The sequence below is a fragment of the Mixophyes fleayi genome, chromosome 12, assembly GCF_038048845.1.
Source record: "Mixophyes fleayi isolate aMixFle1 chromosome 12, aMixFle1.hap1, whole genome shotgun sequence".
NCBI classification, from domain to species: domain Eukaryota; kingdom Metazoa; phylum Chordata; class Amphibia; order Anura; family Limnodynastidae; genus Mixophyes; species Mixophyes fleayi.
In genome coordinates this window covers 80,445,014-80,515,394 of record NC_134413.1, presented here as the reverse complement: position 1 = coordinate 80,515,394, position 70,381 = coordinate 80,445,014, and the positions used below count along the sequence as shown (strand labels likewise).

General features: G+C 46.4%; 7 protein-coding genes across 7 annotated transcripts in view; 2 read left to right on the top strand and 5 right to left on the bottom strand.

Annotated features, from left to right (window-relative positions):
* USP21 (ubiquitin specific peptidase 21) overlaps positions 1 to 1,095 on the bottom strand; it is a 19,462-nt gene extending 18,367 nt beyond the window's left edge. The window contains 1 exon segment of the mRNA XM_075193535.1: positions 965 to 1,095. The gene's annotated coding sequence lies outside the window, so the exon portion shown is untranslated.
* Positions 1,096 to 1,742: 647 nt separating this feature from the next.
* On the bottom strand, positions 1,743 to 4,246 carry UFC1 (ubiquitin-fold modifier conjugating enzyme 1). Its single transcript, XM_075193287.1, has 6 exons — positions 4,119 to 4,246; positions 3,405 to 3,472; positions 3,214 to 3,277; positions 3,026 to 3,102; positions 2,575 to 2,665; positions 1,743 to 2,000 (listed from the first exon to the last, which is right to left on the bottom strand). Exons 1-6 carry the CDS (start codon positions 4,239 to 4,241, stop codon positions 1,929 to 1,931), a joined length of 495 nt encoding a protein of 164 aa, XP_075049388.1. The 5' UTR covers positions 4,242 to 4,246; the 3' UTR covers positions 1,743 to 1,928.
* A 4,445-nt stretch (positions 4,247 to 8,691) lies between these two features.
* Positions 8,692 to 11,109, bottom strand: APOA2 (apolipoprotein A2). The gene is made up of 4 exons (XM_075193288.1): positions 11,006 to 11,109; positions 10,014 to 10,090; positions 9,240 to 9,378; positions 8,692 to 8,889 (listed from the first exon to the last, which is right to left on the bottom strand). Exons 2-4 carry the CDS (start codon positions 10,063 to 10,065, stop codon positions 8,790 to 8,792), a joined length of 291 nt encoding a protein of 96 aa, XP_075049389.1. The 5' UTR covers positions 10,066 to 10,090; positions 11,006 to 11,109; the 3' UTR covers positions 8,692 to 8,789.
* Positions 11,110 to 34,144: 23,035 nt separating this feature from the next.
* LOC142109229 (gonadotropin-releasing hormone II receptor-like) lies at positions 34,145 to 39,569 on the top strand. Its single transcript, XM_075193327.1, has 4 exons — positions 34,145 to 34,653; positions 36,766 to 37,913; positions 38,068 to 38,272; positions 38,797 to 39,569. The coding sequence occupies exons 2-4, from the start codon at positions 37,338 to 37,340 to the stop codon at positions 39,276 to 39,278; spliced, it is 1,263 nt and encodes a 420-aa protein (XP_075049428.1). The 5' UTR covers positions 34,145 to 34,653; positions 36,766 to 37,337; the 3' UTR covers positions 39,279 to 39,569.
* A 4,829-nt stretch (positions 39,570 to 44,398) lies between these two features.
* On the bottom strand, positions 44,399 to 48,184 carry RBM8A (RNA binding motif protein 8A). Its single transcript, XM_075191765.1, has 6 exons — positions 48,029 to 48,184; positions 46,307 to 46,366; positions 46,026 to 46,106; positions 45,415 to 45,551; positions 44,920 to 45,056; positions 44,399 to 44,830 (listed from the first exon to the last, which is right to left on the bottom strand). Exons 1-6 carry the CDS (start codon positions 48,093 to 48,095, stop codon positions 44,785 to 44,787), a joined length of 528 nt encoding a protein of 175 aa, XP_075047866.1. The 5' UTR covers positions 48,096 to 48,184; the 3' UTR covers positions 44,399 to 44,784.
* Positions 48,185 to 49,584: 1,400 nt separating this feature from the next.
* Positions 49,585 to 64,045, bottom strand: LIX1L (limb and CNS expressed 1 like). Its single transcript, XM_075192781.1, has 6 exons — positions 63,740 to 64,045; positions 54,005 to 54,168; positions 53,710 to 53,850; positions 52,863 to 52,958; positions 52,169 to 52,246; positions 49,585 to 52,081 (listed from the first exon to the last, which is right to left on the bottom strand). Exons 1-6 carry the CDS (start codon positions 63,984 to 63,986, stop codon positions 51,839 to 51,841), a joined length of 969 nt encoding a protein of 322 aa, XP_075048882.1. The 5' UTR covers positions 63,987 to 64,045; the 3' UTR covers positions 49,585 to 51,838.
* A 407-nt stretch (positions 64,046 to 64,452) lies between these two features.
* On the top strand, positions 64,453 to 69,698 carry PEX11B (peroxisomal biogenesis factor 11 beta). Its single transcript, XM_075192782.1, has 4 exons — positions 64,453 to 65,103; positions 67,661 to 67,776; positions 67,856 to 68,057; positions 68,215 to 69,698. Exons 1-4 carry the CDS (start codon positions 65,048 to 65,050, stop codon positions 68,579 to 68,581), a joined length of 741 nt encoding a protein of 246 aa, XP_075048883.1. The 5' UTR covers positions 64,453 to 65,047; the 3' UTR covers positions 68,582 to 69,698.
* The last annotated feature ends 683 nt before the right edge of the window (positions 69,699 to 70,381 follow it).

Here is a 70,381-nt window from a genome sequence, read left to right as displayed (position 1 = left end):
GGGGTATACTGGATCCCTGCACACAGTGGGGGGGGGGTATACTGGATCCCTGCACACAGTGGGGGGGATATACTGGATCCCTGCACACAGTGGGGGGGATATACTGGATCCCTGCACACAGTGGGGGTGGGATATACTGGATCCCTGCACACAGTGGGGGGGGGGGTATACTGGATCCCTGCACACAGTGGGGGGGGTATACTGGATCCCTGCACACAGTGGGGGGGGTATACTGGATCCCTGCACACAGTGGGGGGGATATACTGGATCCCTGCACACAGTGGGGGGGGAATATACTGGATCCCTGCACACAGTGGGGGGGGATATACTGGATCGCTGCACACAGTGGGGGGAATATACTGGATCCCTGCACACAGTGGGGGGGGGATATACTGGATCCCTGCACACAGTGTGGGGGGGGATATACTGGATCCCTGCACACAGTGGGGGGGGGGATATACTGGATCCCTGCACACAGTGGGGGGGGATATACTGGATCCCTGCACACAGTGGGGGGGGGGATATACTGGATCCCTGCACACAGTGGGGGGGGGGATATACTGGATCCCTGCACACAGTGGGGGGGGGAGGGGGTATACTGGATCCCTGCACACAGTGGGGGGGGAGGGGGTATACTGGATCCCTGCACACAGTGGGGGGGATATACTGGATCCCTGCACACAGTGTGGGGGGGATATACTGGATCCCTGCACACAGTGGGGGGGGGATATACTGGATCCCTGCACACAGTGGGGGGGGATATACTGGATCCCTGCACACAGTGGGGGGGGGGGGGTATACCAGATCCCTGCACACGATGGAGGGGGGGTATATCGAATCCCTGCACACAGTGGGAGGGGGGGGGGGGTATACCAGATCCCTGCACACAGTGGGGGGGGGGGGTATATCGGATCCCTGCACACAGTGGGAGTCACTGGCCCCTAGGAGTACGGCTGTACATTACCAGGGCCCGGGGCCCCCGAGCTGAGCCGGTTCCACCTTCAGGGCCTTCCCCTCCCTGGCTTCATAGCAACCGCAGCATCCATCGCCATATTACTCCGACCGCTCTCTGCGCATGCGTGACAGACGCCACAGCCCCACCCACTATTTACACTGGTTACCATGGAGAGCAGCGGGCTGGGACTCGCACATGCGCAATGGGCGTGCAACCCTCCAACAGTAAACAACCGGCGGCCATCTTAACTATGGGCAGTGAGGGCATCAGCACAGCCCTCCCCCCCCTTTCCAAAATCACACGGCTCCCTCACTTATTTTCAAAGTACTCGAAACCATATTTTAAAGTACTGGTAAAAGTTTATTTTTTTGTTTAACTTAAAATACTTAGTTGTCAGACAAGCAGAGCTAATAATTCCCATTATCAGACATATTAACCCTCCATGTCAGTATTCATTATTGCATTACACAATGTTGCCAGGGGATGGAGTTAATTATTGCAACACTTAAAAAACCCAAAACCTATTTATTTAAAGGTTAACTGAATTTAAATACCACAGTGCTTTATACTTCCAGATATTGCTCTAAATAAAACACCGCTCCAGTTATTTATCACATTCCTGCTCTGACCCAAGTTTTAAATGTAAACTTCAATATCCCTATTGTCTAAATAGATGGTATTTGCTGCATAAGTGCTCCGTAATATGGAGTAATAATTATTTAGAGGAAAATAAATTCAAATTAATGCAAAGTATCAAACAAGAAAAAAAAAATGGTCAGGTGCTGTCTGCATTTCACAATATTTATTACGCTGAATGTCATTCGTTCCTGGTAAAAATGTGGCATTTTAAATCATGGTGTTGTATTAGAAGTCCATTAATAGGGTTCGAAGGGAGGGATGGCGCAGACTCCCTTGTCACGTCCCGATGACAGTCCCCCATCACCGGAGATGGCGTCACGGTATAACCGTACCCTCAATCGTCCTTGTGTTTCACCAGTCCCTTGCTGATCAGATCGGGTATCTCCACCGCCATCCACGGTCCCAGCTACGTGATAGAAGAAAACAAGATGGCACCAAGCGCTACAAACCAGACGCTTCAAGGACACCTCCATCATAAACGGACCCCTCGTTAATCAATATGCCCCTCAAATGTATAGCAAATATGCGGCGGCATCCACCATGATTCCTTCTTCCTCCGTTACCTGAGCCAGACGCTGTGGTCATCGGCCCAGGAAGACGTGGAACATCTATGGGGGGTCCTATCTGATTAACAAGTGGTCCACGAAGGGTGGAGTTGTCCTTTCTGTATCATTATCCAAGTCATTAAATAACGAACTCCAAAATGAGTAAAACCGGAAAAAAAGGAAACAGCGTTGGCCTAATATAATTAAACTCAAAACGAATGCATAGCGCGTTTTTGTATGGCGCACGTACAGTGGGCATACGCACGTCCGTATTCAACAAGGAATGGATGTGGAGAGACGTCCGTTGAAGAATACGGGTCTAGGTCCGCTCTGTACTTCTTGGACCAGTATAACAAGTGCAAATATTGTCAATTTTTATTTATTTTTTGCCTGGTTTTGCATAACGACTGATCTCTCAGAGTGAAGGTCACTTACCCCCAGAGCCATGAGTTGCGCCAAGCCAAATTTAGGAACGTTCCGCGCCCACAAGGGCTTGAAGTGTTCTGTCAGACAGATTTTCCCTCCCCTGAAGAGGAATAGATACAAAACAAAAAGAAATAAAATTATATTTTTTGCATCCATGTGAAAAAATAAATAAATAAAGATCAATGCTTTAAAGTATTCACAGCAACAACACAGTATCCAGATGTTCTTCAAATAGCAGAGAAAAGGTTTTTACAATTTGGTTGGCCTCTATTTCTTTCTGGGATGTTGTAATCATGATACACAAGTCCATCCCCAGGAGGAATCCATGTTGGATTACAGATTGACTCACACATCCTTTATATATAAACGTATTCTGTTATTATTCTTAAGCTCACACAGTCTTTTTGTTCCGTTTTTAACCTTAAATGTTATATGGGTGATACAAGCTTTCACCTCGTACCTGTACATTTTCGCCGTCTTCCCATCTAGTTCTGGAATGGCTATTTCAGGGGCTGTGGCGGGATAAGTGACCGGGATCTACAGAAGGGAGAAAACATAAAGATTTGGGGCAAAAAAAAAATCAAACATTGTCCAAGTTCTCCGTAAGACGAGATTTGTGACGGGATAACCGGTCTGAGAAGCACTCACATCAAACTCAACGTCAAACTCGTACTTCAGGAGCTCGTGAATGTACCAGCATTTACCAAACCATCTAGAAAGGAGAGAGAAAAGAGAGGTCATGCGGTAATCTGTCCGTGGTGCCAGCCTAACACTGGCACAAGGGCTGAAGCGGCTGAGAGAGGGGCGACGTATCACCCAGTCGGGTCTGCAGGTCGTACCTGGTCCCTTCTTTGTTGGATTCTAATCGGAACCAATCGTTGTCGGCTTTCTTGTTATTTTCAACATACTGTGGAGTAAGAGGAAAATAAATTTACAGTACATTGGCAGAGAACAGATCCATACAGGGTGAGAGCAAGATATCCTTATAGCTCGGGTTCCCGGTGCTCAGTACCCTGGTACGAGGGAGTGGGATACACATGGCTAATAGTTGTATATACAGCAATGGCTCATCTCCAATAAAGAGATTGGGAAAAGGGGGTGCACTGCTACCACTGGGGGAACTGGAGGTGGAGTCATTAGACAACGGAGGGCTCTACGGAGCCGTCACTGGATGAATGGGGCGCTACAGGAGACCTGCCAAACTGCACAATCCAGCCATAGAGCCTACGGCTTGGGACCGTGTCATGGAGCTACATGTAATCACGCAGCGAGCCCTTTTATGGGGAAGAAGTCAAATACTCTAAATTGAGGATACTGAATATAGAATTGGGGTGCTGTATAAAGAATATATATATATATATATATATATATATATATATATATATATATAATGGGGGTGATTTCAAGCCATCCCCTACTGCCATAGGTGTGACCCCAGAAACCTGAGTCTCACAGTTTGGTCTCCCCAGGATGACAGGCATTCTCCCACCCGGAACCTCTCACCCATTACTATGTTCTCGGGGGGACAGATTACGATGTGACACTGCCCCCACCTTAATGAGCGTCTGGTACTCCTCCTTCAGCCGCTGCACCCACAGCTCCTTGTCCCTGGGGCTCGCCCCGGTCTTCAGGAGCGGAATCTCCGACACCACCCGGCGAGTGGCTTCATCCACCATGTTGGAACGAGAAGGAGAACCCGGAAGAGGAAGACGCGGTCACGCCAGTACTAAGCGCTGGCGGCCATCATTACTACTGGCAGAGTAATGGGAAGTGCTAGACTAATATGAGATATGCAGGACACACTGTATGATATAATAACTGTTATATAACATATGCAGGACACACTGTATGATATAATAACTGTTATATAACATATGCAGGACACTCTGTATGATAGAATAACTGTTATATAACATATACAGGACACTCTGTATGATATAATAACTGTTATATAACATATGCAGGACACTCTGTATGATAGAATAACTGTTATATAACATATACAGGACACTCTGTATGATATAATAACTGTTATATAACATATGCAGGACACACTGTATGATGGAATAACTGTTATATAACATATGCAGGACATTCTGTATGATAGAATAACTGTTATATAACATATACAGGACACTCTGTATGATATAATAACTGTTATATAACATATGCAGGACACACTGTATGATGGAATAACTGTTATATAACATATGCAGGACATTCTGTATGATAGAATAACTGTTATATAACATATACAGGACACTCTATGATATAATAACTGTTATATAACATATGCAGGACACACTGTATGATGGAATAACTGTTATATAACATATGCAGGACATTCTGTATGATAGAATAACTGTTATATAACATATACAGGACACTCTATGATATAATAACTGTTATATAACATATGCAGGACACACTGTATGATGGAATAACTGTTATATAACATATGCAGGACACTCTGTATGATATAATAACTGTTATATAACATATGCAGGACATTCTGTATGATAGAATAACTGTTATATAACATATACAGGACACTCTGTATGATATAATAACTGTTATATAACATATGCAGGACACTGTATGATATAATAACTGTTATATAATATATGCAGGACACTCTGTATGGTATAATAACTGTTATATAACATATGCCGGACACTGTATGATATAATAACTTATATAACATATGCAGGACACTCTGTATGATAGAATAACTGTTATATAACATATGCAGGACACTGTATGATATAATAACTGTTATATAATATATGCAGGACACTCTGTATGGTATAATAACTGTTATATAACATATGCCGGACACTGTATGATATAATAACTTATATAACATATGCAGGACACACTGTGTGATAGAATAACTGTTATATAACATATGCAGGACACACTGTATGATATAATAACTTATATACCATATGCAGGACACACTGTGTGATAGAATAACTGTTATATAACATATGCAGGACACACTGTATGATATAATAACTGTTATATAACATATGCCGGACACTGTATGATATAATAACTTATATACCATATGCAGGACACACTGTGTGATAGAATAACTGTTATATAACATATGCAGGACACACTGTATGATAGAATAACTGTTATATAACATATGCCGGACACTGTATGATATAATAACTTATATACCATATGCAGGACACACTGTGTGATAGAATAACTGTTATATAACATATGCAGGACACACTGTATGATATAATAACTTATATAACATATGCCGGACACTGTATGATATAATAACTTATATAACATATGCAGGACACACTGTATGGTATAATAACTGTTATATAACATATGCAGGACACACTGTATGATGGAATAACTGTTATATAACATATGCAGGACATTCTGTATGATAGAATAACTGTTATATAACATATACAGGACACTCTGTATGATATAATAACTGTTATATAACATATGCAGGACACACTGTATGATGGAATAACTGTTATATAACATATGCAGGACATTCTGTATGATAGAATAACTGTTATATAACATATACAGGACACTCTATGATATAATAACTGTTATATAACATATGCAGGACACACTGTATGATGGAATAACTGTTATATAACATATGCAGGACATTCTGTATGATAGAATAACTGTTATATAACATATACAGGACACTCTATGATATAATAACTGTTATATAACATATGCAGGACACACTGTATGATGGAATAACTGTTATATAACATATGCAGGACACTCTGTATGATATAATAACTGTTATATAACATATGCAGGACATTCTGTATGATAGAATAACTGTTATATAACATATACAGGACACTCTGTATGATATAATAACTGTTATATAACATATGCAGGACACTGTATGATATAATAACTGTTATATAATATATGCAGGACACTCTGTATGGTATAATAACTGTTATATAACATATGCCGGACACTGTATGATATAATAACTTATATAACATATGCAGGACACTCTGTATGATAGAATAACTGTTATATAACATATGCAGGACACTGTATGATATAATAACTGTTATATAATATATGCAGGACACTCTGTATGGTATAATAACTGTTATATAACATATGCCGGACACTGTATGATATAATAACTTATATAACATATGCAGGACACACTGTGTGATAGAATAACTGTTATATAACATATGCAGGACACACTGTATGATATAATAACTTATATACCATATGCAGGACACACTGTGTGATAGAATAACTGTTATATAACATATGCAGGACACACTGTATGATATAATAACTGTTATATAACATATGCCGGACACTGTATGATATAATAACTTATATACCATATGCAGGACACACTGTGTGATAGAATAACTGTTATATAACATATGCAGGACACACTGTATGATAGAATAACTGTTATATAACATATGCCGGACACTGTATGATATAATAACTTATATACCATATGCAGGACACACTGTGTGATAGAATAACTGTTATATAACATATGCAGGACACACTGTATGATATAATAACTTATATAACATATGCCGGACACTGTATGATATAATAACTTATATACCATATGCAGGACACACTGTGTGATAGAATAACTGTTATATAACATATGCAGGACACACTGTATGATATAATAACTTATATAACATATGCCGGACACTGTATGATATAATAACTTATATAACATATGCAGGACACACTGTATGATATAATAACTTATATAACATATGCAGGACACACTGTATGATAGAATAACTGTTATATAACATATGCAGGACACACTGTATGATAGAATAACTGTTAGAGAGCTGAGGGGACACTAATGAATGTGGCACACGGGGAGCTGAGGGGACACTAATGAATGTGGCACACGGGGAGCTGAGGGGACACTAATGAATGTGGCACACGGGGAGCTGAGGGGACACTAATGAATGGGACACATGGGACGCTGAGGGGACACTAATGAATGTGACACATGGGGAGCTGAGGTCAGGGACACCACCGTCTGTACAATATGGCGTTATACGCAGTTATGGCTGTATGGCAGGCAGACTCTGCCCTCGTAAAAAATATCTTGGGATTTAATTGTTACAACATGATGAAATAGCTATGGATTGCCTGGTAATTGTATGTTTTTAAGGTAAATTGTTGGTGTGATGTAAACTTCTATTATTAATAACCAGTATGTACGTCGCACTGTACAACTAATACTTTCTTAAACTGATTTTAAAGAGTGAAGAGGACCCTGCTGGTGTTACAGTCTAAGGACAGGAGGTGTGAGCGGCTGCTGAGATTCCTCTACACCGTGGATGTTCATGTCACATTTTTCATTTGGTATCACTATTTTCTATGCAATTGTGTATATTAGTGTCTTTGTTCTTTATTATTATTATTCTTACCATTTATTTATATAGCGCCACTTATTCCGCAGCGCTGTACAGAGAACTCACTCACATCAGTCCCTGCCCCATCAGAGCCAACAGTCTAAATTCCCTAATATACACACACAGACAGAGAGAGAGACTAGGGTCAATTGATGTCGGGGCAGCACGGTGGCTCAGTGGTTAGCACTTCTGCCTCACAGCACTGGGGTCATGAGTTAGATTCCTGACCATTGGCCTTATGTGTGAGGAGTTTGTATGTTATCCCCGTGTTTGTGTGGGTTTCCTCCGGGTGCTCCGGTTTCCTCCCACAATCCAAAAACATACTGGTAGGTTAATTAGCTGCTATTAAATTGACCCTAGTCTGTCTGTGTGTGTGTGTGTGTGTGTTAGGGGATTTAGACTGTAAGCTCCAATGGGACAGGGACTGATGTGAGTTCTCTGTACAGCGCTGCGGCATTGGTGGCGCTATATAAATAAATAAATAAATGATGATGTCACTGGTTCCTAGTGACTGGATAGGCTGCATTCTCATGAATATTGTCTCATCCAAAATGGCCACCCCCCCCCCACTCTGCGTAGACACTTTAAAAGCTTATCACTCATTTGTATAATTTTTTGGGTCTCTATTGTGGAGACGGCTTTTGTCATGTTCTTATCCCCCAAACATCAGCTACTGACATCCATGTTGGTAAAGACAAATGTTTTAATACATCACAAAAGACACAGTAATATAAGATAACATAAGACGAGGTGGGTGCGGGGACAGGACACGGATCTGGGCGGTTACTGCCATTGCTTGGCGGCTTCAATAAGCTTGGAAAAAAGTTTCTCGATCTCTTCCTTGATTGGCTGGGCCTTGTCCTTGGTCTGTTCCAGTATTCCCCTAAAGAAAGACAACAGGTGACATCATTATAATCTACCCATCGATCAGTAAAGGGGTCATCAGGTCTCCGACATCCTGTGGCTCTCCAGGTGTTGTGAAACTACAAATCCCAGCATGCCTTGGCCGTCACCGTTACGGCCAAAGCATGCTGGGACTTGTAGTTTCACAACACCTGGAGATCCACAGGTTGGCCAGGCCTATGTCTAGATAATAAATATAAAGTTTTGCCTTCTTCAGGAGTTACTCTTAGTGGAGCCCTCTGCTGGTCGGATTCTGCAGTGATTAATGAGCGCCGGAGAAGTACAATTAGAAATAATAATTATAATAAAAATGAATAAGAGTGAACGTACTCGGCTTGAGCCTGGAGTTGACCGTTGTCATATTTTTCCTTCAGTTCCTGTGTGCTGACCTTGAGGGATTCATACCAGCCCTGGAAGAATTCGGCCAGCTTGTCCAGACCTTGGTCAACCTCTCTCTTCACCACAGCGCCTACAAGGGGGAAAGAAGGAGTATTAAAAAAAATAATAATATATATATATATATATATATATATATATATATATAATTAATATATTGTTTGGTGCTTTGTAACACGTTCAAAACTGATTGCTTGGTAAATCCCAGGAAGATTTCTTATCTTTCATTTGGAGTGAACTAATTCAATATAATTTATGATTGATACTATATGTAACTTTAGCAGAGCAGGTGAAGAGTCAGCGAAATAAGATATCGAAGAACGTCAGGAAAAAAAATTATAAATAGCTTTGTATACGCACCACAACTGACGGAGCCCTTTTACAGAACTTTAGCAGAAAACAAATTGTAATATTAATTATAAATGTCTATTTTATAATACCCCGCCAGTTGTCAGCGTTTACACGATGATGGAAATATTAAAAGCTTAGCTATGTCACATACCATTGTTAATAGTGAATTATTTACTCAATTACTCAGCCAAGTCAACGATCTGAGATTTGGGATGGACTTTTGCAGAAAAATATGGCAGCACGCAGTGAACAACTTACTGTTTCCCAAGTGATAACGACTGTTCTGAAGTGCTGACCTATCTACAGCCCCCTAACAAAAATATACATTTAAGTTTTACTTTCATGTTTTCATCTTACCTTCCATGCCGCTGATGGCGAAGATGAGCACGACGAGAGCCAAAACCTTCATGTTGGCAGTAATTAGTCCACAAGTCCTGGAATATTACACATAGGTCACTGTTATTGGGCTGTTTGGCAGCTTAACTAACACTTAATGAACTGTTCTAAGTTCAGGCATGACACTGTTACACATCAGCCATTGAAATCTTGTGCATTATTCTGATAAATACTATACCGGTGAATTGTTTTTCTATAAATCCTCTGCAGATTGGGAGATCCTGTGTGTGGGATTCATAATAGGAATCCTGGTGTCAGTAACTGACAGCAGCCAATCGTATAATCTCTTTCATTGGTCTATCTCCTGTAAGGTCTATCTCCTAGTGGTCTATCTCCTGCTAGACTCATGAAAGCTTGTTTCTGATTGGCTACAACACATTCTACCATTTATACCTGTTTTGTTAATGTAACATTTAAGTGGTTTATTACAAGTATCTGACGGCTTCTTGTCTTGTATTATCGACTACATCATTCACTGCAATTTACCAGCAAATGAGGTTGCGTTAGGCAAAATATTAACTTATTGGACGTTGAAGTCATCAACCAATCAAAAATCTTTTTCTAATATCAAGGACCGGTCAACTATCAGGAATCATAACCTGCAGTCAGTGTGAAATCTCATCTATATTTAATATATACTCATAATGTCATATACTCATAAATGTCTGACATGGCGAATTTACCGTTGGTTTCTCTTCTATCCACCGCAATCTGCGCTTTAATTACAAAGACGTAAGGGCGGCAAAGAAGAAAGTTGGACAATTCAGTCCCCCAAATTTTCTCCCCCGAACGGTTATTTAAGAATGAACAAGAGAAATTTTGAAAACCACCAAAGGACATTTTAAAAAAAAAAAAAGAAACAACTTTATAAAGATGTTGCTATAATGAGCATTATTGTTAGAAATATTTATCCCCACCAGTGTCGGACACCCGGGTAGGGGAACGTCTCTTACCTGAGATGATTTGGAGATAATCCTCAATTCTTTGGATGATGCACAGGTCCTGGACTTGCCTCTTATATAACGAAGTGGCCCCCAGCTAAGCCGGCCCTCTGCTCTTCCCATCGGTCTATGATTGGTCGCAAACCGATTAACCTACTAAGGTTTAAAGGTCTTTTTGCCTCCAACGTGGAGTCGCTTTTATCTCTCTGAGGTTTTGCTGATTATTTGTTGTCTTACCTTGATATCCGGATAAAGAACACACAGGGGGGTAAACACAGAGTTTTGTTAAGAGAGGTGCAGATGCTAACGTCTGGGATTAATTGCCACAGGTACAAACCACAAGGTGTGAGATTGTTTTATGGTCCGGTCCTGTTTGCAGACACTCAGGAAGGAGATGACCGTCAATAAACCCATGTTGTTGGCTGTTCCGAGTTGATAGCTATACAATGCGTTATCTGTGTGCGGGGTTAAGGAATGGTCCCTCTGTGTCCCCTCTGTTAGATTTTGGGAATTTGGCCCCCCTCCCCCAAAAAATGCTTGTTTGTAGAAAGTTTCTGTGTTGTTCTGGGATGAAGTAGATGTTAGTGGGTGTAAATTTAACAAAGGAGGAGGACAGGGGGACCTTCTAAATCTCACTAGCAATTACCTGTTACGTCGTTGGATGTAGAGTGTCCAGTACATATATATAAAAATAAAATAGCATTTAGATCAAAGCGAATTAACGCAGGACACAGAGAGCCTGATATGTCTTTGGCCGTAAGGCCGTTTGCATGCCGCAGTGAAATCGCTCTGCGCCAGAACGGTGGCTCCGTAAATGAACGCAATTCATGTCCGAACGCCAATGACTATAACATTGTATGTACAATACGCATTACGAATACTTTCTTTTTTTAGCGCTATTAATAAAATGATGGACAGAATAGACCACAAAAACGTTTAATATCTGATCACGCCCTCTCCCCGCACAGACGTCTCCTGGGTTTCATATCAATGTGCTCTTTGGTTCTGTATTATCTTGGTGCTGCTTGTTGTCTGAGAACCTCCATATCTCCCGGTGATAACGCACGTAGCGGGGAGCGAGGTCCTTTCCTGGACCCGTGGCTGCGCTCCAAAGGTCGTGGCAGCGTCTACCTTACACGACCTCTGACCTCAAACTGTGGCTCCTGCTCAGCTACACATATCAGCTTTCGGATCCACTAATAAAAAATAAAGTGTAAAGAAAACATTGATAAAAAAATATTAAATGAAAAAAATAAATTTGAAAAATGATTTGATCAAAGAATAAAGAATTTTTTTTAACAATCATTTTGATGTCTGATTGCCGCCATACTTATTAACTAGACGCGGGGGAAACTATCGCCGGCGAATCTCACACCAGTTTTCGCTGGCAATGAGACCCTTTAATACATTTTTTTCCCCTGTGTCTGTGATTGGAAGAAAAAGGCCGTCGGTGAGGAGGAATGGCGGGATATGAGCACCATAGGCCATAGAGGGACCGGGCCCCATATTTTAGGGGCCACATAGGTTGCTGGTATTTATCCAGACAGAATAGTCACTTGCGGGACATATGATTAAAGCCACCTAAAACAAAACATAAATAAGTGTTAAGGTAATCCGGGTCCCTCAGTGTTTATTGAGCCCCAGGCCGGAGCCTAGGTTCCCTAATGGATGATCCAACTATGGCGTCATCTGTGATACGGTCACGGCCCACCTAAGATGACTGCTCCCTGGTGTCCTCAGGCCGTGTCCGGATTAGATGTAAAGTCTCCTGTTTGCCTGTAAGTGATCTGTGACATCCCGCTCAGTTATATGTCCCCGGCGGCCATTGTTCTGTGGTCTTCCTCCCACGTGAGGCGATTGATGGTTTCTGGGGCCTCAAGCAAGACGCTGACACATATATCCTGTCCCTGCAGGGGCTGCATCCAGTCTGAGCACAATCTCAGTCACTGAACTCGTGGAAATCCTAAAAACAGAATTTTATTCCCGTATATTTAAAATTATTTGGGTGACCCCATTATGTTCGGGTTTCCTGAGATGTTATCTGGTGATCTCCTCAAATTCTGTGGCCCGGCTCGTTGTTTGTGAGGATACAGCTTATACACGTACTAGAAACCTACAAAATGGTTTCCTCCACCATGTACCTCAGCGATTGCCATCTCATGGATATTGGTTCAGCAAACAAAATGGCTGCCGCCATGATACTTATTTAACAGGGTGGGGGGGGGGTGGAGAGGACCAACCTGGTTGTTTTTCATAGACTCCACCACAAATAATCGGTGTGGTTCCAACACTGTTAGGTAAACGTCAATTCCGAACCCACCAGGAACATTTTGTGAGAGAAAATATCCAGATACTGAGAATACAATAAGACATTGCGCTGAAAACATTGACTCTTACATCACACAGACGTTGTGTAATGACTGCTATTGATTTGTATACTCAGGGTAAATCATTGCCCGAAGTGTGGAGGAGGTACAGGAAGCCGGGGTAAAACAATCCTTCACCTTTTAATCCGAAACAACAAAGAGATGTTTTAGGTCTGAGTTTGGCAAACGGCAGAGGGACTACAAGTCCCAGCCAGCAGTCCTCTGTTTTAGGGGCGTAGAACTGCGGTTACATAAATAATCGCCACTTAAATTCTCGATAAATGTTGAGTTCCATGTTCTGCTCTCTGCAGAGAACCTGATTTCTTTGCATTTGTACATTCTTTTCACATTTGTATGTTCTGATGTTGTTCTTGGTAATCCTCCTCTTTATCCAATGGTTTAGCAGAGCTCCTCGCAGTGAAGAGCACGCACGCAGTTTAAAACGGTCGCCTGCAGAAAGTAATTGTACTGTGAACGGAGGACCCTAAAATTCTGCCTCACAAGGTCCGGGCTTCGGTGGTCCCTATAGTAGGTCCAGGTCTGGGGGTCCGACTAGGCACCTCTACTTCTCGGCTACCATGATGTAACTTGTGCACCAGGAACCATTGATTTCAAGGACCGGATGTAGAATTTCGGTTTTGCCAGTCTTAGGGGGTATATTTACTAAACTGCGGGTTTGAAAAAGTGGAGATGTTGCCTATAGCAACCAATCAGATTCTAGCTGTCATTTTGTAGAATGTACTAAATAAATAACTAGAATCTGATTGGTTGCTATAGGCAACATCTCCACTTTTTCAAACCCGCAGTACGTTCCCTCTTTGTATCTTTTGGGCATTTGAAACGTTGAAAGGATCGTTGTGTTTGTGCTGTTTAATCCTTGGTATCTACCACGATCAACATGACCTAGATAGGGGAACTGGAAGCCAAACATAACCTGAGAATCACAACACAACACTGAGTATTTACTGGGCGTAGAGGGCAACGCGGGTCGGTGGGTGGATTTGGGCTTTGGCGACCGGTCACCTGACCCAACACGGGGCCTTTGCCTGCAAAGTTGGTCGGAGATGGCAAATGTGCACTGAAAGTGTCCGTTTAACGGTACTCGCTGGGTGTAAATAATTTAGTTTATTGATTTATCTTTGGGGGATTTGCCTGGCTGATACTAAAAGAAGAAACAGAAGAGTTGACCGGGCAAACTTAGTGGTGTTGGTTTTCTGTGTCAGGTGGTCAGTTGGCGGTTTTAGTACAGTACAGCAGCGGTACTCACTCAGAGATGTAATAAATCAATTGCTCACTGGACGCTGCCATATTTCTGTATCATAACGGCTCACTCTCAAACCTCAGAAATGTGGACTTGTACTGCTTGTTTCTTTGCGCTCATGAAATGCGTTAGTAATACCTGGCTAACACATTTCAAGGTGAGCTTCCATTGGAGAACGAGTGCAATATTACAATTTAGAAAAAGTGGGGGAAGAGGCAGAATTAAAATTAATATTTTTTTCCCCAATGTTACATAGTATCACAGTCATACCCTTGTATGACGTACTGAGATGCTGATAACAGAACAGGATTTGCGGCCACGATACTTGTTTAATAGGCTTCTCCGTGCCCAGGGTGCAAACATTCCTAGATACACCTCTCCGATCACTGTATAAAAATAAGAGGCTATAATAGACGTGTTGGTATTGTTAGATACTGCTCCAAGGAGCTTGCAATCTAAACATCTATTGGAGACTGTGTTCCAAGAAGCTTACAATCTATCGACGCCATGTGAAGACGGCATGGATGAGATAAGAAAGATGGCGTGACGAATAATGAGCGGATAAGAGAGGAAGGGTCCTCGTATCTCTGTGTATCTGTATATAATAATGACAGGCGTCCTCCCTGTGTGTATACATTATGGGTGACACTGGTGTAACGTCCTGTATTCCTGCTGGCTCATACAGAAGACGGGATGATATGGGAGATGTGAAAGGTCGAGCTGGAGCAAACATCAGACATTGCACAAGCTGGGAGCACATGACCACTGATAAGGTTGTGCCCTGCTGGCTCCGAGCTTCAACCTCTGCAACGTGGACCTTGGATCTACTTATACTGTGTTTACTGTGATCATGGGGTAGATAGAATATTTATATGGAAATGACTTGTTTTCCTAGATATCTGCTCAGTGCCACTTCTCCTGTTCTATATCTCTATGTATAGACACCTGCACAGTACCACTTCTCCTGTTCTGTATCTCCATCTATAGACACCTGCACAGTACAGTACCACTTCTCCTGTTCTATATCTCTATGTATATACACCTGCACAGTACCACTTCTCCTGTTCTGTATCTCCATCTATAGACACCTGCACAGTACCACTTCTCCTGTTCTGTATCTCCATCCATAGACACCTGCACAGTACCACTTCTCCTGTTTTGTATCTCCATCTATAGACACCTGCACAGTACCACTTCTCCTGTTCTATATCTCCATCTATAGACACCTGCACAGTACCACTTCTCCTGTTCTGTATCTCCATCTATAGACACCTGCACAGTACCACTTCTCCTGTTCTATATCTCTATGTATATACACCTGCACAGTACCACTTCTCCTGTTCTATATCTCTATGTATAGACACCTGCACAGTACCACTTCTCCTGTTCTGTATCTCCATCTATAGACACCTGCACAGTACCACTTCTCCTGTTCTGTATCTCTGTGTATAGACACTTGCACAGTACCACTTCTCCTGTTCTGTATCTCTGTGTATAGACAGCTGCACAGTACCACTTCTCCTGTTCTGTACCTCTATGTATAGACAGCTGCACAGTACCACTTCTCCTGTTCTGTATCTCTATGTATAGACACCTGCACAGTACCACTTCTCCTGTTCTATATCTCTATGTATATATACCTGCACAGTACCACTTCCCCTGTTCTATATCTCTATGTATAGACACTTGCACAGTACCACTTCTCCTGTTCTGTATCTCCATCTATAGACACCTGCACAGTACCACTTCTCCTGTTCTGTATCTCCATCTATAGACACCTGCACAGTACCACTTCTCCTGTTCTGTATCTCCATCTATAGACACCTGCACAGTACCACTTCTCCTGTTCTGTATCCCCATCTATAGACACCTGCACAGTACCACTTCTCCTGTTCTGTATCTCCATCTATAGACACCTGCACAGTACCACTTCTCCTGTTCTATATCTCTATGTATATACACCTGCACAGTACCACTTCTCCTGTTCTGTATCTCCATCTATAGACACCTGCACAGTACCACTTCTCCTGTTCTATATCTCTATGTATATACACCTGCACAGTACCACTTCTCCTGTTCTATATCTCTATGTATATACACCTGCACAGTACCACTTCTCCTTTTCTGTATCTCCATCTATAGACACCTGCACAGTACCACTTCTCCTGTTATGTAACTCCATCTATAGACACCTGCACAGTACCACTTCTCCTGTTCTGTATCTCCATCTATATACACCTGCACAGTACCACTTCTCCTGTTCTGTATCTCCATCTATAGACACCTGCACAGTACCACTTCTCCTGTTATCTAACTCCATCTATAGACACCTGCACAGTACCACTTATCCTGTTCTATATCTCTATGTATATATACCTGCACAGTACCACTTCTCCTGTTCTGTATCTCTATGTATAGACAGCTGCACAGTACCACTATTCCTGTTCTCTAACTCTATGTATAGACAGCTGCACAGTACCACTTCTCCTGTTCTGTATCTCTGTGTATAGACACCTGCACAGTACCACTTCTCCTGTTATATATCTCTATGTATAGACACCTGCACAGTACCACTTCTCCTGTTCTGTACCTCTATGTATAGACAGCTGCACAGTACCACTTCTCCTGTTCTGTATCTCTGTATATAGACAGCTGCGCAGTACCACTTCTCCTGTTCTATACCTCTATGTATAGACACCTGCACAGTACCACTTCTCCTGTTCTATATCTCTATGTATAGACACCTGCACAGTACCACTTCTCCTGTTATGTAACTCCATCTATAGACACCTGCACAGTACCACTTATCCTGTTCTATATCTCTATGTATAGACACCTGCACAGTACCACTTATCCTGTTCTATATCTCTATGTATAGACACCTGCACAGTACCACTTCTCCTGTTCTATACCTCTATGTATAGACACATGCACAGTACCACTTCTCCTGTTCTGTATGCTGGGTGCTCTGCACCCCTTGTTTCCCCAGATTTAGGGGTTTTCCTGCTTCAAAAAAATCCCGCCCTGTCTATAATAACCAGAGCACAGAATTATAAATATAACAGTACGGCTGTATATATAGTTACTCAGTAATGAGGGGTTAATCATGGATATATCTGGGGCAGTAACACGTTATATACATACGTGTACCCCCATCATTACTATTCACTAGATGGAGTCCGAGCTCCGACTGTAATGGAATAAAACGCCCGTCGTTCCTAATTATATGCGTCATTGGCTGCTCGTTCCTGTGTGAAATAGATTATAGTGCGGGCGAGTGGAACGGTCCCTGTGGGCGGCTAACGGAGCTGGGGGGGGGGGGGGGTGGGGAGGTATAATAATGGCTTAATATCCTTTATGTATAATCTGTTGAGTCACTAGGTCAGGCTGAGACTCCATATCGGGGGCAATATATAGACCCCAGGACTTAGACACAATTATCTGGGACGTTTCTGTGAGTAAATCTTTTATCATCGGTCACCTGATCAGTAAAGCTCGCTGCACCTTCATATAACCAGGGGCAATACATAGACCCCAGCACTACACACAATTACCTGGGACGTTTCTGTGAGTAAATCTTTTCTCATCGGACACCTGAACCGTGAAGCGCGCCGTAACTACTATATCCAGGCCAGTAGCCCACCCACCATGCGCAGGTCAATGCCGGCTATTATGTGTGTATATAACATGTCCTTCTGTGTATGACCCGGTCAACCCAGAGTAGAATGATCTTTATTATATATTATTAATTATTAACAGTTATTTATACAGCGCATATATCTTACATTGTGCGTTACAGAGAGGTTATCAGGTGTCTGATACCCCGCAGTGCAGGATGACTGGATATTATCCCACCTAACCAGATATAACACAGGAATATAACCTGAAAATGTCAGAACTAGAGAAGTGGTACTGTGCATACGGAATGAAAACAGATACTGAGAATGACATTCAGCATACAGAGCAAAAGACGATACACTGTGCTGTTATCTATATGTTACAGATAAGATCATATACCAGGAATTGCATACTGACCATGAGAAGTGGTACTGTGCAGTTTGCAATGCATAGAGTAGGAACAGATACAGAGAATTACATTCACCATACAATACAGGAGAAGTGGTACTGTGCAGTTTGCAATGCATACAGCGTTAGGAACAGATACAGAGAATTGCACACAGCCTACTGAGTAAAATAAGTGGTACTGTGCAGTTTGCAATGCATGCAGAATAAGAACAAATACAGATAATTACATGCAGCATACAGTACAGGAGAAGTGGTACTGAGCAGTTTGCAATGCATACAGAATAGGAACAGATACAGAGAATTACATTCACCATACAATACAGGAGAAGTGGTACTGAGCAGTTTGCAATGCATACAGAATAGGAACAGATACAGAGAATTACATTCACCATACAATACAGGAGAAGTGGTACTGTGCAGTTTGCAATGCATACAGAATATGAACAGATACAGATAATTATATTGACCATACAATACAGGAGAAGTGGTACTGTGCAGTTTGCAATGCATACAGAATAGAAACAGATACAGATAATTATATTGACCATACAATACAGGAGAAGTGGTACTGTGCAGTTTTGAATGCATACAGAATAGGAACAGATACAGAGAATTACATTCACCATACAATACAGGAGAAGTGGTACTGTGCAGTTTGCAATGCATACAGAATAGAAACAGATACAGATAATTATATTGACCATACAATACAGGAGAAGTGGTACTGTGCAGTTTGCAATGCATACAGAATAGGAACAGATACAGATAATTATATTGACCATACAATACAGGAGAAGTGTTACTGTGCAGTTTTGAATGCATACATGATAGGAACAGATGCAGAGAATTGCACACACCCAACTGAACAAGAGAAGTGGTACTGTGCGGTTGCCTATGCATGTAGCAATGACCAGACAATTTTGGCTTCCTTAGCCCACATGCTCTCTGGGCCACTAGAGATATCTCGGGCCCTGGTGTGGGTGATTCTTGGGGCCCCCTTAGGCTGCTCCTGGACTACAGTTTTCGGGTAATTAATAAGCAGCTTATTGATACAATGTAACGTGCCCCTATACTAAGTGCAATGCTTGTTACACAGAGGATGTTATTAGACGGACATTTACTGTCATCTTCCAGCCGTCTCAAGGACATCAGGATACCGAGATCCATTTACACTCTCTGTACGGGAACATCCCCAGGGCTCTGCCTGGGGATATAAATAGTTACATTGTAACAGGCAGAGGATGGTTATCATGGACATTCCATGCTTTCCTATTGGCCGACGGGTGTGTCAGGTGACATCTGAGAATGATCAGTGGTACCCTCACAGTTGGTGGTCCTATTGTCCCTCTATCCGCCCACACACATTGCCTGGGCTGCAGGATGAATACAGCCTGCCTGTGGCTTGTACTGTCATTATACCCCCCCTCCTGTCTGTCTCAGCTCTGCTGGGCTTTAAACTCAGGACTTCTGTGCTGCAAATTGTATCTGTGCTGCCTGGTGAGACGTTAAAGGAGACGTACAACCAAACACGGATTAATATTATATTCCCTGCATTTTATTCCTTCATCATCATCAATTTATTTATATAACGCCACTAATTTCGCAGTACTAATTTTTTTTTATCTTTTATTCCATTTCATCTCTGCCCCTTAGTTGAAAGCTGAGGGCCACCCATTGAAAATAGGTAGGGTTACCTACACCGTCCAGCAGGGGGAGCTAATGGCCGCCTTTGGTGGCTATAAGGATATATACCATTGCCTGTCAATCACTCTCTGCGCTGTCTTGTCGCACAAATCATCATACACAGACACACACTGTATGAAGTAAAGACTTCTGACCTTGGGAGAACTAGATGAATCCCTGAGTGAAAATGTACTTATTTTGTTCCATTTAACCCTATATTATGCTATTATAATCATCATCATCATCAGTTACTTATATAGCACCACTAATTCCGCAGCACTGTACAGAGAACTCACTCACATCAGTCCCTGCCCCATTGGAGCTTACAGTCTAAATTCTCTAACACACAGACAGAGAGAGAGAGAGACTAGGGTCAATTTTGATAGCAGCCAATTAACCTACCAGTATGTTTTTGGAGTGTCGGAGGAAACCGGAGCACCCTGAGGAAACCCACACAAACACGGGGAGAACATACAAACTCCTCACAGATAAGGCCTTGGAATCGAACTCAAGACCCCAGTGCTGTGAGGCAGAAGTGCTAACCACTAGGCCACTACTACTCTATCGAAACACCCATTATATAGAGATATGATTGCTCGCCAATCTGTCCAATCAATAAGGTTCTGAAAACAGAAAATACCTCGGGTCATGAAGGGGTTAAGGGGACATTAAAACCTACAGTGCGCAATTCCTTGTATAGCATAAGGGGCTGTATTCATAGGGAGCGCTAATGCGCTTTGGTTTAAAAATGCGCATAAATAAATTTAGGTTTGAACTGAACATATCTGACATAGCGCTGATATTGTGGGGGAAGATTTTTCCCAGTGCACAGCGGGCTTCCTGTCATTAACCCTTCAGATGGACACCGCATGGGGTCTGAAATGACTGATATTTTAGAAGAAATGGATGCCATTGTCGGACTAAGTGCAAGCTCCTGTCAATCTATGAAACGTTTATATAAATAACGCACTTGTTTAGTCGTGCCTTTTAATATCACATTAACCGGTGTTTTACGAGCAGATTCCATTAGTGTCCCGGCCCCCTCATAAATAAGGAATCATTATATTATTAGTGCTGGCAGAACATTGCTAGGCAAGGTAACTACACTTTAATGTCTTTGTACCGCTCTAGAGTAGGTTAAATTACCCTGTCAGTGAGATATTATAACTCTCAGCGCCCACCTCCTCGCCATTAATCTATTGTCTATAAAGATTCCAGCTCTCCAGGCTCCCTCCTCACATGCGGGGGGGGGGGAGGATAATAATGTATATAATGTATATGCTTTTAATCTCTCAGCCAGGCAGGCAGGAAGATCTGTAACAGCCCAATTGAAAAATCGATGGCGCTAATAGGGAGGACAGAGCCGTCTAAGCAGCGACAAATCAATGCCACAGCGGAAGACGATGTGTCAGAGTGTATTTATGTACATATGTAATACTTTCTGCTTTTCAATTTACGGGTCGCGCGTCAACAAACTCACCGGCAGCGCTGACTTTATGTATCTTTAGAAGGCGGCTAAATAGGAAGAACACAGGAGTAGAACTGATAGGAAAAACTGTTAAGTGTGAGAAATGATTCACATGCGTAGCCCACATAACATCTTACCCTCTGACAGGTCGTTAATACGTCTAATTGTAGGGGAATTAACGTGGTGGGTCGTGTTGTGTCCCACTGGTGATTTTAAGATGCCCACGGTAATCAGTGATCCATATCAATATCTGATAAAATATCGATCAAGACATCTACCTTTATGATGACAGCAATGGATTCGTCAACATGGAACAAAAATAGTGTTTTCTCCTACGAAGGGGATATTACAGCCAGATTCTCTGTCCTTTTATCTCAGCAGCCGATCGCTTCAATAACATACAACCTATCAAAGGGCTTTTACACCTCCAGTCACTCACACTAATGCGTCTAATATTAGACGGATACGTTGTAATTACAGGAGTAATGCACATGTGAATAGAAGATATAATCAGAGAGACAAAGAGTGACAGCAGTCATTTCCTGTGTTCTCAGGAGACAGCGTATAAGACGTTATAACGAATATTTTATTCGCCTCTCACTTTATTTTTTACAGTCACAAATTTTAATATTCTGTGATGGCTCGTTTCATTTAGTAAGTATAATATAACCCACTAATTTTAATATAAATGAAATATAAAATAGAAGCTCATTTTCCGTTCAGGATTAACATCGGATTTTGTGTATTTTGCCTGTCCCAGTACGGATTATTTTATTCAATATGTATAGTAGACAGTATACAACTACAAGTCCCAGCATGACCTGCCAGCTATCGGCTGGCTATCTACCGGCAAAGCATGCTGGGGCTTGTAGTTTCACAACACCTAGAGAGCCACCGGTTGACCCCGCCTCACAGCACTGGGGTCATGAGTTCAATTCCCGACCATGGCCTTATCTGTGTGGAGTTTGTATGTTCTCCCCGTGTTTGCGTGGGTTTCCTCCGGGTGCTCCGGTTTCCTCCCACACTCCATAAACATACTAGTAGGTTAATTGGCTGCTATCAAAATTGACCTTAGTGTCTCTCTCTGTCTATCTGTGTGTGTGTGTGTGTTAGGGAATTTAGACTGTAAGCTCCAATGGGGCAGGGACTGATGTGAATGAGTTCTCTGTACAGCGCTGCGGAATCAGTGGCGCTATATAAATAAATGATGATGATGATGACCTTCGACCCCATCTGTGGTTGATTGACAGCTGGGCAGCTACTTACTAACACGATGAGCGATCTCTGGGACGGATGTAGTAACAGAGACATTGATATGTGATAAGTGTCTCTGCCTTCCTCTTGCATCGTCAGCTTTGAAAGCATTGATTATCATGTTGCAACAAATCAATTAAACCTATTTCACGAGCTACAACGTTGCTTGTAATAAAATATATTCGCTCCATACACTTGTGTTAACCAATAACAGCGGGTGCTGTGTGTGCATTATATAGAAAGGGAAGGGGGTAAAAGCCGGATTCATACTAATTCAGTATGAAGTTCGGAAATGAATTGCACGTAATTGCGTTCCTTGGCGTAAGTTCTGCTCTGAGTTATTAGATACTTCATCATCATCATCACCATTTATTTATATAGCGCCACTAATTCCGCAGCGCTGTACAGAGAACTCACTCACATCAGCCCCTGCCCCATAGGAGCTTACAGTCTAAATTCCCTAACCTCTAAACATGAATCAGGCCGTAAAATCACACAAACACTTTTTGTGTAGATCCAGCTTTTTCTGTGCATTTACTACGGATCCTATAAAAATGAGTTGTCACATTTCAGACTCCTCTCATGGTGAGAAAATATACTATACTATACTATCCAGCAATCGTACCCACCAGCCGTCTCCGCGGACACTAATCCAACTCACTTTCACGCCTGCAGGTCTCTGCAGACCATTACACACCGCATTACATTCTATAGACGCTTCATCACACCGGAGGTGTCAGATTATCCCTCTAATTCCTTCAGCAAGTGTGATTTTTCCAATTCACGGTATAGAGGTGAAACACCATTTATTTATTATTTGGGAATATACGTGTTAAGGCTGAGCGGATATAACATTGCCTTTTACTTAACCTACATCCAAATTCGAACGTAGACCCAAATGAATTGACCCAAACGAATCGATCTTTAGTTGAAGTTTAGTTTTGAACTAAGACTAATGGGTGGGTAGCTCGTTATGTAGCGTTAATCTTCTCAGCCAGAATAAGGACTCCTGTAATGTGTCACTTGTCAGTGACAAAGGAATTTCATTATCTTAGAGAGACAGAAGCACACAGAGTGGGGTTTTCAGCTTCGACTAAAAATATGGAATATTACACGTGATTTAAATGTATCAGGTGAACATTTTTGGCCATATCATCATCATCATCATCTATTTATATAGGGCCACTAATTCCGCAGCGCTGTACAGAGAACTCACTCACATCAGTCCCTGCCCCATTGGAGCTTACAGTCTAAATGCCCTAACACACAGACAGACTAAGGGCAATTTAATGGCAGCCAATTAACCTACCAGTATGTTTTTGGACAAAAAAACGGAGCACCCAGAGGAAACCCACGGGGAGAACAGACATGCAATCTCTATAGTCAGACTTTAGATCTTACTGAATAGCTCAGTAGAGCTGGGTACACACTACAGAATTTTCCACCAACTTTTTATGCCGATCGATTTTACATGCGATCGATGTTCCGACCGCTCGGTCCATGGACTGCATACACACTAGCCTTGTTTATGACGATAAAGGGAAGAGCGGACGCCCCTTTAGCGACTTTTTACAGCCATGTTGTTGTGAGCAATAACTGGTATTTTGTACTCACTGTTGTGGATCGGTCGGAAGTTTATACACACTACACAGCGGAAACGAGATTGGAACGAAAATATTAAACGGTACGACCAACCAAATGAGGCGACAATCGTCCATTTGGGCCGACTTTCGACCTTCGTGTCACTACACACACTGACCCGACTTTTGAACGAGCGGTCGTATGTCGGCTGATTTAGCCGATTATTGGACGGAAAAGGTGTAGTGTGTACCTAGCTATACTATCAACGTGGCTCTGTCCTAGGATGATACCTTTCCACCAAGTCACAGACCGCTGAGTGCCGAAGCACGTTAAGTCCTCGGTTGCAACACTCACTACCGAGTTCAGAACTTCCTCCGGAAGCAATGTCAGCACAAGAACTGTTAGTTGGGCGCTCCATGCGTTGGTTCACCAGGCACACAACCCTCAGATGAACATGCACAAGGACAAACGTCGGCTGAAGCGGTGTAAGGCAAAGCACCAATGGCCTCTGGAGCAGTGGAAATTGGTTGGCTGGAGTGACCACTCACGCTTCACCATCTGGCAGTCTGATGGGCGAATCTGGGTTTGGTGGATGCCAGGAGAACGCTTCCTATCCGACTGTGTACTGTGTACTGTGTACTGTGTACTGTATACTGCTTACTGTAACGTTGGTGGAGGAGGATTAATAATCTGGGGCTATTTATCAATTCTGCTTCCAAATTTGTGGCCACATTTAGGGGAAGGCCCCTTCCTGTTTCAGCATAACAATGTCCTATACACAAAGCGAGAGCCATCCAAAACTGGTTTCCAGAGTTTGTTGAGGGAGAACGGAACTGGCCGGCAGAGAGCACTAACCTCAGACCCATCAAGCACCCATGACATGAACTGGAACGCTGACTGTGAGCCAGGCCGTAGTGCCCAACATCAGTGACACTGGGGGTCCCAGAACAATGGCACACTGACACTGGGGGTCCCAGAACAATGACACACTGACACTGGGGGACACAGAACAATGACACACTGACACTGGGGGTCACAGAACAATGATACACTGACACTGGGGGACACAGAACAATGACACACTGACACTGGGGGTCCCAGAACAATGATACACTGACACTGGGGGTCACAGAACAATGACACACTGACACTGGGGGTCACAGAACAATGACACACTGACACTGGGGGTCCCAGAACAATGACACACTGACACTGGGGGTCCCAGAACAATGACACACTGACACTGGGGGACACAGAACAATGACACACTGACACTTGGGGTCCCAGAACAATGACACACTGACACTGGGGGTCCCAGAACACTGACACACTGACACTGGGGGTCCCAGAACAATGACACACTGACACTGGGGGTCCCAGAACAATGACACACTGACACTGGGGGTCCCAGAACAATGACACACTGACACTGGGGGTCCCAGAACAATGACACACTGACACTGGGGGTCCCAGAACAATGACACACTGACACTGGGGGTCCCAGAACAATGACACACTGACACTGGGGGTCCCAGAACAATGACACACTGACACTGGGGGTCACAGAACAATGACACACTGACACTGGGGGTCCCAGAACAATGACACACTGACACTGGGGGTCCCAGAACAATGACACACTGACACTGGGGGTCACAGAACAATGACACACTGACACTGGGGGTCCCAGAACAATGACACACTGACACTGGGGGTCCCAGAACAATGACACACTGACACTGGGGGTCCCAGAACAATGACACACTGACACTGGTGGTCACAGAACAATGACACACTGACACTGGGGGTCCCAGAACAATGACACACTGACACTGGGGGTCACAGAACAATGACACACTGACACTTGGGGTCACAGAACAATGACACACTGACACTGGGGGTCACAGAACAATGACACACTGACACTGGGGGTCCCAGAACAATGACACACTGACACTGGGGGTCACAGAACAATGACACACTGACACTGGGGGACACAGAACAATGACACACTGACACTGGGGGTCACAGAACAATGACACACTGACACTGGGGGACACAGAACAATGACACACTGACACTGGGGGTCCCAGAACAATGATACACTGACACTGGGGGACACAGAACAATGACACACTGACACTGGAGGTCACAGAACAATGATACACTGACACTGGGGGTCACAGAACAATGACACACTGACACTGGGGGTCCCAGAACAATGATACACTGACACTGGGGGTCCCAGAACAATGATACGCTGACACTGGGGGACACAGAACAATGACACACTGACACTGGGGGTCACAGAACAATGATACACTGACACTGGGGGACACAGAACAATGACACACTGACACTGGGGGTCCCAGAACAATGATACACTGACACTGGGGGACACAGAACAATGACACACTGACACTGGGGGTCACAGAACAATGACACACTGACACTGGGGGTCCCAGAACAATGGCACACTGACACTGGGGGACACAGAACAATGACACACTGACACTGGGGGTCCCAGAACAATGACACACTGACACTGGGGGACACAGAACAATGATACACTGACACTGGAGGTCACAGAACAATGATACACTGACACTGGGGGTCCCAGAACAATGATACACTGACACTGGGGGACACAGAACAATGACACACTGACACTGGGGGTCCCAGAACAATGACACACTGACACTGGGGGACACAGAACAATGATACACTGACACTGGAGGTCACAGAACAATGATACACTGACACTGGGGGACACAGAACAATGACACACTGACACTGGGGGTCCCAGAACAATGACACACTGACACTGGGGGTCACAGAACAATGATACACTGACACTGGGGGACACAGAACAATGACACACTGACACTGGGGGTCCCAGAACAATGATACACTGACACTGGGGGACACAGAACAATGACACACTGACACTGGAGGTCACAGAACAATGACACACTGACACTGGGGGACACAGAACAATGACACACTGACACTGGAGGTCACAGAATAATGACACACTGACACTGGGGGACACAGAACAATGACACACTGACACTGGGGGTCCCAGAACAATGATACACTGACACTGGGGGACACAGAACAATGACACACTGACACTGGGGGACACAGAACAATGACACACTGACACTGGGGGACACAGAACAATGATACACTGACACTGGGGGACACAGAACAATGACACACTGACACTGGGGGTCACAGAACAATGACACACTGACACTGGGGGTCACAGAACAATGACACACTGACATTGGGGGACACAGAACAATGACACACTGACACTGGGGGACACAGAACAATGACACACTGACACTGGGTGACACAGAACAATGACACACTGACACTGGAGGTCACAGAACAATGACACACTGACACTGGGGGTCCTGGAACAATAACACACTGACACTGGGGGTCTCAGGACAATGACACTTGGGGTCACAGAACAATGACACACTGACACTGGGGGACACAGAACAATGACACACTGACACTGGAGGTCACAGAACAATGACACACTGACACTGGGGGTCCTGGAACAATAACACACTGACACTGGCTGTCCCAGGACAATGACACTGGGGGTCACAGAACAATGACACACTGACACTGGGGGTCCCAGGACAATGACACACTGACAATGGGGGTCCCAGCTGAATAAAGGTACCCATACTCTATATACCACCCTTCCCTACAAAGCACCTACTAGAGTACTGTGGATACTTTCATGACAATTTTCAGCCCAATAATGGCTTTATCTAGGTCATTTCACCGTTCGAAATCAGGTGATAAAACTAGCATGATAATTATTATAATTACACTTGTTTTCTCCAGATAATGGTTTGATGAATCAGACTATACAAGGATCAGCTTTGATGGAACAAAAGCGACACCTGTTTTTCTGAATACTTCAGGTGCTCCACGGATCAGCGGTTCATGTTCACACCGACATTATTGCTTAAAGTTTGCCAACTGCATCTACACAGCGAGGGGCACCGCAAAATAAAAATAAATCAAAATACTAAAGAAGATCGGCATCAGAGCACAACCACTGCAATATGATCAATGGACGTCATTTCCAAAACGCCCTGGGTGTTCACCTCAAACCGGCTTGGGTGTGCACCGGGAATTATTCTGGGTGATATTGAGCTGAGAGCCACCGGGATATCGTTTACTCGGTTTTGGGTGTCACACCTATAACGTGGGACAGGTCAGAACGCACTTCAACTGAGGACTACAGGAATTTGTGCAGGGAAGGGTTAAATAAATCTCTTTTTGGAGCTTTTCCTCCTGTCTAACTGTGAAACACATACACAGAGAAATCCCCCAGCACAGGGCTGGGGACCAGGAAGAAAGCTGCCCTTCTATAGGTACATAAAGGGCAGGAATGTTACTCACACACAACTACATATACACAATAAGCTGCTCTGTCTTCAGGTAGTTCTAGCACTAAACAATAGTGTGTCCTGGGGGAATTGTTCTATCTGTGCATCTTATCTAGATAACCGCTTCCTCCTCTGTTGTCCCTACATTCACTGACAAACTGGAATTTTGTACTTCATTGTCTGTGACTTATGGGATCAGTAGCTGATAGGGACTGCTGGTCTTTGTAGTGCCTCTTTTGGAGGCTATTAGGGTACCTCCTGGCAAAGCAGCTTTCAATTTAAAAAAACATGAACATTTGACCCAATATAGGATTGCTTGTATCTGTCAGGGGGTAGATGGAGCAGAGCAATGTTCTGCAGATCTCTAGAAAGGTCAGTAATGAAATAATCTGCAGAATATATCACTATGTATCTGTCAGGGGGTAGATGGAACAGAGCAATGTTCTGCAGATCTCTAGAGAGGTCAGTAGTGTAATAATCTGCAGAATATATCACTATGTATCTGTCAGGGGGTAGATGGAACAGAGCAATGTTCTGCAGATCTCTAGAGAGGTCAGTAATGTAATAATCTGCAGAATATATCACTATGTATCTGTCAGGGGGTAGATGGGACAGAGCAATGTTCTGCAGATCTCTAGAGAGGTCAGTAATGTAATAATCTGCAGAATATATCACTATGTATCTGTCAGAGGGTAGATGGAACAGAGAAATGTTCTGCAGATCTCTCGAGAGGTCAATAATGTAATAATCTGCAGAATATATCACTATGTATCTGTCAGGGGGGTAGATGGAAGAGAAATGTTCTGAAGATCTCTAGAGAGGTCAGTAATGTAATAATCTGCAGAATATATCACTATGTATCTGTCAGGGGGTAGATGGGACAGAGCAATGTTCTGCAGATCTCTAGAGAGGTCAGTAATGTAATTATCTGCAGAATATATCACTATGTATCTGTCAGAGGGTAGATGGAACAGAGAAATGTTCTGCAGATCTCTAAAGAGGTCAGTAATGTAATAATCTGCAGAATATATCACTATGTATCTGTCAGGGGGGTAGATGGGACAGAGCAATGTTCTGCAGATCTCTAGAGAGGTCAGTAATGTAATAATCTGCAGAATATATCACTATGTATCTGTCAGGGGGGTAGATGGGACAGAGCAATGTTCTGCAGATCTCTAGAGAGGTCAGTAATGTAATAATCTGCAGAATATATCACTATGTATCTGTCAGGGGGTAGATGGGACAGAGAAATGTTCTGCAGATCACTAGAGAGGTCAGTAATGTAATAATCTGCAGTATATATCACTATGTATCTGTCAGGGGGTAGATGGGACAGAGCAATGTTCTGCAGATCTCTAGAGAGGTCAGTAATGTAATAATCTGCAGAATATATCACTATGTATCTGTCAGGGGGTAGATGGGACAGAGCAATGTTCTGCAGATCTCCAGAGAGGTCAGTAATGTAATAATCTGCAGAATATATCACTATGTATCTGTCAGGGGGTAGATGGAACAGAGCAATGTTCTGCAGATCTCTAGAGAGGTCAGTAATGTAATAATCTGCAGAATATATCACTATGTATCTGTCAGGGGGTAGATGGGACAGATCAATGTTCTGCAGATCTCTAGAGGTCAGTAATGTAATAATCTTCAGAATATATCACTATGTATCTGTCAGGGGGTAGATGGGACAGAGCAATGTTCTGCAGATCTCTAGAGAGGTCCGTAATGTAATACTCTGCAGAATATATCACTATGTATCTGTCAGGGGGTAAATGGGACAGATCAATGTTCTGCAGATCTCTAGAGAGGTCAGTAATGTAATAATCTGCAGAATATATCACTATGTATCCGTCAGGGGGTAGATGGAACAGAGCAATGTTCTGCAGATCTCTAGAGAGGTCAGTAATGTAATAATCTGCAGAATATATCACTATGTATCTGTCAGGGGGTAGATGGGACAGAGCAATGTTCTGCAGATCTCTAGAGGTCAGTAATGTAATAATCTTCAGAATATATCACTATGTATCTGTCAGGGGGTAGATGGGACAGAGCAATGTTCTGCAGATCTCTAGAGAGGTCAGTAATGTAATAATCTGCAGAATATATCACTATGTATCTGTCAGGGGGTAGATGGGACAGAGCAATGTTCTGCAGATCTCTAGAGAGGTCAGTAATGTAATAATCTGCAGAATATATCACTATGTATCTGTCAGGGGGTAGATGGAACAGAGCAATGTTCTGCAGATCTCTAGAGAGGTCAGTAGTGTAATAATCTGCAGAATATATCACTATGTATCTGTCAGGGGGTAGATGGAACAGAGCAATGTTCTGCAGATCTCTAGAGAGGTCAGTAATGTAATAACCTGCAGACTATATCACTATGTATCTGTCAGGGGGTAGATCGGACAGATTAATGTTCTGCAGAACTCTAGAGAGGTCAGTAATGTAATAATCTGCAGAATATATCACTGTGTATCTGTCAGGGGGTAGATGGGACAGAGCAATGTTCTGCAGATCTCTAGAGAGGTCAGTAATGTAATAATCTGCAGAATATATCACTGTGTATCTGTCAGGGGGTAGATGGGACAGAGCAATGTTCTGCAGATCTCTAGAGAGGTCAGTAATGTAATAATCTGCAGTATATATCACTATGTATCTGTCGGGGTAGATGGGACAGAGCAATGTTCTGCAGAACTCTAGAGGTCAGTAATGTAATAATCTGCAGAATATATCACTATGTATCTGTCAGGGGGTAGATGGGACAGAGCAATGTTCTGCAGAACTCTAGAGGTCAGTAATGTAATAATCTGCAGAATATATCACAATGTACCTGTCAGGGGGTAGATGGGACAGAGCAATGTTCTGCAGAACTCTAGAGATCAGTAATGTAATAATCTGCAGTATATATCACTATGTATCTGTCGGGGTAGATGGGACAGAGCAATGTTCTGCAGAACTCTAGAGGTCAGTAATGTAATAATCTGCAGAATATATCACTATGTATCTGTCAGGGGGTAGATGAGACAGATCAATGTTCTGCAGATCTCTAGAGGTCAGTAATGTAATAATCTTCAGAATATATCACTATGTATCTGTCAGGGGGTAGATGGGACAGAGCAATGTTCTGCAGATCTCTAGAGAGGTTAGTAATGTAATAATCTTCAGAATATATCACTATGTATCTGTCAGGGGGTAGATGGGACAGAGCATGTTCTGCAGATCTCTAGAGAGGTCAGTAATGTAATAATCTGCAGTATATATCACTATGTATCTGCAGGGCTGCCAAGAGGAATTCAGGGCCCCGGTACAACAAATTCATGGGGGCCCCCTCATAGTCGAGTAAGCCCAAAAATGTTTGCGCCGCCTAGCGGCGGCGCAAGCAATTACGGGGGTGTGGTCATACATTTGGGGGCAAGTCAATGTGTCGTGGGGGCGTAGCTAGCCTAAACGGCGCCGCAAAATAAATTCGGGGGTGTGGTCATACATTGGGGGGCGTTGTCCACTTTCAAGATCACAGACCAAGCTTTCCCATAGGTCCCCACTGTCCCTGATATTCAAGGATTTTCAAAGATTTATCTATTTTTATTGTATTGATCAATTGCACAATAAAAATTTTTTTATGTTACATGTAGTTCTTAACATCTATCCCTACTCATATTTTTAGGCTTTAGAAGTTATTATTTGTTGAAAAAGAGTATTTAAGAGGCAAATTAACATTTTTGCAACTACTATGTCCTGCTGATTTGGATACCTAATTGCACTACATAAATATACTGGATCACATATAAAGAACTGTGATTATGTATTTAACTAAAATGAAGCTTGCTTAAGACCAAGCGGATATAATTGTTCCCATAGGTGTCTCATGTGTTTTTATAAGCACACAGCTTTCTACCTCTGGATTAAGGGCCTATACAGTTATTATTTATATATATATAATCCCCCAGATTATTATTTTCAGTCTATCTTTACTTACCTTTTCTTAGCTTCTTTCTTTTCTTTTATTCTGTCTTCTTTTCTTTCTTCATGCTGCTTGCTTGGTCCTGTCCTGTGTCTGGCTGCGGCGCTCCTCACTGACTGTTGGGCGTGACTTGATGATGTCACGCCGGACAGTCAGTGTGACTAGAGAAGACAGGAGAGGAGGGACGCGGCGCCGCGATCACGTGGTGAGTATATATTTTCTTTTTTTTTTCTCAGCTCCCCCCACCAACGAACGAAACAGACCCCCTCCCCCCCCCCCCCCCGGAGAAAAAATAAAAATAGAAGAAATGAAAAATGAAAAAAAAAAAAACACAAGAAAAAAATGTTTAAAAAAAAATAAAAAAATAGTAGTGAAGGACCGGCCCGGGCCCCCCGGCGAGCCCGGGCCCGGGTAAAATGTACCCGCTCCCCCCCCCTCTCGGCGGCCCTGTGTATCTGTCGGGGTAGATGGGACAGAGCAATGTTCTGCAGATCTCTAGAGAGGTCAGTAATGTAATAATCTGCAGAATATATCACTATGTATCTGTCAGGGGGTAGATGGGACAGAGCAATGTTCTGCAGATCTCTAGAGAGGTCAGTAATGTAATAATCTGCAGAATATATCACTATGTATCTGTCAGGGGGTAGATGGGACAGAGCAATGTTCTGCAGATCTCTAGAGAGGTCAGTAATGTAATAATCTGCAGAATATATCTCTATGTATCTGTCAGGGGGTAGATGGGACAGAGCAATGTTCTGCAGATCTCTAGAGAGGTCAGTAATGTAATAATCTGCAGTATATATCACTATGTATCTGTCGGGGTAGATGGGACAGAGCAATGTTCTGCAGATCTCTAGAGAGGTCAGTAATGTAATAATCTGCAGAATATATCACTATGTATCTGTCAGGGGGTAGATGGGACAGAGCAATGTTCTGCAGATCTCTAGAGAGGTCAGTAATGTAATAATCTGCAGAATATATCACTATGTATCTGTCAGGGGGTAGATGGGACAGAGCAATGTTCTGACAAGCAGAGTAAATGACCTGTATGTGTCAGATCACTATGGTAGAACAACTTTGCACAATCTTACTCTACATTTGCTGCATGAACGTCTGGCTACCGCTGGATAGCCCGGTGGGGAGAGTGTCAGACGCTGGGTGCTCCCTGAGGAACGTGGTATATAGTGGCAGAGGCCAGCAGAGGGTATCACAGCCCACGATATAGAGAACAGACACAGAATAAGACAATTACTCGGATGGGGGGTTCTTGGCTGCTGCAGCCTCTGAGAGGAGGGGGGTGTCAGTGCTCCATTAATGAATCCATTTGTTTCTCCCACTTAATAGCAGCGTCTGACAATTCCCTCCGCTCACGCAGGAGTTGCAGGGTGGCAGTAATGATGCATGGTAGGCGTCCATACCCCAATTACCTGCAGCAACAAGGCGGCACAGCACACAAGCAGGACTGGAGGGAGAGATAGAGGGATAGGAGGGGCGGAATAGATCTGCAATGAATGAATGACCTCTAACATTGTCAGGCTGCAGACTCTCCCTGTAGGACCCTTCTAGGACACCACCAACCTATCTGCTGGCTTCCCCAGGCTGGGAGTACCACCCTGCAGCGTCCTACTGCGGACTGGTAAGTTCTGTGTTGTATTCTGTGCTGCAGAGAGATGCAGCCTCTCTCTCCAGCTCCTCCTGGGGACGCTGCTTATCTAAGGGTCCGGGAGAGTGAGTGTGAGCTGCAGGGACACTGCACACAATCTACTGGCAGCCAAAGGGTTACATGAGTGTCAGAGGTGACCGGGGACTTACTGGTGGCGGCGACTGAAGGAGTAGTGGCTGCAGAGGACAGGGTGCCAGAGGGAGTTGGGAAGTTGCAGTCATTGTTGGTGTATTGTATGATGGAAATGTGGATTAGAGGTAGGGACGGGGCTAAATGTCTGATCTCATATGGACAAAATAAAATCATTGTACCAATGTCATACAATGTTAACATTGCTTTTTTTTTTAAGCTATATATTTGTGTTTGCCACAATTCTAAAGTTGTTATCTATTAAACAGACAAACGGCACTTTGAGTGCATTATTTTTATGCTTGATGGGGAAGTATCTTTGTACGGTGTAGACAGCAGGTGAATGGAATCCACTTAAGATAAGAAATATAGATTTAATGGAAAAAGTACAGCTGCTGCAATAACACTGGTAGTCAACAGATGGCGATAGAGAGACAAGCTGTTCTTCTAGAGCAGTGGTCAGGGAACAGGGGTAAATTACCCCAAATGGGGTAGAAATTAAATTCCTGGGGGTAATGCTGCCGATTCACATGCTGTCAGTTGGATTGTAGACCCCTATAAATGTGAAATTGATGTTGTACCAGAAGAGCCTCAAGGGTTGGCAGAGGCACTTCTTGAGCTTCGATGCAATAATGAAGCATGTATTGCATTTGAAAACAAAGCAGATCTGTCATATTTTTGGATGTCAACAGCTGCCAATGCATCAAAATTGCACATGAGGAGGCAGTCAAAAAGTTGCTGCCTTTTGCAACAACCTACCTTTGCGAACAAGGATTTTCCACTCTAACGAACATAAAAACAAAGCAGAGAAATCGATTGGACGCTGAAGACTGTATCCAAATTGCTCTGACATCAAAATGCCCCAATATTGATGCTCTCGTATCAAAAATGAAGTCTTTAAAGACCCCATAGTGTAATTGTATCAGTTGCAGTTACCCCAGTCCCATCCCAAGGGACCTTAATCTTGCTGAAGCATTAATTAATTAAGATGTAACCAATCGTTTCACTGCTTTACAGATCATTAAACAAACTATTACTGCAGTTCTATACATCAGGACACGCCAGCTGTGCATGTTTTTTTGGATTCCCTTGTAGAAGGATGTAACAGACGATTCATCTACAGGGATGTTTCTGAAAACCTGGGCCGTCGGTGGGGGTTAATGTGGACAAAGTTTAACGCTTAAGAAATCCCCCCCCCATCTGTAGCATAGCATGAGATGTGTTTACAGAGCTGTAATTTAGAATGTTAGCACCTGGGACGAGACGGAAAACTGCTGCCCCCCCTAACCTTCAAATTTAACCTAAAATATTCCTAATCTCACCATCATCAACATTTATTTATATAGCGCCAGCAAATTCCGTAGCGCTTTACAGCATTCGCCCTGTGTAATTATACTATGTAATTGAAGCCCCCAAAAGTTTCATTCCCGACCGATGCGTCAGGAAAGGTGGGATTCCAGGAGACGTTGTCATTCCTGTGGACGGAACGTCAGCAGGGTGAGATTACAACATAATAGTCGCAGAGAGCCTCACACGCTCTCACATCAACAACAGAAAATTCCCCTCCCTTGTGAAATACTCGCACTCTGTTAGTCTATAAATAAATGATCAGGTCCCGGCCTCAGAGGTGAAATTACATTTATTTTTCAACGGCAATATGAGACGTTCCTTTAGGTCACCTGCCCACGCTTTGTTAACTATTCCCCTGCTATCCGCAAATCTCTATTTGGAGTGTTTACCTTATATTACTGCTAATTATTGCACTTAATTAAGATTAATTGTTTGCTCACAGGGATGCACACAGATTTGATAAGTGCATCTTTCTGCACTCAACTGCTAGTTCATAGCACAGACGTGTGAATCCCTTTCTTTGTAAGAAGACTTGTAATGTAGGGACAAGCCTGAGTCTTCCGAGAGCTGGGATAAGTGATAATTGTTTTTTCTTGTGCTTTGCAGAGGCTATCGCCAGAAACGGACGGCTTCTTTAATTGGATGTTGGCGAGCCGTCCAACTGTGATCCTACAGCAGATTACACTGCGGACAATGTGTGTTATATAGATGTTGCTCCTACCAGGAATGTTTGGGATTTTACGCTTGCCGATCGGGAAATCATGTCCGAAGGAAGAGACGCAATGAACCTTGGAAAACTGGTGGACTTGGCTAAGGAGGCAATGAATGTGATCCATTTTCAGGTTTGGAGCTGATGGCTGTAGAGCAGTGACGGCATATATCTTCTAAGGATATATATTTTGTAGGCTCCAGAGACACAACACTTAATCACTGATGGAAAGAGGAACATAACCCTGGTCAGTGCAGAATAATATAGTCAAGTTTATTGGAAATGTTGATCTTGTTACCATGGAGAACATACTTTGTGCACGTCCACCCGTGAATCGAGATCTGAGTCACCTCGATGAGGAGACGTTGCTATCCAACATTACTTTGAAGCTGCCATGTGCAATGTTTTTACCTCCCTCTGAGCTGGACGTACACATTCTGTCATTGGTAAGACCTTCGCTGAATCCAAGATGAACACGAGTGACCGAGTGTTGGGTGATGGGTTGGCCGGCTTCCTAGACCTCTGTGCATTCAGAGCCTTGAACCACAGCTGCATCCGTGTGAACGACCTTGAGAATCCACACGGACCCAACATCACTCTGGTCAACGAAGACCAATTTGTCCTCCCCACCTTCTCCATGGCGGCCAAGGTGCGTGTGGCCATCACCTGCGTCCTCTTCTTCTCCTCCGCCTGCTTCAACTCGGTCACGCTGTGGACAATCACTCACAAGTACAGGAAGAAATCGCACATCCGCATCCTCATCGTCAACCTGGTGGCGGCCGACCTGCTCATCACTTTCGTCGTGATGCCGCTGGACGCGGTGTGGAACGTCACCGTCCAGTGGTACGCTGGGGACGCGGCCTGCCGGATCCTGATGTTCCTCAAGCTGGTGGCCATGTACTCTTCTTCCTTTGTTACTGTGGTCATTAGTCTTGACCGCCATGCTGCCATACTAAACCCACTGGGGATCGGAGATGCAAAGAAGAAGAATAAGGCCATGCTGTCCGTGGCCTGGACTCTGAGCCTTCTTCTGGCTACGCCACAGGTAGGTTAAAGGTCTGAGGCCCAATGTCTTGAGGAGTTTGCAGGGTGGTCCCATATTCAGAAGCGATGGTGCAGTGATTGTGAAATGCGTTGTAGAACATTCCTTCCCAATTTCATTGCATCCACTTAATCTCTTCTTCTCGTTTCCCCCCCAGCTCTTCGTGTTCCACACGGTCAGCCGATCGCAGCCGGTGTACTTCGTCCAGTGTGCCACCGTGGACAGTTTTCAGGAGCACTGGCAGGAGACGCTTTATAACATGTTCACTTTCTGCTTTCTCTTCCTGCTACCTCTACTCATCATGCTCTTCTGCTACACACGGATCCTCATAGAGATCTCTCGCAAGATGAAGAAGGCCTGCGGTGAGTGGTGGGGAGTGAGGGCCACTTGCTACATATCATTGTGCTTTCTCGGTCAATCCCTAAATTTGCCATTAGTGGTATATTTAAATCACATCTCTGAATGATTTCCGATAGGTCCTCCATAAATGTGTAGTTTATGTACCCATTATCTTAGTTCAAAGTAAGAAATTCAAAAGCATTGTGTCTTGGCCTTCTTGACGATGAAAAGTTCAGGAGGCTGCAGTTTGTTTAGCTGCTGTGACATCACTGCTCCGCAAGTCTACAAGACTGTCACTCACATTGTATCTGCTCAGTTAGAGAAACACCGCCTTCCTAATACGGAAACTTGCAAAGGAGTGATTGAGAGCATGGTGGACACATATATGGAAGTATAAAAATCTTGATTATGCCATGCATAAATAATTAATGTCAGGTAGTGGCGCTAGTTGGCTTTATTTGAGAAGCACTGATCAAAACAAGCATTGGCTCAATACTTTGTACAGATATTGTTGCAAGGCTGTTTCATAATGTGTTCTTGTTTCCAGGCTCTTCGAAAGAAATCAACCTTCGACGCTCATACAATAACATTCCTCGAGCTCGGATGAGGACTTTTAAGATGTCGTTAGTGATCGTCTTGACGTTCATCGTGTGTTGGACACCTTACTACCTCCTTGGAATCTGGTACTGGTTCTCTCCGGAGATGCTGACCCGTCGAAAGGTTCCGCCGTCCCTCAGCCACATACTCTTCCTTTTTGGCCTTTTCAACACGTGCTTAGATCCCATCATCTACGGCCTCTTCACCATCCACTTCAGCCGGGAGATAAGAAGAGTTTGCCGATGCAACGCTCAGGGAACGGACAACGATACGGCATCTTTGGGCACCGGATCTTTCCGGACCTCCACGGCCGCGGTGTCCGTGAAGAGGTCGAGAGGCTCCTGTAAATATGATCTGGAAGTCACCGGAGTGGGTCTCCATTCAGGGAACTGCGACCATCATAAGAGGAAGGTTGTAGAGAGTTTCATGTGAGGAACGGGTGACGTATTCTGAGATTGGGACAATCAGAGTTTCGGGTGGTTGTAGAGCACAAACGCAAATCTTGAATCGCACTGCCAGTAGACCTTCCAAATACACAAAGAGATGAACGCGGCCAAGCGCTATAAGTAGCTACATCGCCAAGAGTATCCTTGTGTTGTCATAGACACAGTTTGCCTGAGTCCTAATACAAGATAAACAATTAAATGTAGCTTCAAATATATGGTTTCAAGTTGTAATTGATTCAAACATCACAAAATATAATCTGTATCCGAGTTTCAACAGTGGCAGTCCATCCTGTTTAAAGCAGTAATCCCACTCAAACATGCATCTGATTTGTCTTATTCATGGTTTGCATCTTTTTTTTTAGCTAACCCCGTACAAATTATTATCTCCTTTTCAAAATCTCTCTGGGGGGGCATCTGGCATGGCAGCCAGACACACACAGTGGATATGCTGAATTCTCAGTGATGTCACTGGTTCCTAGTGACCGGATAGGCTGCACTCTCAGTGATGTCACTGGTTCCTAGTGACTGGATAGGCTGCACTCTCAGTGATGTCACCGGTTCCTAGTGACTGGATAGGCTGCACTCTCAGTGATGTCACTGGTCCCTAGTGACTGGATAGGCTGCACTCTCAGTGATGTCACTGGTCCCTAGTGACTGGATAGGCTGCACTCTCAGTGATGTCACTGGTTCCTAGTGACTGGATAGGCTGCACTCTCAGTGATGTCACTGGTCCCTAGTGACTGGATAGGCTGCACTCTCAGTGATGTCACTGGTTCCTAGTGACTGGATAGGCTGCACTCTCAGTGATGTCACTGGTTCCTAGTGACTGGATAGGCTGCACTCTCAGTGATGTCACTGGTCCCTAGTGACTGGATAGGCTGCATTCACAGTGATGTCACTGGCTCCTAGTGACTGGATAGGTTGCATTCTCAGTGATGTCACTGGTTCCTAGTGACTGGATAGGCTGCACTCTCAACGATGTCACTGGCTCCTAGTGACTGGATAGGTTGCATTCTCAGTGATGTCACTGGTTCCTAGTGACTGGATAGGCTGCACTCTCAACGATGTCACTGGTTCCTAGTGAATGGATAGGCTGCACTCTCAGTGATGTCACTGGTTCCTAGTGACTGGATAGGCTGCACTCTCAGTGATGTCACTGGTTCCTAGTAATTGGATAGGCTGCACTCTCAGTGATGTCACTGGTTCCTAGTGACTGGATAGGCTGCACTCTCAGTGATGTCACTGGTTCCTAGTGACTGGATAGGCTGCACTCTCAGTGATGTCACTGGCTCCTAGTGACTGGATAGGCTGCATTCTCAGTGATGTCACTGGCTCCTAGTGACTGGATAGGCTGCATTCTCAGTGATGTCACTGGCTCCTAGTGACTGGATAGGTTGCATTCTCAGTGATGTCATGGACTCCTAGTGACTGGATAGGCTGCACTCTCAGTGATGTCACTGGTTCCTAGTGACTGGATAGGCTGCACACTCAGTGATGTCACTGGTTCCTAGTGACTGGATAGGCTGCACTCTCAGTGATGTCACTGGTTCCTAGTGACTGGATAGGCTGCACTCTCAGTGATGTCACTGGTCCCTAGTGACTGGATAGGCTGCATTCACAGTGATGTCACTGGCTCCTAGTGACTGGATAGGTTGCATTCTCAGTGATGTCACTGGTTCCTAGTGACTGGATAGGCTGCACTCTCAACGATGTCACTGGCTCCTAGTGACTGGATAGGTTGCATTCTCAGTGATGTCACTGGTTCCTAGTGACTGGATAGGCTGCACTCTCAACGATGTCACTGGTTCCTAGTGAATGGATAGGCTGCACTCTCAGTGATGTCACTGGTTCCTAGTGACTGGATAGGCTGCACTCTCAGTGATGTCACTGGTTCCTAGTAACTGGATAGGCTGCACTCTCAGTGATGTCACTGGTTCCTAGTGACTGGATAGGCTGCACTCTCAGTGATGTCACTGGTTCCTAGTGACTGGATAGGCTGCACTCTCAGTGATGTCACTGGCTCCTAGTGACTGGATAGGCTGCATTCTCAGTGATGTCACTGGCTCCTAGTGACTGGATAGGCTGCATTCTCAGTGATGTCACTGGCTCCTAGTGACTGGATAGGTTGCATTCTCAGTGATGTCATGGACTCCTAGTGACTGGATAGGCTGCACTCTCAGTGATGTCACTGGTTCCTAGTGACTGGATAGGCTGCACACTCAGTGATGTCACTGGTTCCTAGTGACTGGATAGGCTGCACTCTCAGTGATGTCACTGGTTCCTAGTGACTGGATAGGCTGCACTCTCAGTGATGTCACTGGTCCCTAGTGACTGGATAGGCTGCATTCTCAGTGATGTCACTGGTTCCTAGTGACTGGATAGGCTGCACTCAGTGACGTCACTGGTTCCTAGTGACTGGATAGGCTGCACACTCAGTGATGTCACTGGTTCCTAGTGACTGGATAGGCTGCACTCTCAGTGATGTCACTGGTTCCTAGTGACTGGATAGGCTGCACTCTCAGTGATGTCACTGGTCCCTAGTGACTGGATAGGCTGCATTCTCAGTGATGTCACTGGTTCCTAGTGACTGGATAGGCTGCACTCAGTGACGTCACTGGTTCCTAGTGACTGGATAGGCTGCGCTCTCAGTGATGTCACTGGTTCCTAGTGACTGGATAGGCTGCACTCTCAGTGATGTCACTGGTTCCTAGTGACTGGATAGGCTGCACTCAGTGATGTCACTGGTCCCTAGTGACTGGATAGGCTGCACTCTCAGTGATGTCACTGGCTCCTAGTGACTGGATAGGTTGCATTCTCAGTGATGTCACTGGTTCCTAGTGACTGAATAGGCTACACTCTGTGATGTCACTGGCTCCTAGTGACTGGATAGGCTGCACTCTCAGTGATGTCACTGGCTCCTAGTGACTGGATAGGCTGCACTCAGTGACGTCACTGGTTCATAGTGACTGGATAGGCTGCACTCTCAGTGATGTCACTGGTTCCTAGTGACTGGATAGGCTGCACTCTCAGTGATATCACTGGTTCCCAGTGACTGGATAGGCTGTACTCTCAGTGACAGAAGTACTAACCACTAAGCCACCGTGCTGCCTAGGACATGATTAGTTGAGTAAAAACATGCCAATTATTTCCTGTATATTATCCAGCTCAGCCCATTATGATAATAATATACAAGTGAAGCAATAGCTATCCCAAAATATTTCTATCTAGGATGAGCTATCTTAATACGCTGTATTCTTGTCACTTGTTAGTAAATCGATCCATGCACAACTTTCTGGGATAACTGGATAAAGCAGTTTTAGTCCTCTGCCTGTAAGCAGAATCCCTCTGGGATAACTACTGCGGTGACTGTATCCTCCATCCCTGGAAGACATCGCAGTAAATATAGACCAAGCTGTGTTTCCCATTACCAGGAAATGACACAGCCAACAACGACCTTGAGTGATAGCGCAGGCCCCCCCCCCAACGAGCTGCTGTGTATTCCTGGAAGAGGAGAGAACGGAGCCAGGCTAATAAATGCAGATAGCTCTCCAGGCACAAGTACCAGCTAGATCAGAAGTCAGCAGCCTGGAACCATCTACGTTCCATGCTGGGACTTGTAGTTCCACAACACCTGGAGAGCTACCGGTTGCTTATTCCTGTGCCTGATACAACGTGAATTGCTGCTCGCCGGAAACAGCTGCTCCATCCCGATAGACTCATTAGTCACTAGTTATAATTACTATAATATGTTACCATACTGGCAATATACAAGAGTTATCAAGGATACCTTACAGACAATTTTATTTTCTACGTAGTATTTAAACCTAATGGGTTTGGTAAAAAAAAAAAATAGCTAAGATATAAATACAATAAATTGGGTCAGATGTAAAGGCAATTTCTCAAGATGAAATTTTCTATGTTTTGAAAAACGACATCTAAACAAACTTTGCAGTTTATCTCAATAGATACGAATACTTGTTTTTTCTATTATGAAAAGCGAATTTTTATTTCTCAATTGGCTTTAAAATTCCGTTACTTGTGGCCTCTTTTCCTCTGCATGGGGGGAGGAAGTTGGGAGTATTGTTGTGCCCACCTTGTGCAGAGGGAAACCCACCAATCAGGTGAAGGGGGGGGGGGGGGGGGTAAAATCATTTTCAGAAAGTGGAATTATCCTTTAAATATCTTCATCAACTTTCATCCCATATTACTCTACTTTTCATACTTAACTAGACTGTGTCCTATCTGCTATTTTTTATACCATAGAGGACGTCAACACTTCATCCCCACATTAAAGCAATGTTCAAACGCTGTAGCAGAATTCTTAAATGATCTCGTTCAGCTTCATGTAAGTATAAGAATCATAAATGTATTTAGTGCTCATCTCAATCCCATATTCTGCAACTCTTCCCGAGACATAATTCTTGCAACTTTGAACCAATTTTCATTTTATTTATACGTTTAAAATTTCACGTTGATAATTGTCTTTTAGTGGAACTAATCCCCCCCCCCCCCCCCTCGTACAAGGTATTATAGATCAGGCTCGTGTGTGATATGTAATATCATTGATGCTCCCTCCGCTGGGAATGACAAACGTCAGCTTGAGAAGACCATAGAGGCATAATATCATCATTTATTTATATATAACAAGCATACTCCGCAGTGCTTGGGAACAGCACACAGTAATTAAACACAGACAGAGAGGCAGGAGGGTGTTGCTGATTATCTATAGAGTTCTGTCGCTTTTAAACATTAAACGATGAACGCACTGCAGTAAAAACACCGCTCATTGATCGCTATAATTCCTATTGGCGCCGGCTGTATTGATCACACATTGGATTGTGCTGGTCTATCCGGAGAAGGGTAACGGCGCCACCTGCTGGAGCGTTCTGGAAACACATTGGTTCAAAAAAATAATCTTACCCAGGGGTAATGTGTTTGGTAGTAAATAATAAAGAACTGCGCGGTTATAATAATATAACGACATGGTCACACTTGGTCTAGGAGATGTGAGACCCTCAGGGTGGATGCCCCCATGGTAAGAAGAGGGGACTCCTAAATTAAAGAGCACAAAGATAACAACTTGGACAAGACAATAAAACACATCGCTGATAAACATAAAAAGACTTTATTATGAAGTGTTACAAAAGTCGGTTCTTTCAAGTAATACTTCCACTAAAACAGGAGAGAAATAAAAATGGTAATAAACGGTATGTAACGGGCGGTGTCGCCCAAAGACTCCTTTTCGGATGCCACCCTCGCCCTCTGCGTTATGTGGGGCGCACACTCCAAGTGACCACCGGTAGATCTCTGCCACACATTTTTAAACCGGTCTCCATGTAAAATATCAGTGGTTGGTTCACCGGATCTACATACCCAGCCACCCCCAATAAGGAGGGACAATAAACCCAAACTAAAGTCCCCTAAACATCATATAACCAAGAAACGAGCACGGAAAATAAGACGACGCGGAGTGGACAAGGCGTCCGCGGTGGTCAGCGCCGCCTCCGGTCCGGGCTGCGGCTTCTCCTCCGTCCACTTCTGAAACACAGCAGCAATAAACCAAGTTAGCAGCAGGCTTTGCTAGGCCTCATATCCCACAACACCGGATTACAGTGACCGGTTCTTACCGTCTCTTTCCTTTGGGAGGTCCACGGACGAAACACCAGTCCACGTTGACCGGCTGCCCCATCAGATCCTGCCCGTTTAACCCTTCCATGGCAGCCAGGGCTTCCTTGTAGGTCTCGTACTCCACCAGCGCGTACCCCTGCCGGAGGGAAAAACAAGCGGGTTGTAGAACAGATTTATGGGGTTGGGAGGGCCGTACCACCGATGCCAGAGGGTAGTAAGAATATCTTTCAGTTCGGGTTTGGCGTATATAGAGTAGACCCTCCGAAGATGAAGCAACAACAGAAAAGGTAATATGTCAGATACGCTCTGCGAGAGAATGTATCTAGCAACCCAATTACAGGTAGGATAGACGTTACATTTGCAAGCTACACCCACATTTACCCCAAGTAGTGTCCAGAAAGATGGACTTTTCCTTTAAGAGCTATAACCCCTCGCAGAGTGAATACAGATCAGTACGACAGTGAGCTCCCCTCCCCCGTCGGTTTAATACTGACCTTGAGATACCCTGTTCTCCGGTCCAGATTTAAATGGACGTTCTTGATCTCTCCAAATTCGGCAAACTTATCATGGATGTCTTCTTCCGTCGCTTCCTCGTGGACCCCGGTGATGAAGAGGATCCAGCCTTCCACGGCTGAGGGAAACCAGACATGAAGTTGTAATTTCAGTCGCAGCCGAAAGAATAATATGGGAGGGAATTAGCCCCCCCCCACCGCGTGCTAGGACGTCATACGTTGTGGGGGTTAGAGAGCCGAGGGCCTTTTTGGCCTGTAAACTGTTTAATGTTACGTCACAATGAACTACATGATGAACAAAATATTTTACTTGACTGGCAATTATAGGTTTCGAAAAGCAGTCTGTGCCCTAAGATGGGCGTTATAAATCTCCATTGAACGGTCTAAGCGCTGGTACGGTATTAAATAAGACAATACTGACAGCAACAGCTATTTTCACACACAATTCTAAGCAGAGATGATGTCTCAATTGAAAGAACCAAGGGACGGCAGGTAAGAGGTGAACGGCAATCTACCTATATATTATACTCTCAGCCACAGATCTACAACAATATGGCCGCTGCCTGGATAGATACCCGTGGATCATCACTTACATCTCTGAGGTCCAGGCTCATCTCCGTCCTGCTCCACGCTGTCATAGTTCTCCCGGACCCTTGTCCTGGTCCCCTCCTCAGCTGGAAATATAAATATAACACGTTAGCACCGATCCACGTAACACTCTTGTGCTCCTTCCACGTCATAACCAAGATTATTATACATTTATATTAAGACAGCTGCACCACCCGATCCAATGCACAATACAGGGGAGACGGAGGTGATACAATAAGAGGTTTCTGTATAGAGTATATAGAATAATTAAGCATTATGGACTTACCAGCAACAAATCCTCGCCCTTTTCTTTTCTTTGCCTTCTCCTTTAATTTGTGAATGCTCTCTAGGAAAAATAAAAACCTGATGTTAGATTTACACATCAAAGGCTATGTGACTAGAAACAGGAATTCACCAACCCCCATAGAGACTCTGGGCACTCCCCAAACAATGAAACCAGATTCACTCTTCCAAGTACAGTATAAACAGATCTATGGGCGTCTGATCATCTCCCAGGGTCCGACGTGCTGCAAATCTAATGTTTACCCTGAACATGGCAACATGGCTCAGTCTGGGAATGACCCCAGGTTCAAGCCAACAGGGCCACCCCGTGCCAGCATTCGGTGGCACTCCTAATAATGACAAATAATTTGTTTGGTGTCTCTTACTATATAGTTAATGCAGAGACAATCCTATACCTATAGTTCAACCATATATTATATATGATAGTGCTGCAGAACTATTTCCGGTACTTGTGTACTTTGCGGACTCAGTGCAGAGAGAACCCCGTGAATGTTTTGTCGTCCTCAGTCCATCAATGAAAGGGTTTAGACCAATAGGAGGGAACCTTTGTCTAGCAACGGGTGTTTGGTGGAATTTGCAGAGAAAGCAACAAATGTTTTGTCGCCCTCGTCCCAAACCGTTCAGCATCTACTCTCCTCCCCGTTATTAGAAAAGGGATCAGACCCTGCACTACAATCATATCGGATTGTTGGCGAGCTTATGCGTATATCGGCAACGGTGGTTTCCAGCATCTAAGCGTGAATCACATCTTCAACTTCGTGGATCAGCACGGTGGCTCAGTGGTTAGCACTTCTGTCTCACAGCACTGGGGTCATGAATTCAATTCCCAACCATGGTCTTATCTGTGAGGAGTTTGTATGTTCTCCCTATGTGTGCGTGGGTTTCCTCCGGGTGCTCCGGTTTCCTCCCACACTCCAAAAACATACTGGTAGGATAATTGGCTGCTATTAAATTGAAACCAGTCTTTCTCTGTCTGTGTGTATATTAGGGAAGTTAAGACTGTAAGCTCCAATGGGGCAGGGACTGATGTGAGCGAGTTCTCTGTACAGCGCTGCGGAATCAGTGGCGCTATATAAATAAATGGTGATGATGATAATAAGGTAATGAGTCCGTAAAGTACACAAGTACCCTATTTGTTAGTATTAGGGAAGCGCAGCCTCATTTCACCGCCTGGTATAAAAGAGGGAAGAGGAGCAATAATAGTAAATATGAACCACCAAACCGGGGCTCTCAGTGCCGGGAAATAGGGGTTTATCCTGTGCTCTGGACCCAGCGGGCCGAGGTCACCTAACACTGTATACATTTAGGGTAACCATGCAGATAGCATCATAAATTGTCTCATGGGCCACCGAGTCGGGATAATTTAGGACTCAGACACATTGTGATTTCAGTAAGTGAAATCAGATGGAAGATTTAGTCACCTGGAGATTGATATATATATATATATATATACATACACACACACACACACTACTGCGTATAATTGTCTGTGGCTGTGCTATTGCTCTCTGTTATCTGAAGCACACACCTGCAGCTCATTGGTTGTTTTTTTTGGCTGTGCTATTGCTCTCTGTTATCACATAGCTGTATATAATACATGTCTGGCCGGCTGCTGTAGAACTACAAGTCCCACCATGACCGCCCGGGCTCAGACCACATACGGGTCCCCCGGGGCGCGCACACACACACACACACGTGACCTCACCGTCACCATCCTCGTCCATGGCGAAGTCCTCCCCGCCGGCCTCGTGTAGATCCAGAACGTCCGCCATGATCACCGCGTCCGAGCTCCGAGCAGCGCTGAGAGGAAACCAGGGACTGACTGAGGCCAAACCGCCGCTGCGTCAGGGTACTTCCGGGCCAGGGCGGAAGTGACGTCAGAGGCAGGGCGCCGCCGCCATCTTGTGGAGGTCAAAAGAAGCCAGAACCTTTTGAGATGCTCTAAAAGTGCCTATAAGTCACTATTTATTCACATTACTGTCAGGATATTGCACTTTACAACTTCCTATCGTCATACATAGCTATATTATAAATAAATAAAATCATATATAGTGTGTGAGTATAGTGTGATATTTATATATATATATATATATATAAGATACATACATATACATATATATATATATATATATATATATATACACACACACACATATATATATATATCTCTCCAAGAGGTTGTGAAACTACAAGTCCCAGCATGCATTGCCAGCAGATAGCTAATATACCTCTGAGCATGCTGGGACTTGTAGTTTCACAACACCGGGAGGGCCACAGGTTGGACAGGCCTGGTTTAAAGGGTCGTAGAGACGTTACTGAGCGCTTAGAGCGCACCAGACGGAGCAGGTTATAGGCAAAACACTATGCACATAAGCGGTGAAACCACGGGTCAGCCCTAAACGCCGGATCGTGCATGATATTCCAGTGATATCACCGGCAGGTTCTCCCAACGTTGGTCTGAACACAAGTGGCGGCGATTAACAAGGTTACTGCAGTTGGAAAATAAGTGGGAAAACCAGGAGCAGGTTATTATTAAACTGTGTGGAAAGGAGTTAGGCTGGGGGGTATGCACCAAAGTACAGAGCAATTTTCCGCACCGCTGCCTTGTGCCATTACCATGCTGTTTTATCGAATAGGTTGGGGTCGTTTCGGTGTGTGGAAAAGTTAATAATGTCAGATGTTAATAAAAATCTGTATTTTTCATAGTATATTTAATATATAGGTATGCCCACCCTCAAAGAAGTAACATAAACAGTGCTTTATGTGGTCAGGAGATCCTGAAAACATGGTCTGTCAGGGATGCTTGAAGAGATGGTCAACAAACTCCGACACTGATGATTGTATTAAACACCGACAAACTCTTGTAATTATATATTTATTCACCTTCCTAAAGATGGGTCAGGTGCCAATTTTTTTTGCACACTCCTAGAATTCGACGGAATCTGTCCTACTCATTTGCATAATTAGCGACGAGGCTTCAAAGCTGACATACCGCTCGTTAACGCGCCATTCACCAACTAGAATTTACTCCTTATACCTATATTGTTTACCCCCATATACCTATATGTGTATTTGGGGGTACACCAACACACAGCAGCTTTGTGAATATAGCAATTTGGGGTTACTACACTCCTATACCACAATTATATAGGTTGCCCAACAAGTTTGGATATTGGGAGTTCGTTCAGGAACGTACACGAGCGTCCTCTGTGGTCTCATCCTGACCTTTCACCTATAGACAAGTAAATGCTCAGACCGGGGGTGGAGAAATCTGTTTTTTTATTTGCATATATCGCAGTACAAAAACAGCTGCAGAGCATTGATACAAAACACAGGATTATTGGTCCAGTACCAGTCGTGGAGACCTAGTTAGGTAGTAAGAAGTATAGATAAGATATAAAATAAAAAAAAAGTAATTTATACAAGAATATACTGTAGTGTCCACTCCCACCTTAGTGCAGTGGAATGAAATATTGCTTCGTTCACCTATATAAAAACATTGAAACACGAAATTACAGGAATGGCTTGTACCTCACCCGCGGGAAATCTCAACTTCCCTTTCCTTTAAGTACTAGAATTACCGATGAAGTGTGGCTTAAAATGAAAATGCTCTCGATGGAGGAGGCCATGTTTAGGGCTAAACCAAGTTTCGTCACTGAGGCACTTTACGACACAGGAAAGGGCCGTATTATTGGCTGTACCAATATTAATTGATTTACCAGGAAGCCGGAGCCCTAGGGAATGGAAAGGCTGCGTTCGAACAATGCTTAAGCCCACCTTGTCAAGACACAGTCTATAGGCTCAGACCACAACATGGCTTCCTCTACTGTGTTTTACGCTTACACTTTAAAAATGGATTTTCTTTAAATGTTTGGTTGGAGCAAATCCCGTGATGTCACGCAGTACCGCGTCTGCTGTGATGCCATTTTATGAATCCTAATTGAAATAAAAAAACGTTGGTCTGTGCAGATCTCTGGCTGTACCAGTTGTCTACGCTTGTGCTCACGATATATGAATAAAGGACATTTTGAGGCAAATTGACCAAACTTTCTAAAAAATGAAAAGTGGAAATGTTACCCTTAGCAGCCAATCATATTCTTGCTATCATTTATCCAGTACATACTAAGAATTAATAGCTAGAATCTGATTGGCTGCTATGGCCAACACTTCCACTTTTCCTTTTTAGAAAGTTTAGTAACCCTACCCCTTGGTCTTCTAACATATTACACTGTTGGGTTGGAGTTTGCTCTTAATACTGTCATTCATTTCCCAAATATCTTTAAAGCTATTCTACTTGAATAAAATAAGGTTATCCCCCTATCGTTCCTGGAAAGGATAAGCATGAGTCCTACCATTTATATGCCGACAGCCAATAGGGACTGTATTCCCCCAACAACTTTTACTTTGTGTATTCTAATGCAACATGAGCCAATTTACAATAATAGGCCTTGTTTTTAGTCCTATCCATCACTGAGACACGTTACCATCGTACCAGAATAACAATAGGACAGAAGGTGAGAGGGCAGCCTGGCATCAGCAGAGATTGATTGATGAATTGAGAAACTCTCAGGCGGGGGAGTACTCTTGTTTTGCTAAACCAGAAGAGACACGTCACCTTCCATTAGTGATCTCCCAGTGTAATGCCCCTTTAGATGAATGCTGTCTGTCTACCACCTCTGCAGGAAATTCCATGTTTTTTTGTTTTTGCTTAGTACAGATTAATGACCTCCCCCCCGATTAACACAAAATTCTTTCCGATTCACCACCTGATCTCAACTGCATTTATAGATATAAAAAAACAAAACAAAAAAAAGACACCAAACCATTATTCTAGAAAGCTACCTTTGTAAAAAATACACTGTTAAAGTAAAACAAGATATCACACTGCTGGATGCGATTTACGGTGGCTATCAAAATATAGAATATATATATATATAAAAAGACAGATAAAAGACACACGGAGCGCTAGTGTTTTTTTTAAAAAAAGCTGTACAGAGCGCGCTCGTGCCAAGAAAAATGTGCAAAGGTGTAATATCTGCGGAGGTTTGTTTTACACAAGAGTGTGTTTCGTTAGATGCATTCGGAGTGTCAGGCGCTGTGAGTGGCGGACTATAAATTTGGGACCCCCGTTTGTTTAACTGCTGACCCAGCCCTGAAAATTGCTGTAAACCTTGAAAACGTGGCTTTCTACCAATTGATATCACCCCTGTTTGCAGGATATAATACTGCATGGAGGAAGAGATTACAGTGTACAGTTTCGGAAAACTCAGAGGTCTCTTCTTCAGTGGCACCAACAGTCCTTCCAGCTGACGCGTCTCTATCCCACGTGCAGATCTTTTCAGACCTTGTGAGTCAATGCGTATACAGTCCCTCTGTGTTCTGCTCTTTGCACACTAGATGGCGCCAGTGGTTTCCAGAGCGCTGTACACTGTAAGTTGATGGGGCCGGGGGGGGGGGGGGGGGGGGGGGTCTCGTCCCGCTAGCACAGCTTGGAGCGGCGGGCAGACGGCGCAGCCTAGCAGTTGGAGGAGTGTATGTTCCCCAACTGGCCGGCAGCCAACATCAGGATATCTTTCTTCTCCTTGTGGTAACGTAACTCCTTCCCGGCCAACCGCGCCTCGTCCAGCTGCCTCTCTGTCGCCGCCAGCTCCCTGGTGAGGGTCCCCGGGGTGTCCTGCTCCCGATTCACCCAGTCCATGGCCATCTGGTTTCTCATGTCGTCGTCCAGCGCCCGGTGAGAGTAGTGAGCCAGCACCTCCTGGACAAAACAGACGGGGGGCAGTCGTTATTACTGTGCACAAGAGAGCGCCCCCTAGTGTGTGATGCAGTGACCGTGCCCCCTTACCTGGCGGGAACACTGCCGTTCTCGCATGGCTTTCAGGCTGCCGTTCCAGTGGAGGAGTTGGAAGACGGTCATCAGCTCCTGGGAAAATACAAAGAGCCGGGAGGTCACATTTGTCTACATAGAACGGCGATGGTGCATCAAAAACATTCCCACTGAATGAGGCGCAAATCCAAGCCCGAAATATAGACTGCTTTATATACCAATAAGGATACTTAAACGTAAATTGTTTTGGGGGGGGAAGCACTTTGCCCAAGCAGACCAATCTTCTTGTGTTTGAATGACTAAACTAATTTATATGGGGGGTAACCATTTACTCTTTGCAAACCAGCTGAGCGGATATCGACGCCCTTTCCGTTGCCCTTCGATACCTCAATATCTCAACTCTCAGCCCCTGGACGGCCCGCACCAACCCGCAATACTGCTACCCGTTGTCCCAAAACCATTCCCGCGTCCCCAAAGAGGTATATTTACTAAGCTACGGATTTGAAAAAGTGGAGATGTTGCCTATAGCAACCAATCAGATTCTAGCTGTCAATTTGTAGAATGTACTAAATAAACGATAACTAGAATCTGATTGGTCGTTATAGGCAACATCTCCACTTTTTGTAGCCAGTCAGTCAACAGTTCCCTGGTCAGATAAAACTCTCTCGGGAGCGCCCTCTAGTGGTGACCTAGACACGGAACAAGCAAGTACCTGAAACTCCAACATGGATTTGCCCTTGTTCGACTCCAGCATAAAGCGGAACGCTCCGATTCCTGTGTTGGGGTTATCCGCTTCCTCCCGGTTACCCTAAAAACAAAACATACACAAATAAAAGCCACAGAAATACCGGACATCCTGCCAGCAACATCTGCGGAGAATTCCACATAACTGAGGACTCATCTGCTCCTAATTGACGAGAGCACAAGTTACAATAAAAGGGAGAATATTGTGCGCACATGGAGGGGGACGACATACCACACAGGCTCGTTTCCCAAAATATCCAGTGGGAGTTATTTTAATAAAACTCAGATTGGGGAAGGGGGGGAGGGGAGGGTGTTAAAATTAACCCAGCGGTTTTCATGTGCCATAATATGTATTTTTGTGGCGCTACAAAGAATAGAAGTCACACCAGAACGCTGGGGATAGATTCATAGTACCGGGAGACCGATGGATGAACACATTCCGCCATATAATATTCATTATTACAGTAAATATAGGCAACCGGGGTGGTCCAGCATCTTTAAACAGGAGTCAGACCATGTTGGGATGTTATATATTATTAATTTTAGTCCGCTACTTGTGTTTATGTAAAAATAATAATAAGAAATTATATGTAGTAATAATAACTGTTACATTACACGTTGCAGTTCTGCGGAGACTGGAGCTGTGAGATGTTTGGAGCCCGGGTTGTTAATTAACGATGAACGCGTCAATTAATGACACCACGGGGACCCTTGTACACAAGTCAATGTAGTTACTAACCCTCGTTAATGATCTTGCTCTCTTTGCAGACAGGTGACAGCTAAATCCCCCCTCCACCGCCCCCCCCCCCCCTTACATTGAATGTCGCCAGGGCTTCGCACACGCTCTTCTCGATGAACTCATCGGTTATCCTGCGGGAAGGGTGCTCGTTAAACACCGAATTCATCAGCGCGATCTTTGCGGCGCTTCTCCTGGCTTCAGCTTTAGTCGGGCAGAACTAGGATGAGATGGGAGAGAAACCGCAGCGTTAGGTGTATACTCCGTTACTGTGACACCTACGGACGACTTTGACTTACAGAGCCTCCTGCAACTATTGCTTAATTATTATTATTTTTTTTTTAATTTCCTATTAATTTGTTAACAAGTGTTACCTGGAAGCTCCCGAAACAGCTGCCGCCGGGCAGGGTGACGTAGCAGACGTACGGCGGACTGTTAGACGGAACCATCTCGTAAACCACCAGGGCTCCGTTCTTAAGGTCCGCCCCACGCGTTTGCTTCATCTGCCAAAATTCCTGTAGAGCTTCCACCACGTTAACTACGGGGGAGAGAGATTAGTTTAGTAGACGCTTCGAGGTGGATCACAATCATTGTATGGTTTGCTCAATACCACAAAGCGGCCACCAATCAGAACCCAGCTTGTACGCAGCTGACATCTGTTATACTGTATTAAGCGGCAACACATGCCGTAGCGGACTGCGCGTTGCTTTGATTGAGACGGTAATGACCCTTCTTGGCGGCAGTATAGTTTGTTTATTCCCAATCAAAACATGTCAGCTCCTGACGAGGGCTTGTAGGGTCCGGACAAACTGATTACATATGGCTGCGGGGCAGATCGTGCAACATGAGGCTCTGTGGCTTTGTCTGATTAGCAGATCATACACGGAATATTTCTGCACACAGCTGGGGATTGGATTAGGCACCCGGCCTTGTTTGCCGTTTAGGCAAGAAGGGGTCGAATGCGTCTCTCCGAATCCCTAACTGGATGCAAGTCGCAGACCATGGACCCGGGGGGCTAGCAGGTCTGATCAGCAAACTCACTGGTAGAACTACAAGTGTCAGCAAACTGTGATGGAAGGGTGTGCTGAGACTTGTAGTTCTACAACAGCTGGAAAGCCTCTAGTTAACAAAAGCACAGTGTTTATGGATGACTCATCGCCCTCCTCCAACCTCGCACATGTCAAAAGCATTAAATCCTAAGAGGAACAACAGACACCTAAATTTAGTGCGACCTCGTCATGTAAACAACAGTGAGGATCAGGAGGATGACTCACGGACACAGAGAACCTACAGGCCGGGACTCTTCTGTGTATATATACAGCGTTCTGGAACATGTAATTCTGATAGCGGTATACAATCTAGGTGTAGCATCATATGTACCTAATGATACCGTAATAACCCATTAAATATGGACAAAGGGAATTACAGCACAATGTTTAAATTGCATTTCAAATATATTTAAATAATCAACAAATGCAGATCCTGCATCAGGCTCCTATGGGTCCCGTTGTTCCCAAGTCAATCCCTTGAATAGTTGTCCTGAACATTTGTAGTTTATTCCTGATCATGAATTATTTGGACACATCAGGCTGAGGACGCCATGTTTGGGAACCATCACATTGTCATCACCGGTATGGACGTCTCAGATGAATCCACATCTTACTAAAGAATATATTTACTTCACTTTTAAATAGATGTTTCTGAGGTCAGAGGTGCTCGAACATGTGCGGTCCCAGAATCTGTTTACTGGGTCACCCGGTAGCACTTTACGATTTATTGGGAAGGACCTCCTGTGGGGTACAGAACAGTGCCACGCTGACTCCCACAGCTATAACGGACTGAGCACCACTGACCTAGATGGTCAGAAACCTGAACATAAAACAAGTCACCAATTACAGTTAAAGTTAAATGTTTTCACTCTGTAACAAAAGCCCAAACTATATAATTGTACCTGGGTAATGTTACCTCTATCTGACCTGTACATTAGTCACCTGGCTTCTATGTACCAATATGTGCATGTATGGGACCCCTGAACACAAACCCCAAATACAGCCTGTCCTCAACACCCTCAGAATGTCTGACAGACCCCTCTCTGTCTTTTCTACCCCCCGTACCCCAGTCTCCATCTCCTGTATCCTCCCCACAGTCTCCATCTCCTGTATCCTCCTCCCCCCAGTCTCCATCTCCTGTATCCTCCTCCCCAGTCTCCATCCCCTGCCCCCAGTCTCCATCTCCTGTATCCTCCCCCCAGTCTCCATCTCCTGTATCCTCCTCCCCAGTCTCCATCTCCTGTATCGTCCACCCAGTCTCCATCTCCTGTATCCTCCCCCCCAGTCTCCATCTCCTGTATCCTCCCCCCAGTCTCCATCTCCTGTATCCTCCCCCCAGTCTCCTGTATCCTCCTCCCCCCAGTCTCCATCTCCTGTATCCTCCTTCCCCCCAGTCTCCATCTCCTGTATCCTCCTCCCCCCCAGTCTCCATCTCCTGTATCCTCCCCACAGTCTCCATCTCCTGTATCCTCCTCCCCCCAGTCTCCATCTCCTGTATCCTCCTCCCCAGTCTCCATCCCCTGCCCCCAGTCTCCATCTCCTGTATCCTCCCCCCAGTCTCCATCTCCTGTATCCTCCTCCCCAGTCTCCATCTCCTGTATCCTCCCCCCAGTCTCCTGTATCCTCCTCCCCCCAGTCTCCATCTCCTGTATCCTCCTTCCCCCCAGTCTCCATCTCCTGTATCCTCCTCCCCCCAGTCTCCATCTCCTGTATCCTCCCCACAGTCTCCATCTCCTGTATCCTCCTCCCCCCAGTCTCCATCTCCTGTATCCTCCTCCCCAGTCTCCATCCCCTGCCCCCAGTCTCCATCTCCTGTATCCTCCCCCCAGTCTCCATCTCCTGTATCCTCCTCCCCAGTCTCCATCTCCTGTATCCTCCTCCCCAGTCTCCATCCCCTGCCCCCCAGTCTCCATCTCCTGTATCCTCCCCCCAGTCTCCATCTCCTGTATCCTCCTCCCCAGTCTCCATCTCCTGTATCGTCCCCCCAGTCTCCATCTCCTGTATCGTCCCCCCCAGTCTCCATCTCCTGTATCCTCCCCCCAGTCTCCATCTCCTGTATCCTCCCCCCAGTCTCCTGTATCCTCCTCCCCCCAGTCTCCATCTCCTGTATCCTCCTTCCCCCCAGTCTCCATCTCCTGTATCCTCCTCCCCCCCAGTCTCCATCTCCTGTATCCTCCTTCCCCCCAGTCTCCATCTCCTGTATCCTCCTCCCCCCAGTCTCCATCTCCTGTATCCTCCTCCCCCCAGTCTCCATCTCCTGTATCCTCCTCCCCCCAGTCTCCATCTCCTGTATCCTCCTCCCCCCAGTCTCCATCTCCTGTATCCTCCTCCCCGCAGTCTCCATCTCCTGTATCCTCCTCCCCCAGTCTCCATCTCCTGTATCCTCCTCCCCCAGTCTCCATCTCCTCCCCCCCAGTCTCCATCTCCTGTATCCTCCCCCAGTCTCCAACTCCTGTATCCTCCTCCCCCCAGTCTCCATCTCCTGTATCCTCCTCCCCCAGTCTCCATCTCCTGTATCCTCCTCCCCCCAGTCTCCATCTCCTGTATCCTCCTCCCCCAGTCTCCATCTCCTGTATCCTCCTCCCCCAGTCTCCATCTCCTGTATCCTCCTCCCCCAGTCTCCATCTCCTGTATCCTCCTCCCCCAGTCTCCATCTCCTGTATCCTCCTCCCCCAGTCTCCATCTCCTGTATCCTCCTCCCCCAGTCTCCATCTCCTGTATCCTCCTCCCCCCCAGTCTCCATATCCTGTATCCTCCTCCCCCAGTCTCCATCTCCTGTATCCTCCTCCCCCAGTCTCCATCTCCTGTATCCTCCTCCCCCAGTCTCCATCTCCTGTATCCTCCTCCCCCAGTCTCCATCTCCTGTATCTCCTCCCCCAGTCTCCATCTCCTGTATCCTCCTCCCCCAGTCTCCATCTCCTGTATCCTCCTCCCCCCCAGTCTCCATCTCCTGTATCCTCCTCCCCCAGTCTCCATCTCCTGTATCCTCCTCCCCCAGTCTCCATCTCCTGTATCCTCCTCCCCCCAGTCTCCATCTCCTGTATACTCCTTCCCCAGTCTCCATCTCCTGTATCCTCCCCCAGTCTCCATCTCCTGTATCTTCCCCCTGTCTCCATCTCCTGTATCCTCCTCCCCCCCAGTCTCCATCTCCTGTATCCTCCCCCCAGTCTCCATCTCCTGTATCCTCCTCCCCCAGTCTCCATCTCCTGTATCCTCCTCCCCCAGTCTCCATCTCCTGTATCCTCCTCCCCCAGTCTCCATCTCCTGTATCCTCCTTCCCCAGTCTCCATCTCCTGTATCCTCCTCCCCCAGTCTCCATCTCCTGTATACTCCTCCCCCAGTCTCCATCTCCTGTATCCTCCTCCCAGTCTCCATCTCCTGTATCCTCCCCCAGTCTCTATCTCCTGTATCCTCCTCCCCCAGTCTCTATCTCCTGTATCCTCCTCCCCCCACTCTCCGTCTCCTGTATCCTCCTCCCAGTCTCCATCTCCTGTATCCTCCCCCAGTCTCTATCTCCTGTATCCTCCTCCCCCCAGTCTCCATCTCCTGTATCCTCCTCCCAGTCTCCATCTCCTGTATCCTCCTCCCCCAGTCTCCATCTCCTGTATCCTCCTCCCCCCAGTCTCCATCTCCTGTATCCTCCTCCCCCAGTCTCCATCTCCTGTATCCTCCTCCCCCCAGTCTCCATCTCCTGTATCCTCCTCCCAGTCTCCATCTCCTGTATCCTCCCCCCAGTCTCCATCTCCTGTATCCTCCTCCCCCAGTCTCCATCTCCTGTATCCTCCTCCCCCAGTCTCCATCTCCTGTATCCTCCTCCCCCAGTCTCCATCTCCTGTATCCTCCTCCCCCAGTCTCCATCTCCTGTATCCTCCTCCCCCAGTCTCCATCTCCTGTATCCTCCTCCCCCAGTCTCCATCTCCTGTATCCTCCTCCCCCAGTCTCCATCTCCTGTATCCTCCTCCCCCCAGTCTCCATCTCCTGTATCCTCCCCCCCAGTCTCCTGTATCCTCCTCCCCCCAGTCTCCATCTCCTGTATCCTCCTCCCAGTCTCCATCTCCTGTATCCTCCCCCAGTCTCTATCTCCTGTATCCTCCTCCCCCCAGTCTCCATCTCCTGTATCCTCCTCCCAGTCTCCATCTCCTGTATCCTCCTCCCAGTCTCCATCTCCTGTATCCTCCTCCCCCAGTCTCCATCTCCTGTATCCTCCTCCCCCCGTCTCCATCTCCTGTATCCTCCTCCCCCCAGTCTCCATCTCCTGTATCCTCCTCCCCCAGTCTCCATCTCCTGTATCCTCCTCCCCCAGTCTCCATCTCCTGTATCCTCCTCCCCCCAGTCTCCATCTCCTGTATCCTCCTCCCCCAGTCTCCATCTCCTGTATCCTCCTCCCCCAGTCTCCATCTCCTGTATCCTCCTCCCCCAGTCTCCATCTCCTGTATCCTCCTCCCCCCAGTCTCCATCTCCTGTATCCTCCCCCCCAGTCTCCTGTATCCTCCTCCCCCCAGTCTCCATCTCCTGTATCCTCCTCCCAGTCTCCATCTCCTGTATCCTCCCCCAGTCTCTATCTCCTGTATCCTCCTCCCCCCAGTCTCCATCTCCTGTATCCTCCTCCCAGTCTCCATCTCCTGTATCCTCCTCCCAGTCTCCATCTCCTGTATCCTCCTCCCCCAGTCTCCATCTCCTGTATCCTCCTCCCCCCGTCTCCATCTCCTGTATCCTCCTCCCCCCAGTCTCCATCTCCTGTATCCCCCTCCCCCAGTCTCCATCTCCTGTATCCTCCTCCCCCCAGTCTCCATCTCCTGTATCCTCCTCCCCCCAGTCTCCATCTCCTGTATCCTCCTCCCAGTCTCCATCTCCTGTATCCTCCCCCCAGTCTCCATCTCCTGTATCCTCCTCCCCCAGTCTCCATCTCCTGTATCCTCCTCCCCCAGTCTCCATCTCCTGTATCCTCCTCCCCCAGTCTCCATCTCCTGTATCCTCCTCCCCCAGTCTCCATCTCCTGTATCCTCCTCCCCCAGTCTCCATCTCCTGTATCCTCCTCCCCCAGTCTCCATCTCCTGTATCCTCCTCCCCCCAGTCTCCATCTCCTGTATCCTCCTCCCCCAGTCTCCATCTCCTGTATCCTCCTCCCCCAGTCTCCATCTCCTGTATCCTTCTCCCCCAGTCTCCATCTCCTGTATCCTCCCCCCCAGTCTCCTGTATCCTCCTCCCCCCAGTCTCCATCTCCTGTATCCTCCTCTCTCCAGTCTCCATCTCCTGTATCCTCCCCCCCAGTCTCCATCTCCTGTATCTTCCCCCTGTCTCCTGTATCCTCCCCCCCCAGTCTCCATCTCCTGTATCCTCCTCCCAGTCTCCATCTCCTGTATCCTCCTCCCCCCAGTCTCCATCTCCTGTATCCTCCTCCCAGTCTCCATCTCCTGTATCCTCCCCCCAGTCTCTATCTCCTGTATCCTCCTCCCCCCAGTCTCCATCTCCTGTATCCTCCCCCCCAGTCTCCATCTCCTGTATCCTCCTCCCCCAGTCTCCATCTCCTGTATCCTCCTCCCCCAGTCTCCATCTCCTGTATCCTCCTCCCCCAGTCTCCATCTCCTGTATCCTCCTCCCCCAGTCTCCATCTCCTGTATCCTCCTCCCCCAGTCTCCATCTCCTGTATCCTCCTCCCCCCAGTCTCCATCTCCTGTATCCTCCTCCCCCCAGTCTCCATCTCCTGTATCCTCCTCCCCCCAGTCTCCATCTCCTGTATCCTCCTCCCCCCAGTCTCCATCTCCTGTATCCTCCTCCCCGCAGTCTCCATCTCCTGTATCCTCCTCCCCCCAGTCTCCATCTACTGTATCCTCCTCCCCCCAGTCTCCATCTCCTGTATCCTCCTCCCCCCAGTCTCCATCTCCTGTATCCTCCTCCCCGCAGTCTCCATCTCCTGTATCCTCCTCCCCCAGTCTCCATCTCCTGTATCCTCCTCCCCCAGTCTCCATCTCCTCCCCCCCAGTCTCCATCTCCTCCCCCCCAGTCTCCATCTCCTGTATCCTCCTCCCCCAGTCTCCATCTCCTCCCCCCCAGTCTCCATCTCCTGTATCCTCCCCCAGTCTCCATCTCCTGTATCCTCCTCCCCCCAGTCTCCATCTCCTGTATCCTCCTCCCCCCAGTCTCCATCTCCTGTATCCTCCTCCCCCCCAGTCTCCATCTCCTGTATCCTCCTCCCCCCCAGTCTCCATCTCCTGTATCCTCCTCCCCCCCCAGTCTCCATCTCCTGTATCCTCCTCCCCCAGTCTCCATCTCCTTTATCCTCCTCCCCCAGTCTCCATCTCCTGTATCCTCCTCCCCCCAGTCTCCATCTCCTGTATACTCCTTCCCCAGTCTCCATCTCCTGTATCCTCCCCCAGTCTCCATCTCCTGTATCTTCCCCCTGTCTCCATCTCCTGTATCCTCCTCCCCCCCCAGTCTCCATCTCCTGTATCCTCCTCCCCCCAGTCTCCATCTCCTGTATCCTCCTCCCCCAGTCTCCATCTCCTCCCCCCCAGTCTCCATCTCCTGTATCCTCCCCCAGTCTCCATCTCCTGTATCCTCCTCCCCCCCAGTCTCCATCTCCTGTATCCTCCTCCCCCCCAGTCTCCATCTCCTGTATCCTCCTCCCCCCCAGTCTCCATCTCCTGTATCCTCCTCCCCCAGTCTCCATCTCCTGTATCCTCCTCCCCCAGTCTCCATCTCCTGTATCCTCCTCCCCCCAGTCTCCATCTCCTGTATACTCCTTCCCCAGTCTCCATCTCCTGTATCCTCCCCCAGTCTCCATCTCCTGTATCTTCCCCCTGTCTCCATCTCCTGTATCCTCCTCCCCCCCCAGTCTCCATCTCCTGTATCCTCCCCCCAGTCTCCATCTCCTGTATCCTCCCCCAGTCTCCATCTCCTGTATCCTCCTCCCCCAGTCTCCATCTCCTCCCCCCCAGTCTCCATCTCCTGTATCTTCCCCCTGTCTCCATCTCCTGTATCCTCCTCTCTCCAGTCTCCATCTCCTGTATCCTCCCCCCCAATCTCCATCTCCTGTATCTTCCCCCTGTCTCCTGTATCCTCCTCCCCCCAGTCTCCATCTCCTGTATCCTCCTCCCAGTCTCCATCTCCTGTATCCTCCCCCAGTCTCTATCTCCTGTATCCTCCTCCCCCCAGTCTCCATCTCCTGTATCCTCCTCCCAGTCTCCATCTCCTGTATCCTCCCCCCAGTCTCCATCTCCTGTATCCTCCCCCAGTCTCTATCTCCTGTATCCTCCTCCCCCCAGTCTCAGTCTCCTGTATCCTCCTCCCCCCAGTCTCCATCTCCTGTATCCTCCCCCCAGTCTCCATCTCCTGTATCCTCCCCCCAGTCTCTATCTCCTGTATCCTCCTCCCCCCAGTCTCCATCTCCTGTATCCTCCCCCCAGTCTCCATCTCCTGTATCCTCCTCCCCCAGTCTCCATCTCCTGTATCCTCCTCCCCCCAGTCTCCCTCTCCTGTATCCTCCTCCCCCCAGTCTCCATCCCCTGTATCCTCCTCCCCCCAGTCTCCATCTCCTGTATCCTCCTCCCCCAGTCTCCATCTCCTGTATCCTCCTCCCCCCAGTTTACATCTCCTGTATCCTCCTCCCCCCAGTCTCCATCTCCTGTATCCTCCCCCAGTCTCCATCTCCTGTATCCTCCTCCCCCCAGTCTACATCTACTGTATCCTCCTCCCCCCCAGTCTCCATCTCCTGTATCCTCCTCCCCCCCAGTCTCCATCTCCTGTATCCTCCTCCCCCCCAGTCTCCATCTCCTGTATCCTCCTCCCCCCAGTCTACATCTCCTGTATCCTCCTCCCCCCAGTCTACATCTACTGTATCCTCCTCCCCCAGTCTCCATCTCCTGTATCCTCCTCCCCCAGTCTCCATCTCCTGTATCCTCCTCCCCCAGTCTCCATCTCCTGTATCCTCCTCCCCCCCAGTCTCCATCTCCTGTATCCTCCTCCCCCCCCCCAGTCTCCATCTCCTGTATCCTCCTCCCCCCAGTCTACATCTACTGTATCCTCCTCCCCCAGTCTCCATCTCCTGTATCCTCCCCAGTCTCCATCTCCTGTATCCTCCTCCCCCAGTCTCCATCTCCTGTATCCTCCTCCCCCCCAGTCTCCATCTCCTGTATCCTCCTCCCCCCAGTCTACATCTACTGTATCCTCCTCCCCCCCAGTCTCCATCTCCTGTATCCTCCTCCCCCCAGTCTACATCTACTGTATCCTCCTCCCCCAGTCTCCATCTCCTGTATCCTCCTCCCCCAGTCTCCATCTCCTGTATCCTCCTCCCCCCAGTCTCCATCTCCTGTATCCTCCTCCCCCCCAGTCTCCATCTCCTGTATCCTCCTCCCCCAGTCTCCATCTCCTGTATCCTCCCCAGTCTCCATCTCCTGTATCCTCCTCCCCCAGTCTCCATCTCCTGTATCCTCCTCCCCCCAGTCTACATCTACTGTATCCTCCTCCCCCCCAGTCTCCATCTCCTGTATCCTCCCCCCCCAGTCTCCATCTCCTGTATCCTCCTCCCCCAGTCTCCATCTCCTGTATCCTCCTCCCCCAGTCTCCATCTCCTGTATCCTCCTCCCCCAGTCTCCATCTCCTGTATCCTCCTCCCCCAGTCTCCATCTCCTGTATCCTCCCCAGTCTCCATCTCCTGTATCCTCCTCCCCCAGTCTCCATCTCCTGTATCCTCCTCCCCCCAGTCTACATCTACTGTATCCTCCTCCCCCCCAGTCTCCATCTCCTGTATCCTCCCCCCCCAGTCTCCATCTCCTGTATCCTCCTCCCCCAGTCTCCATCTCCTGTATCCTCCCCCCAGTCTCCATCTCCTGTATCCTCCTCCCCCAGTCTCCATCTCCTGTATCCTCCTCCCAGTCTCCTGTATCCTCCCCCCAGTCTCCATCTCCTGTATCCTCCCAGTCTCCTGTATCCTCCCCCCAGTCTCCATCTCCTGTATCCTCCCCCAGTCTCCTGTATCCTCCCCCCAGTCTCCTGTATCCTCCTCCCAGTCTCCATCTCCTGTATAGTACACATAGTATACAGTACTCCCGGAGCTCTCACCTCTGCCGTAGCCCTGGGTGTGTTTGGCGAAGCTCCGGACCACAGCCTCCACCGCCTCCCGCAGCACAGCCGGGTTCCCCGGACTCCCCAGTCCCAGGGCCCCCGGGACCCCTAGGCCGAGGGGAGGGGGAGGAGCCGAGGCCTGGGCGGCAGAGAGCGAGCTGCCGGTCACCCCGGGTCTGAGGGAGCGCAGGGTGGTGGACATCCCGACCCCCGGCTGCAGCCGCTGAGGACGGACCGACTCCATGACCGGATAACGGGACTGAGGAGACCCAGCTGTCACTCAACTGGGGAGGGGAGGAGCCGAGCACCGCGCACCAATCACCAGCCTCAGAGAGCAGAAGGGGCGGGGACTGTCCGCCCGAATAACGGGACTTAGGAGACCCAGCTGTCACTCAACTGGAGAGGGGAGGAGCCGAGCACCGCGCACCAATCACCAGCCTCAGAGAGCATAAGGGGCGGGGACTGTCCGCCCGAATAACGGGACTTAGGAGACCCAGCTGTCACTCAATTGGGGAGGGGAGGAGCCGAGCACCGCGCACCAATCATCAGCCTCAGAGAGCAGAAGGGGCGGGGACTGTCCGCCCGAGTAACGGGACTGAGCTGTCACTCAACTGGGGGAGGGGAGGAGCCGAGCATAACACACCAATCACCAGACTCAGATACCAGGATGGGCGGGGACTATCCGCCCGAGTAACGGGACTGAGCTGTCACTCAACTGGAGGAGGGGGAGGAGCCAGCACCGCGCACCAATCACCAGCCTCAGTTACCAGGATGGGCGGGGACTATCCGCCCGAGTAACGGGACTGAGCTGTCACCCAAACGGGGGGAGGGGGAGGAGCCGAGTACCGCACGTCAATCAATAGTCTAAACTAACCAGAGTGGGCGGGGACTATCTGGCAGCATAAAGAGAGTGAGACCGAGCTGCCTGTGTCTTAGTTGGATAAAGGGGCGGGTTGAGTTCAACCCGCCAATCACCAGCCTCAGTCACTACAGGGGGCGGGGTCTCTGGTCTATTCGCGGCTAACAATACCTCTGTAATGCCAACTGTTACCATCCACCAATCACATGTCTGAATTACCAAAGTAGGTGACTAGGGAGGCGGGGCTAAGAGTCAGCTGTCTGTCACCCGAGAGGCGGGGCTGTCAGACTGTCAATCATTGTGTGTATGGCGGTTGCTGTGGTAACGGTTGTCTCATTGAGCTTCGCGTTGTTGGGAGGTTTGACTCCTCACCGCGCCCCGTCCTGCACCCGGATGTACTGCTCCGGTCTGTGATCTTTACACTCTGAGCGGGGCACAGAGGACTCATGGACTCCTGGGTCCGGTTCAGCGGCCAGAGCCAGGCCAAGGAGCGGCTCATCAGGTGATTACCCCCCTAAACTGTGTGCTGCAGGTCAGGGAGCCTGGGGAACTACAAATCCCAGCATGCCCCATGCCAGTCTGTGGGTCATGTGTAGTCCAGAGGTTAGACAGCATGGGCCTCTCTGGCTGGTGGGGAACTACAAGTCCCAGCATGCCCCATGCCAGTCTGTGGGTCATGTGTAGTCCAGAGGTTAGACAGCATGGGCCTCTTTGGCTGGTGTGGAACTACAAGTCCCAGCATGCCCCATGCCAGCCTGTGGGTCATGTGTAGTCCAGAGGTTAGACAGCATGGGCCTCTCAGGCTGGTGGGGAACTACAAGTCCCAGCATGCCCCGTGCCAGCCTGTGGGTCATGTGTAGTCCAGAGGTTAGACAGCATGGGCCTCTCTGGCTGGTGGGGAACTACAAGTCCCAGCATGCCCCATGCCAGTCTGTGGGTCATGTGTAGTCCAGAGGTTAGACAGCATGGGCCTCTCTGGCTGGTGGGGAACTACAAGTCCCAGCATGCCCCATGCCAGTCTGTGGGTCATGTGTAGTCCAGAGGTTAGACAGCATGGGCCTCTCAGGCTGGTGGGGAACTACAAGTCCCAGCATGCCCCGTGCCAGCCTGTGGGTCATGTGTAGTCCAGAGGTTAGACAGCATGGGCCTCTCTGGCTGGTGGGGAACTACAAGTCCCAGCATGCCCCATGCCAGTCTGTGGGTCATGTGTAGTCCAGAGGTTAGACAGCATGGGCCTCTCTGGCTGGTGGGGAACTACAAGTCCCAGCATGCCCCATGCCAGTCTGTGGGTCATGTGTAGTCCAGAGGTTAGACAGCATGGGCCTCTTTGGCTGGTGTGGAACTACAAGTCCCAGCATGCCCCATGCCAGTCTGTGGGTCATGTGTAGTCCAGAGGTTAGACAGCATGGGCCTCTCTGGCTGGTGGGGAACTACAAGTCCCAGCATGCCCCATGCCAGTCTGTGGGTCATGTGTAGTCCAGAGGTTAGACAGCATGGGCCTCTCTGGCTGGTGGGGAACTACAGGTCCCAGCATGCCCCATGCCAGTCTGTGGGTCATGTGTAGTCCAGAGGTTAGACAGCATGGGCCTCTCTGGCTGGTGGGGAACTACAGGTCCCAGCATGCCCCATGCCAGTCTGTGGGTCATGTGTAGTCCAGAGGTTAGACAGCATGGGCCTCTCTGGCTGGTGGGGAACTACAAGTCCCAGCGTGCCCCATGACAGCCTGTGGGTCATGTGTAGTCCAGAGGTTAGACAGCATGGGCCTCTCTGGCTGGTGTGGAACTACAAGTCCCAGCATACCTTGCTATCAGGGGCAGCCAGTGACCCCAGCCCCCACTTACCGTACTGTGATGCTAACACAAGACTCAAATAAATAAGGATTTGTATTGATGAATTGGACCGTTTGGGTGGTACGCAGCCCACCCCACTCACGGTGACAAGACGGTGGTACCCTCACAGTATTGATCACCCTCCCCAGTATGGGAAAGGTGCTGCACTGTTGTCTAAGCACCTACGGCATCCTGACCGCTGTGAGCAATGTAAAGTTTGAGATGAAAAAAATCCCACAATATCTAGAATAAGATACCATAATATTGTAGATAAATTATATTGGAGGGTAAAACATGATAACCATCCAGGGCAATGTCAGGAGCCCAGTTTAATACTTTCTGGGGGGCCCAGGTGGGTGTCTTTGAGGTGGTGGGGCCAATGTAATGTGTTGGGACCAGCAGATCTATAATATCCTGAGCATCATATATCAGTTTTCACCCTACTAGCTGTGGAGATCACTAGGCTGTAAGGATCGAGTTACTATTTGTCAGCGCTTGCTGTGTCACTATCAGACTGTAATAATAATACAGTACAGTCATTTTCACTAGGGCCCCATCTTTTCAGTAACAGGATCTCCATCCATTGTATAAGCTTTGCTGCCTCCTGCTGACTGATAAAGGTGTTTGCAGACTTTTGCTGTTTTGTAACTACAATTAAAATTGATAACTATCGAAAATTGATCATTACTAAGATCTGAGTCCTAAACAATTTTAGCATTATCCTTAAAGATCAATCTATATTCATCTACACGTTATTCATCTAATGACCAGACAGTTCATTGCATACCCTGTTCATTTAAAGGGGCAATCCACATTTGGGTGGTCCCCTTTTACAAATGGGCTTAGCTGGTAATGTCAATAGTAGTCCACGCGTCAGCAGGGCATTCTGGAAATTGTAGTTCACTATCCCCCCAAAGCGTGTCTAAGCTTCATCTATCGTTTGAAACGTGTTCCACATTGATTTCAGAACGGTGCTCTCAAGTAAACTAAAAAATAAAAAGTGGAGGCGTTGCCCATAGCGACCAATCGGATTCTATCCATCATTTTTTTTAGAATGTACTGGATCAGTGATAACTAGAATATGATTGGTTGCTATTGGCAACACCTCCACTTTTCCTTTTTTTAGAGGGCTTGATAAACTTACCCCTAAGGTACAGCTCATAGCACTGTTGTTGGACTGAGACACCTTTGTATTGATCCTGTGTAATCTGAAGTTTTCTTGTGGTCTAGAGCCGCTCAGTATGCCTGCACGTTACTGGGGTACACTCTGCAGAAGAATGGAGCCAGTACAGAGCTCGTTGCAACTCTCAAACAGTTGGAGGCGCACCTGAGCTTGGGGCGGAAGTGTAAGTAGCGGCCAATACCCGCGCCTAACGAGCCACCGGTATCTAGCGGTCTGTGGCATTGACCCCCTTCTGTCCGCAGTGTTCCGGTTGGGGAACTCCGTGGATGCCTTGGAGTCGGCCAAACGCGCCATTCACCTGTCGGATGTTGTCCTGAGGTTCTGCATCACGGTCAGCCACCTCAACAGAGCCATGTATTTTGCCTGTGACAACATCCTGTGGTTGGGGAAGACCGGTCTGTCCCGAGATATGGACCAGGAGAAGTGGAGCCAACGCTCGTTCAGGTTGGTCCGTCTTTGGGCTTTCCACGTCTGCTGTTGTGTCTTCGTTTATATCGGTCTCTCTTCTTCGTTTGCCTCTTACCAATTCTAGTTTGGAACCAGCCAGTGTTTTGAATATATCATTGTAACCCTTATAATGCTCCAAATGTTTCATCCGCAGGTATTACCTCTTCTCCCTCATCATGAACTTGAGCCGAGACCTCTACGAGCTGAAACTCCTGATGGAGGCGGAAACGGGCTCCAAGCGTCCGCTGTCTAAAGTTGCAGCAGAGAACGGGGAGTTCACCCGCCGGAATCCCCCTCCGTACCAGGCCCTGGGGGTCCAGCTGCGTCTACTCTTACACGTCCTCCGCGGCAACCCCCCGCTTCTCCTAGACGTGATGAAAAACGCCTGCGACCTCTTCATCCCGCTGGACAAACTGGGACTTTACAAGACCAACCCCGGGTTTGTGGGACTGTGTGGCCTCACGTCTTCCATACTGTCCATCCTGACCCTTGTCCACCCGTGGCTCAAGCTGAAGCCTTGAGGTCACCTGTCCTGAGTTTAATTTTGTAATTACTCTTAATTAAGGTCCTTGTGGAATTCGCTGGTTGCTGATTTTAACCTGTTCTGGCTGAGAGAATGAAAAGTCATTATTGTAGTCTAATGGTTAAATCCAAAACGGTGTCTTTTGCGCTTAGGGAGCGTCTGATCGTAGCCATGAAATGATGGGGAGATCTGTGGTGCAGATTGGGAGATGTCATCAGATCTTTGTGTAATTAAATCATTGTAGGTTATGTTGCTGAAAAGTGACTTTGCACTGACCCTTTAAATCATTTGTAAGATCTTTTAGGTTTGTGCCGTTAATGGCAACATTGCAACGCAGGGCCCCAGGAAGTGGTCATAGGCTTCATCGTTGAAACAGTATTGGATATTTTCTACTGCAGATTATTAATGTGTTAAAACTAAAACAGAAACGATGTTTTATAAAAGTGCTACTGATGAAATATGTAATATTTTACTGTATCTACGTTTACCCTGCAGCTGAAATGCAAGCCGTTGTTCTCTGGTATCGGCTTAGGTCATCTCGACTGAGCGCCCGCACTAAAGGTTTCTCAAAGCACCCGAAAGATAAATAGGGTGCAGTTTCTCCCCATGGCCTGTAGGGGGTGCACTGTAGCAAACAATTTGCAGCTTTTTGCATGCTCCCTCTTTGAGGGCCCATCGTCTAAGAGCCATAATGTTAACTCCTGCCCGGAGGCCGTGTATTGAACCCTGTCCGCACCATGTATTTGTTCGTTCTAAAGATGCTCCCTTCTACATGGTAACATCTAATTATTCTATTAATTCTGCCCAATCACATAACTGTATAATATCTTGCAGCTCAAAGAGGGACGAGGCGCTGTAACCCATAGAAACCAAGTAGATGTCTGGCTGTAACCAATCAGATTGTGGCTTCTTGCCAGTCTGTTGAAAGCTGACATTTGATTGGTTGCTGTGGTTGACCAGATAATTTCTCTGGACACGGTGATTAAATAGGCCCCCAGGAAGTATTAAAGTAATAACGTGGATGTAATTATGTGGCGACCTGTATATAATGTATTGTAATTTTGTAAATAATCCCCGCTGGAAACTACAGATTAAATATCCACCTTTTACGCCTGTGTCTGGATTTTGTGTATTTTTGTGTGTCTGGTTAGTGTAATCGGCAGCTGGGTGGGCTACATATAGAGGAAGTGATGTTAAAACGGGGTCAGCAGGAAAAATAGATGTATTGCCCACGGCGCCCAATCAGATTCTAGCTATCATTTCTTAGACTGGTCTAGACAACTGATAGCTAGAATCTGATTGGTTGTTATGGGCAATACTTCCACTTTTCCTTTTTAGAAGTTTTGCAACTCCTGGTTCTCTCCCCACTGCTGGATGTTTACCATCTCCAACCATTGACTTATCTTTTAGTTTTGAGAGTTCGCATAACGCCTATTCTGCAATAAATGTATTTGTGTCTACGGTATATAGTTCCACTGCACTGTAGGTGACCCCTTTATCAATGACGTTAGTTATCCGGTGGTACAAAGTAGGATTGGTAAGTGTTCCAGACATTGTTGGAATTTGGGAGGGAAGAGTTTTTATTAGTCAGGCCAAGACCATCACTCTAAACAGGAATAACGGGTATATAATATATTTTATCAGTGAATCATTGTTAATTATTACATTCACCAGGGTCTGATGCCCGGTATCCTGGCTGTTTAGCACCTAGACAAAGGGCCATTACTCTCTCCTAATTCTCCTGGATCTCTCTGCTGCATTTGACACTGTTGACCACTCTCTCCTCATACAAACGCTA

What these genes read in the sequence shown, in the direction of transcription:
- PEX11B (XM_075192782.1), top strand. Translation starts at nt 65,048, where the DNA reads ATGGACTCCTGGGTCCGGTTCAGCGGCCAGAGCCAGGCCAAGGAGCGG. An exon ending in GCCAAGGAGCGGCTCATCAG is followed by an intron (nt 65,104 to 67,660) that starts GTGATTACCCCC and finishes CTTGTGGTCTAG; the next exon opens with AGCCGCTCAGTATGCCTGCA. An exon ending in CCTGAGCTTGGGGCGGAAGT is followed by an intron (nt 67,777 to 67,855) that starts GTAAGTAGCGGC and finishes TTCTGTCCGCAG; the next exon opens with TGTTCCGGTTGGGGAACTCC.
- LIX1L (XM_075192781.1), bottom strand. Translation starts at nt 63,986, where the DNA reads ATGGAGTCGGTCCGTCCTCAGCGGCTGCAGCCGGGGGTCGGGATGTCC. An exon ending in GCTGTTTCGGGAGCTTCCAG is followed by an intron (nt 53,851 to 54,004) that starts GTAACACTTGTT and finishes ATCTCATCCTAG; the next exon opens with TTCTGCCCGACTAAAGCTGA. An exon ending in AAGCCCTGGCGACATTCAAT is followed by an intron (nt 52,959 to 53,709) that starts GTAAGGGGGGGG and finishes TTTTGTTTTTAG; the next exon opens with GGTAACCGGGAGGAAGCGGA.
- LOC142109229 (XM_075193327.1), top strand. Translation starts at nt 37,338, where the DNA reads ATGAACACGAGTGACCGAGTGTTGGGTGATGGGTTGGCCGGCTTCCTA. An exon ending in TTCTTCTGGCTACGCCACAG is followed by an intron (nt 37,914 to 38,067) that starts GTAGGTTAAAGG and finishes TTTCCCCCCCAG; the next exon opens with CTCTTCGTGTTCCACACGGT. An exon ending in CAAGATGAAGAAGGCCTGCG is followed by an intron (nt 38,273 to 38,796) that starts GTGAGTGGTGGG and finishes TCTTGTTTCCAG; the next exon opens with GCTCTTCGAAAGAAATCAAC.
- RBM8A (XM_075191765.1), bottom strand. Translation starts at nt 48,095, where the DNA reads ATGGCGGACGTTCTGGATCTACACGAGGCCGGCGGGGAGGACTTCGCC. An exon ending in TGAGCCTGGACCTCAGAGAT is followed by an intron (nt 45,552 to 46,025) that starts GTAAGTGATGAT and finishes GGTTTCCCTCAG; the next exon opens with CCGTGGAAGGCTGGATCCTC. An exon ending in CCTCCCAAAGGAAAGAGACG is followed by an intron (nt 44,831 to 44,919) that starts GTAAGAACCGGT and finishes GCTGTGTTTCAG; the next exon opens with AAGTGGACGGAGGAGAAGCC.
- APOA2 (XM_075193288.1), bottom strand. Translation starts at nt 10,065, where the DNA reads ATGAAGGTTTTGGCTCTCGTCGTGCTCATCTTCGCCATCAGCGGCATG. An exon ending in CGCCATCAGCGGCATGGAAG is followed by an intron (nt 9,379 to 10,013) that starts GTAAGATGAAAA and finishes TCCCCCTTGTAG; the next exon opens with GCGCTGTGGTGAAGAGAGAG. An exon ending in CAACTCCAGGCTCAAGCCGA is followed by an intron (nt 8,890 to 9,239) that starts GTACGTTCACTC and finishes GTCTTTCTTTAG; the next exon opens with GGGAATACTGGAACAGACCA.
- UFC1 (XM_075193287.1), bottom strand. Translation starts at nt 4,241, where the DNA reads ATGGTGGATGAAGCCACTCGCCGGGTGGTGTCGGAGATTCCGCTCCTG. An exon ending in AGTTTGACGTTGAGTTTGAT is followed by an intron (nt 3,103 to 3,213) that starts GTGAGTGCTTCT and finishes TCCCTTCTGTAG; the next exon opens with ATCCCGGTCACTTATCCCGC. An exon ending in AAGACGGCGAAAATGTACAG is followed by an intron (nt 2,666 to 3,025) that starts GTACGAGGTGAA and finishes ATTCCTCTTCAG; the next exon opens with GGGAGGGAAAATCTGTCTGA.